The sequence below is a fragment of the Ceratotherium simum genome, chromosome X, assembly GCF_057802395.1.
Source record: "Ceratotherium simum simum isolate JZ-2026a chromosome X, ASM5780239v1, whole genome shotgun sequence".
NCBI lineage: Eukaryota > Metazoa > Chordata > Mammalia > Perissodactyla > Rhinocerotidae > Ceratotherium > Ceratotherium simum.
Window position 1 is genome coordinate 127979949 of NC_141940.1, and position 51742 is coordinate 128031690.

At 48.9% G+C, this 51742-nt stretch overlaps 1 long non-coding RNA gene and 1 pseudogene across 1 annotated transcript; one reads left to right on the top strand and one right to left on the bottom strand.

The window, feature by feature from the left end:
- Positions 1-576: 576 nt before the first annotated feature.
- On the bottom strand, positions 577-4061 carry LOC147912040 (uncharacterized). Its single transcript, XR_015550679.1, has 3 exons — positions 3606-4061; positions 917-1003; positions 577-795 (listed from the first exon to the last, which is right to left on the bottom strand). It is a non-coding gene; the product is annotated as an uncharacterized LOC147912040 (long non-coding RNA).
- Positions 4062-33590: 29529 nt separating this feature from the next.
- On the top strand, positions 33591-34222 carry LOC147912041 (uncharacterized; annotated as a pseudogene).
- Positions 34223-51742: the final 17520 nt, after the last annotated feature.

Genomic DNA, 51742 nt, shown 5'->3' on the forward strand with positions numbered 1-51742 from the left:
AAGACTCCACTCCCCCTGCACAGCTTTTTCCAAACCTCAAAACCTGCAGTACACCCAAGCCCTTCAAAAACGTTTGCCCATGTTCCTCCAAACAAATTTCAAAAGCGCCCCTCGTGCATTTTAAAACATCCATCTACATGTCTTAACCGTGAATTAAAATACATTTATTGTTAATATGAGCTAGAAAATCCTAAATATCTTATAACATGAAACAGGAATGTTGACTGTAATTTGAATACAAATGTCATCATATACTTTTATTAGGAGGATCTTAACTACCTAATTGAATAAAGAATGCTGAATCTGGAAAAAAAAAAAAACCTACAAGTTTTACCCATGGATTTCATCCAGTGAGTCTGGAAAAATCAGGTCATCTGGCCCAATATTGTAGCTCCCTTGAAAAGAGTCACTGTGTTAGCCTAGACTGTTTTGGTGGGTTTGGATACAGAACATCCCAATATAGTCAAAACACACCATTTCTCAAGCCCAGCTGCGTATCATCAGAAATACGGGTCAACCCTGATGGGCTGAGGGTACCTCGAGTGACCGCTCATGGAGACACCCCAAAACCAGTATTTCATTTTATTCTTTTATTTGGGGGGAGGGGCTCATGACAGTAGGGGAAGGAATGGGTGTCCAGGATGAGTCTCAGGGTGACCAAACTTTGATGGGTTCAAGAATCATTCGGCGTGCTGGCTCAAATGCAGACCCTGATTTATTACATCTACGGCTTGAGATTCAGCATCTCCAACGAGCACCCAGGGGATCCAGATGCTGCTGGTCCATGGACCACACCTTGGGGAGCAAGATTGAGAAGATGGAGCCCAGGAGCCCAGGTGATGGGGGTCTGAGCCTGGTTAAGAGCAGGGAGGTCCAGAGGATGAGTTAAAATGTTAATGATGGCGGAGTTACCCACCTGGAGCCGTAGACAATGGCTTCTGCTGTCCTCATCGTTCCTATTTTTGAGCGAACCACTCCCAATGATCTCCCTCCTGTGGGTTACCTGTGCGTGGCGTGTTCACGTCAAGGCAGAATTGCAAATGGAAAGAAAAAAGGTCATCACGTTTAGTTGTCTTTGTCATCGCGATAAATAACTTCTCCCACCTCCAGACTAGTAAGCCACCTCTGCAAGCCATGGAGCACAGATGGTCTCAGGTGCTGATAACCTGAAAGTTCACACTGGTGAGGTTGTCCGTGGGAGTGCCAGCCTGGAGCACCTCAGCAGACCTGTGTGCCAAGCCTGCTCCTGTGTGTAGACCCCGCCTGGGCAGACGTCCCATGCCATCCAGCTGCACCCGACTATTGACTTGTGGCCGGGCTGTGAGCTCCTTCAGGGCTAAGACTTGCCTGCCAGGTGCCCAGCCCAGGTGGGGTCTCCGTGCTCACCTCCAGGTGAAGCTATGAATGAGTTGATAACGGTGACCCTCGGTTATCTTTTACACTTTCCATTGGGTCTCATCAACTCTGTCACCATTGTGACCTTGTCACCTTCACACTCTTCCCCTCCCCCATCCTTCAGACCCCATGGCCTTCTGGACACACTGTTGCAACCCCAATGTGGCCCTCCTCAAACCCATCCTTTGTCCCCAAAGCAAACTTTCTGAAATGAAAATCCACCCCTTCCTCCCTGATCACATCCCTTGGGTGGCACCCACTGACATGACTCATGAGGATTTGTCTCCTCCTGTGGCCCCAGTCAGCCCCTTTTCTTCTGCCCCAGCAGCTCTGGGTCACTTCTCTGAAGAGAGATTTCTCAGTTGCTATTTGTTCAATGCGTCATTGTAAAACAGAGGAGGACAAAGAGGTTAAAAATCGTCCCAGGGCTAGAGGAAGACTACAAAAACTCTGAGATAAGCTTTGCTAACTGCAGCTGTGCATATTCAAGATAATCAGCTGTTGTTCAAAACTAACCGGGTCTCTCTGTCCCTCCTTAGTATACCGTTGCGCTGTCTTTCCCAGAAAGTCCAGGGGTGGACTTCAGGGTCAGACTCACAAGGTCAAATGCAGCGTGAAGATGAAAACTAACCAGCAAAGTCCAGACAGTCAGGGGAAAAGAAATTCAGTCTTCAAGGCCAAACACAGGCTGGTGGGAAGGTGCCAACCAGCAAGGTCACGTGATGCCCCTCCCAAGCCTAAAACCCCAGCACACTCTCCCCCTTCCCTCGCTAAAACCCTAGCAGACACTCCCCCTTCCCCACCTAAACCCCAGCACACGCTCCCATCCACCACCTAAAACCCCAGCACACCGTCCCCTCCGCAACCTAAAACCCCAGCACATGCTCTCCCTCCCCCACCTAAACCCCAGCACAGGCTCCCCAACCCCACCTAAAACCCCAGCACAGGCTCCCCAACCCCACCTAAAACCCCAGCACACCGTCCCCTCCGCCACATAAAACCCGAGCACATGCTCCCCGTCCCCACCTAAAACCCCATCACATGCTCTCCCTCCCCACCTAAAGCCCAGCACAGGCTCCCCTCCCCACGTAAAACCCCAGCACATGCTCCCCTCCCCACCTAAAACCCCAGCAGACGCTCCCTCCCCACCTAAAACCCAGCACACGCTCCCCTCCCTCCCTAAAACCTCAGCACAGGTTCCCCTCCCTCCCTAAAACACCAGCACATGCTCCCTCCGCCAGCTAAAACGCCAGCACACTCTTCCCTCCCCACCTAAAACCCCAGCACACGGTCCCTCCCCACCTAAAACACCAGCACACGGTCCCTCCCCACCTAAAACCCCAGCACACTCTCCCTCCCCACCTAAAACCCAAGCACACTCTCCCTCCCCACCTAAAACCTCAGCACAGCCTCCCCTCCCCACCTAAAAGCCAGCACAGGCTCCCCTCCCCACCTAAAAGCCAGCACATGCTCCCTCCCGTACCTAAAGCCCAGCACATGCTCCCTCCCTACCTAAAACCCCAGCACATGCTCCCCTCCCTACCTAAACCCCAGCACATGCTCCCTCCCCACCTAAACCCCAGCACATGCTCCCCTCCCCACCTAAACCCCAGCACATGCTCCCTCCTACCTAAAACACCAGCACATGCTCCCTCCCCACCTAAACACCAGCACATGCTCCCTCCCTACCTAAAACCCCAGCACATGCTCCCCTCCCTACCTAACACCCCAGCACATGCTCCCCTCCCCACCTAAACCCCAGCACATGCTCCCCTCCCTACCTAAAACCCCAGCACATGCTCCCCTCCCTACCTAAAACCCCAGCACACGCTCCCTCCCCCACCTAAACCCCAGCACATGCTCCCCTCTCCTACCTAAAACCCCAGCACATGCTCCCCTCCCTACCTAAAACCCCAGCACATGCTCCCCTCCCTACCTAAAACCCCAGCACACGCTCCCCTCCCCACCTAAACCCCAGCACATGCTCCCCTCCCCACCTAACACCCCAGCACATGCCCCCTGCCCCACCTAAAACCCCAGCACATGCTCCCCTTCCCCACCTAAAACCCCAGCACACGCTCCCCTCCCCCACCTAAACCCCAGCACATGCTCCCCTCCCCACCTAACCCCCAGCACATGCTCCCTCCCCTCCCTAATACCCCAACACATGCTCCCCTTCCCTACCCAAAACCCAGGATAAAAACCTCTACCTTTTTCCTTTCAGGAATGTGGATCTGAGTCCTAACTCCCATCTTCTCACACAGCTGCCTTTTCATAACAGTAAATCTCTTTCCTTGCCACAAGTCTGGTGTTTCAGTTTTTTTCTTTTTGGCCCTACTCTGCAGTGGGTAAAGGAACCTGTGTTTGGTTCAGTAACAATTGGATGAGTGAGGCCATCCCTCATAGCCAGCCCCTCAAAGAATTAGCAGAAACCAGCTGCCTGAGACGTTCTGCAGTCTTCCTCTGTGGGTGGGTCCAGGGCCTGACCTTCGCTCTCTCAGCAGAGCTTGCTTCCTCCAGGGTCTTCTTCCCTCTCCGGTTCTGCACCATGACCAAAGTAGATTGTTCTGCACCATGACCAAAGTAGATCGGCGTAGGATTTCAACGTAAACGTCTTTGGTAGATGCTCCTGGTTGCCTCCCCATCCCTCCACCCTCTGGTGACAAGACTCTGGTTTTGTGCAGGTGTCCGCGGCTCCACCTCCAACACAGGAAGTAAAACCCCTGCTTCTCACAAACGTTTCTCACCCCCAGGAAGTCAGCTAAAATGGTTCAAATGACAACAAAACTCTACACTCAGCAAAACTCTGTACTCTTGGGGAGACCGGAACTGTTAATGGTACCCTTGCAAAATGAGTGACCCGCAGGCTCCATCTGTGGGCAAAACTGAGTTTGACCATCCATCTCTGAAGTCCACAGTGACTGACAGAGTCAGTCTCTAGACAGTCTCTAGACAGTCTCTGGACAGAGGTCTAGAGAACAACAGATCATCCTCAGAATCTGGAAAATTCTCATTCTCACTGTGCATCACCACCAACCTAAAGATAAACCTTTGGGAGGATCAAAGACGCTCCAGAAAAGCGGAATGCCCACATTCAGGACATGGAAGCTTTCTGGTTAAACAGAGATGAGCTCAGTAATGGGCTCACATCTTCTTCCGGCTCTTTATCGTTAGGTTTGCACAGAAAGTGGAGACACAACTGTGAACAGAGAGAAAATGGAATGTGTTTGGAGTAGGGTTTATACAGTTCTTTTTCTGGCTAAGCCTGTATTTCTGAATCACAGGGAATTGACAGCATTTTTTCATAATTATGGGTATCCTATGTGAAGCAGAACTTCAGATACTTTGGTAGATGTCTAATTTCTGGAAAGTGGTCCATTTGAGAACACAGTTTCAAGAACATCATCCTCATGTTTATTCTGGGGTAAAGCAGCTCTTCAAAAAGCAATTCAGTTTTCAATACATTTTAATCCGCACTTAAATTCAGGCTGCACGTGCCCCATTGGGTCTAGCCAAGATGGTCCCAGGTCAGCTCGGACCTTGGATCTCTTAGAAACTGATGTCAGAATAAAGCAGAAATTGCAAAAGAAGCACACTCTATTTCCATATCCCTTCCTTTTTAGGTGAAGATAGAAAAGAATTGCAAATTTTCATACGCGCCCAAGCTAACTGACGCTAACTACTGAGAAGACCATACGGTTCTGTCCCAACCTAAGATCCATCTGCTGCCAGACACCTATTTGGTATTTTACAACCAATTCTACAGTCAAGAGTTCCCCATAAAATCAGACAGCAAATCCTACCAGATTAACTCCCACGTGTAAAATCCCAATATGTAGGGGATTTTTTGAGATCCTGAATGATCCCTGTTCAGAAGTGGTCCAATTCACCTGGGCAATTGCTAAATCATTGCTTCATTTGGTGCCATGGAAACACTGTTGTGGCCAGCCCTGGGGGTCTAGTGGTTAAGATTTGGTGTTCTCTCCATTGCCTAGGTTCGTTTCCTGGTCAGGGAACCACACCACCCATCTGTCATTGTCATACTGTGGTGGCTGCATGTTGCTGTGATGCTTAAAGCTGTGCCACCAGGATTTCAAATACCAGCAGGTCATCCACGGTGGACAGGTGTCAGCAGAGCTTCCAGGCTAAGGCAGACTAGGAAGAAAGACCTGGCCACCAACTTCCGAAAAAATTGGCCATGAAAACCCTGTGAATAGCAGCCGAGCATTGTCTGATAGAGCACAGGAAGGGCAGAGAGTGATGCAAAAAGACCGGGCGGGGTTCCGCTCTGTTGCCACCTGGGGCTCTAGGAGTCACAATCATTGACCATACTAACAACAACAACAACAAAACAGTTATGCATTTAGATAGTCATTAAATTAAAAGTTCCAGAGGCAGATCTAATGACCATGGTGACTTTAAAGTGATGACGGGCATAAAGGATCATTTAAAATATCGTCCCCTCCAGTAGGGTAATATGAAAATACAAAATATCTTGTGGTTATAATTGGTGACAAAACCACAGGAGATGCTGTTTCTGCTGTGGCTTGTTGCCTGCGTCCACAAGGTAATGCCAAATTTAGAAGTCAGTGAATGTGGAGATGTAGATATTCTCCCGTCCAATTTGCAGACTCCTTGGAGTCTCCATGCATAGCAGTGCAATGATCAAGACCTCAAATACAGCATGATGGAAGGGAAGTGCTGTTAATCCTTTTCTTCCTGAAACACCGTTTAAATCCCGCACTTACAACGGAGATGATTAACGTGAAACTGGTTGTTTGACTACGCTCTGATTCAGCCTAAAGTTTGTTTTTCCAGAATAGCCTGACGTATGGCCCGCCAAATATGCATTGTGCATCTCCTTCAAGCATTTTCCCAAAGCAAAGAATGCTCTCTATAAAGACAGGGATGAATATCTCCCTTTCTCTGACACTGATACCAGTGCTTCTTTGAAGATACCCTTTTCTTCCCAGAGAACCAAGGTCAAGTTGCCTGCTGTGTATGTGCTAAACTGTGGCAAAACATCTCCCGTGGCCTTGGAAAAGAAATGGTCTTCCCATCATGCTTGCTGTATGTTCTTTGTTCTGGAACAGTGCATAACCATATTGTCAGCCACACTTCCCCGAGTGCTTTCTTCCTTGCTGAAGAGAGTGCTTCTCGGCTAGTCCTCACCTTAGGCTCAATAAATATCACTCCATCTTTCTTATCTATAGATTGGTTATTGATGATTTGCATCGACACAACCTTGGATGAACATGGCTATCAGACAATGAGCAAATAGCTGTACCTTCCAGGTAAAAAAGACCATGATCTGTTCTGAGCTGAGGAACACCTCTGTCTATGCTGGACCCAGACCTAGACACCCATCCCTCTTATGGCTCATCTGGAACCCAGATTCTTTCAGAGTTCAGCATTGTCTTTCTGTAAGAAGCTCTTTGTCCGCATGGATGGTGGGATAATCTGCTCCATCTCGGCTCTGTCAGTCCAGCTGAACTTGGCTCAACTTCTTTCTTGTTAGAGCCCTGTTGCGTGTGCATCAAAGGGCAGATTTGAAATGAAATTGATTGCAGAGAGGGCACAGATGGGGGACTGTGTGGTGTCTCCCATTGCATTAGAACCACAAACACTTCCAGGGAAGGCACATGGAAGAAATATCTGCAGATTGTTCTACGCGGAATATGATTGTGAATGACGTTTGCAAATGTAGTCCGTGCATGTTCTTTAAGTTATCTGCATAACGACGTGTCATCAGTCAAAACAGTCAAAATCGTAGAGTTTGGGATGTGAAAAAGAGGAATACACAGCCCAGGGCCTTGGGGAAGCTCCCAGTTCCAATGTCAACTCTATGCTTTTCCCGCTCACTGCCGGCCCTCCGCCCTCTGACTTATCCACCCCAGTAGAGAGAGAGAGATACAATTAGGGAAGTCTTTAATGTTTGTTGAATGACTAAACAAACAAATGAATGAAAGAATGAATGGGTTCCTGTCTGTGGCCACATGGCTCTCTATCAAAATCCATTTCCTCCAACATAGCTTCTGTCCAGACATCTCTGTTCAGTCTCCATCACTAGGACACATCAGCAAAATTCTAACTCCTACAATAATCCATCATTTCACCAGTCATCCCAAATCCTCTCTTTTCCAGATTCACCCTCATCGCCCATGGGCGGCCCCCTGGAAACTCTCAGAAACTGCATTTCGATTGGGGAGACCCAGAGGAAGGGGTTGCTGAGAGCTGGACCTGAGCCACAGAAGTAACATCTCCTCCATTGCTCCCTTCTCCCTCGCTCATCATCCATGCTCACCTCTTCCTCCCCCCACACCCCTTCTCCACTTCTCAACCCCTCTTTCCCCCTGCGTTGAGTGTTTTCTGACATCTTCCCCCCAAAGCTGGGCTCGTATGAAGGGCAGTCTCTCTGCTCTACTAGGACTGATTTCGCCCCTTGTATCTGAGTCATCACCCAACCCTCAAGGCTTAAGAATTCCCATGAAAGTGTCGATTTTTCCAAAAATAAGCAAATCCTTGCATTTCACCCCATTTCCAGAAGTAGGAAGAGTGTGGGAGCTGGATTCAGCCGGACCTGCGCTCACCCCCCGTTCCCAGCAGTGTGAGCTGTGGGTGGCCCTGAAGGAAGGCAGATGCAGCCAGCCTCCCCATGCACAGATATTTCCAGAAACAGGGGGCCTTCCTTGGGCAAAGTGTCTCTGATGGCCATGGGGAAGCCCCAGGTGACAGGCTTAGAGTAAAGAAAACACCTTCAGAGGGAACTGGAAGGGAGGGTTATGACACAGAGAAGGGAGTGGAGAGTGGTAGTAGGGAGCCATGGTGCTACATTCAAGAGGAGGGTTAGAGACAGCATCTTCCAGAAGTTTCTAGAAGGTTCTGGAAGGTGATGTGCGAGAGATGTGGCTGGGGGCTTTTGGTACAGGATAATTTCCTGGAGATGCTTCTAGGAAAGACAGGGGCAGAAAGAACCCGTAGATGGCTCTGGGGCTCTGGGGACTGAGGCAGGATCTGGACAGGATGGAGGCAGTGGGGGCGACGGGGCCGGCAGCCACAGGACAGTCAGAGATCAATGTTCCATGAGCAAACAGTGGTCTACTAGGCCTGTGGCCAATGAAGAGGACAGCTCTGTGGGGCTAAGGAAGGGCTGGGTCCACCACGCACCCAACATGTAAGTGGAGATTTCCACACGTCAGAATTTTTTCTTTATTGGGGTAAAATTCACATAATATGAAATTCAACATTTTAAAGTGTGTAACTCAGAGGCACTGAGCACATTCACAGTGTTGTGCAACCACTACCTCTATGTAGTTCCAGAACATTCTCTTCACCCAAAAGGAGACCCTGTAGGCATCAGCAGTCACTCCCCATCCGCCTCTCCAGCCCCTGACAACCACTAATCCATCTTCTGTCTCTGTGGATTCATCTGTTCTGGACATTTTATATAAACGGAATCACACACGATGTAGCCTTTTGTGTCTGGCTTCTCTCACTGAGCATCAAGTTTGCAAGGTCCATCTACGTTGTAGCCTGTGTCAGTGCTTCACTCCTGTTCATGGCTAAGTAGTATTCCACTGTGCAGGTGGACCACCTTCTGTCTATCCATTCATCTGTCCACGGATTTGGGGGTTGTTTCCACCTTTCAGCTACTTTGGATAGTGTTTCTGTGAACCTTCATGTACAAGTTTTTGTTTGAACACCTGTTTTCCATTCCTTTGGGTCTATACACCTGTGAGTGGAATCACGGGATCATTGGGTAATTCTACGTTAAATTGTTTGAGGAACCACCAAACCCTTTTCCACAATGGGTGCACCATTTTACCTACCCTGCAGCCACGTGGGAGGGTTCTAACTTCTCCACACCCTCGTCAACAATTCTTACTTTCCAGCTTTTAAAAAAATTATAACCATCCTATTGATATGTTGGAGTCTTAAAAGTTGCTCAGAACTCTGGTCCTGAGCATCTGAAGGTGTAGAAGACAAAAGCTTAGTTTTTATTTCTATTTTTTGTTCTATGACCCGAACTCAAAACCTTGGACGGCAGATGGATAGAATTTATTTTTCTTGCTAATTTTACAGATCTTGCTCATCTGAAACCCAATCTACTTGAAGGGCACATGAAGACTCTAGTACCCTGAGTTGGCACAACTAGCCTGAAGAAAGGCTGTTTCATATATAACAAGAAAGAACCCATAGTTTGCAATTTATGTTTTATCACACTTTTGTAAGTCAGGTCACAGATGGTGCATCCTGAAATAACAAACCAGAAAAGTAGATGAATCCAGTAATGAGGACACGATTTCTGCAGCCACCTCTGCAGCGAAATCCTTATCGCCCGTTGATCCCATCGCTCTCATTAGGCTAGTTTCCATTGTAGGCACCGCCGGGGAAAAGAACACACACCTTCCCCAAGGAATCTGGGTCTCCTGGTCCGCGTACTGTCTTTCTTATTGAGTGATGGGTTGACATCTGGGGGGCCAGCCAGAAGCAAATACATCCATTGCCCATCAGGGATGAGAAAAGACCTGGAACCCTCCAGGAGAACCCGGACATGAAAAATGCAATCTAATGAGGCAGGAAAATGGCACCCTAGCCCGCCAACTCTCCCAGCACCTCATTTCATTGCTTGCCAGCTCAGTTTCCACACTGGTCACTCCAAAAATCAGCTGGCTGTGCCCCCGCGCGCCAAATGCCTGGCTTCTGGGAGACACCAAAGCCCCAACCCCTCCTTTGGAGGGTGGCATGTCTTCAACCACCGCGTAGGCAGCATAAACAGCCCCCCCCCAGTTTGGGAAAGGGCAAGAAGGCATGTGCCCAGTGGAGAGAAGAGAATGTGCAAATGTGTTTGCAGACAGGATGTAAAAGACCAAGAATTTGAATGACTTTTGAAACAATGTCCTACAGTCAGTTGTGCCTGTCTGGGTGCCCACTCAGGAGACAGCGCCTACTCAGCAAGCCCCAAACAATGGTCCCTGTGTCAGGAAGCTGCCAGCAGGGGCAGCTGGCTGGGCAGAAAGGAGAAGGTGAATGGGCAAGGGAAGGCATTTGTGGGTGGGGGCTCACAAAAATGGCCCCGACAGAGGAAACTGAGCCCATTCTGGGGTTTCAAGTGTGGCCCAATGGGGCAGGAGGGAGGAAGAAGGGAGCCCTGAGAGGCTGGGCCTGCCCTGCCAGATGCTGGAGAACCACACGTCACAGAGAAGGAGAAGCCCAGAAGCCACTGGTTGGCAAAGGAGGAGAAGGAGACCCAGGACATTTCAAGGATCTGGCGAAGGTCACCCTGCAGAGGAGGTGGCCGTGTCTCAATGCCTAGGGCTACTCTACGTCTGCATTGGGTTTTTCTCTGGACACCAGGAGACTGGGAGGAGAGCCCCACTATCACTCAAATCCGACTCAAATAACACAGGGCTGGGGTTTTAATTCTCCCTTTCTGACCCAAAGAGGGAAATCCTAGGTGTCATTTTCATAAACCTACCTTTCTCTCTCTGTCCGTTCATTCACCCATCCAGCCATCCAGCCATCCAGCCATCCACTGAAACACTCATCCATCCATCCACCCAGCCAGCCACCCTTCCACTCAAACATCCATCCATCCATTCACCCATCCATCCACCCGTCCATCCATCCATCCATCCAACCATCCATCCACTCAAACTCACCCATCCATCCATTCCTCCATCCCTCCCTCCCTCCTTCCCTTCTCCTAGCATCTCTGTGTGCGTTCTGTTCAACTTGCTGATGCTGAAACCATTTTCTTTCTAAGGAAAATCCTGGGTTACCTCTCATTGCAATCACGAGACCCCATCTGGTCACACATCCTTCACCTGGCACCTGTCACACCCACTCTGCCCCCAGCCTTTGGGGCCCCTAATTCCGGAGACCTTGGACACTGATACAGGGAGTATCTCATTAAGTGGGGGGCAGGAAGGGTTTGCAAGATTAAATGGTCAGAGTTCCATGACAGCTGTGGTAGGCAGACTAATGGAAGTCATAATAGTGATGGAAGTCGCCATGTAGAAATAAACAGTGCTTGCTAAACCTAATTAAGGGAGTGGAAGACAGCATAACCCCACATAGGGTGTGGCAGGCTGAATAATGTCACCCCCAAGAGTCCACATCCTAATCTCCAGAACCTCTGGATATGTTACATGATGTGGCAAATGGGAAATATCATGGCAGAAGGAATTGCAGCTGCTGATCAGCTGGCCCTGAGATGGGAAGATGATCCTGGACGATCCAGGTTGACCCAGTGGAATCACAGGGGTCCTTAGAAGCAAAAGTGGGAAGCAGGTGCATCAGAGTCAGAGTGAGAATTCAAGATGCTTCCTTGCTGGCTTTGAAGACAGAAGAAGCAGCCACCACAAGCCAAGGAATACAGGAACGTCTGGACACGAGAAAAAGGAAGAAAAGGAATTCTCTCCTGGAGCCTCCAGAAGGAACCAACCCAGCTGACACCTGGGCTTTAGCCCAGGGAGACCCAATTTGGACGTCCGACCGCCAGAACCATCAGAGAATAAATCTGCGTAGTTTTAAGTCCCTATAGATAGCGGCAGCTGCAGGCAACGTGCATTTACAAGAGGGAGAGGGCACGGCCGTGAACGCCTGCGGTCCAGCACGGCTTCCAGGAAGCCTGGGGGCTGCATGAGGTGATGAAGGGATGGAAGGGGTTGTAGAAATGTCAGGGGAGGCATTCCAGGTGAGAGGAGAGAAGAGAGGAAAACATTGTGGCCAGAAGAACAGGCCCCCACCCGGGGCACAGGTGTACCCAGGGGTGTCGGTCCAGCTGAGGACACCACCGAACGCCCAGGGGCCGCACGGGTCAGCAAAACTCAGCCAGACACCCAGCCTCATGCTGATTCAATGTCTACAGGAGAGACTGCTGTGAACCAAACCTCCAACAGAGTATATATGTGCCTCTGTCTGACCAGCACCAATGGGCAGCTGGGGCTCTAGGTGCTTCCAAAGTGGACACCTGGGGGCCTGATCAGGGCCCAGGTGGGAATCAGAGGGGTTCCTCAGGAGGAGAAGTGACAGGTGAGCTGACAGCTGAAGAATGAGGTGTCACTAAATGCTCAAAGAGGGGACAGAAGGGAGTTTGGGGAGGTGCGAGTTGCATGTGCAAAGGTCCTGTGTAGATGGGACTGAGGATACCTGTGGGGCTAAGTGGAGAGAAGAAGAGGCAGTATATGGTGAAGTTGAGCCGACTGAGGCCATCCTTGCTTTCCATTCTATCGTCTTTCTCTCTGCCTGCTCCCAAGAGTCCCCTCCTGCCACCCAGATGCCCAGCCACACAGCTCTCTGCTCTTGGCTTGAGCTGTCACACTTCTGTTCCTGCCCCCATTGCTAACGTCCTTCCCCTGAGCATTTCAGTGCACAGTTCATTTTCCCATCAGAAAAGCGGACGCTCCTGACAGACAACCAGGAAAACCAGAAGAATACAAGAAAAGGAGAACAATCACTCAAATTTGCCCTTGGAAGGAAACCACGAATCTTCTGGCAACCGTCTCCTTGACGGTCAACTTCTCCACTCGTGTGTAAGTTGCTTAGACCGGATCCCATTGTAGCTTTCCCTTTGTATGGAGATGGCGCCCTCTCTCGGTTGGAGGCTCCCAGAGCCTGTCCACAAATCTCTCCACTGTGCCCCCACTGCAAGGGCACCTCACTTCTGAGAACATCGTGCCCTTGGGAGTAACCACCTTCCTGGACCACCTCTTCCAGCAACGTCTTTCTTGTGGACCCAGCCCCACAGGGGAGTCCCTCCTCTCCAGGATCTGGATCCCATCAATGATCCAGATCTCATGTGGTGGGCTGAAGACTGGCCCCCAAAGATGCCCACTTCCTTATCCCTGGAGCCTGTGAAGGGGTTACCTTCCATGACAAAGGGGGACTTTGCAGACGGGATTAAGTTAAGGATCTTGAGATGGGGAGATGATCCTAGATTTTCTTCTGTGGAATCACAAGATTCCTTATAAGAGGGAGATTCGACCACAGGAAAAGGGGGCTGTGCTGATGGAAGCAGAGGTCAGCCTGATGCCTTTTGAAGATGGAGGAAGGGGCCGTGAGCCAAGGAATGCAGGTGGCTTCCGGAAGCTGGAAAAGGCAAAGGATGCATCCTTCTCTAGCAATTCTGGAGAGAACATGGCCCTGCCAACATCTTGATTGTAATCTGTGAAACCCATTTCAGACTTCTGAAATGCAGACATGTAAGACGGTCCATTTGTCTTATTTAAACTATGGGTGATGGTTACAGCAGCAACAGGAATCAGATACTCACTTCCTCCCTCATCCTTCTTCCTCTGCCTGCTCTATCCTGAGGCTCCCTCCACTTTCAAAGGGGTCTCCGGTCCATGAGCAGTACGGACACAGCCACCTTGAGGTGTGGGCTTAGGAATGAAAGATTTGTTTGAACCTGTTGTTAACCAATATTTAGTCGTTACGTACTACATGACAATTCAGCCCGAATGCCAGTCTGCTCAGGACACTGATCATCGTCGGAGTTTCATGCACACCTGGGGATTTGATGACAAGGCTAAACCAAATACATCAGAATCTCAGGGCAGGGGGACAGCCCAGCGTTGTTTTTTTTTTTTTTTTAATTTCGAAAATGAATTTATCTTTTTTTAAATTTTATTGAGGTCATGATAGTTTATAACATTGTGAAATTTCAGTTGTACATTATTATTTGTCCCTCACCATACACATGTGCCCCTTTACCCCTTATGCCCACCCCCCAATGCCCTTTCCCTCTGGTAACCACTAATCTGTTCTCTTTGTCTGTGTGTTTGTTTATCTTCCACATATGAGTGAAATCATGCGGTGTTTGTCTTTCTCTGTCTGGCTTATTTCACTTAACATAATACCCTCCAGGTCCATCCATGTTGTTGCAAATGGGACGATTTTGTCTTTTTTTTATGGCTGAGTAGTATTCCATTGTGTGTATATACCACATCTTCTTTATCCAATCATCACTTGATGGACACTTGGGTTGTTTCCATGTCTCGGCTATTGTGAATAATGCTGCAATGAACATAGGGGTGCATAAGCCTCTCTGAATTGTCGATTTCAAGTTCTTTGGATAAATACCCAATAGTGGGATAGCTGGGTCGTATGGTATTTCTATTTTTAATTTTTTGAGAAATCCCCATACTGTTTCCATAGTGGCTGCACTTTGCTAGCTTTTAAGCTCCCCATTGAGCAAGCAGGGCTGGGAGTGACCATGGACAAGTTGATGTGTGTCTGAAGAATCACCCTCAGGTTTGAAAGAATAATAGGAACAGCAGAGCCCAGCCCTGACCTGGGAGCCAGAAATAAGTCCTGCGTGCAATCATCTTTGCTGCTTTCCAGGTGGACGCATCACTTGTCGTTATGCGAGGGCGGGTGCCTGGGGCGGGGCTGCCCAGGGCGTTCCGGTTTCACTAGGAATCAGCTGTCACTTCTGATGAGCCTCCCTCTGACCTCAGGAGACTCAGAGCATCTGCAGAAGCAGAGGAGAAAGAACATGGTTCCTTCACCTTCGGGATTCCAGCACGGATGGGATACATATCCGAATTCTCATAGCTTTCCTTATTCCAAAAGGGAGTGTGGGTTCTTTAAAAAGTGCAAAAAAAAAAAAAAAGAATTGCTTAAATAGATGAAAAAAGAAAGGTGAAGGGATATGATATAGAAAATAAAGGTGGAGTGAGGATGAGGTTAGCATCTTCATGAATGCCGTAGGATGCTGCACGTTGTTGTCCAGAAACAGGTGATGTACACAAATGTATGGTTTCTAGCAGCCAAAGCAGAGAGGGAGTGTTTTCCATAATTCACTGTGACTCTGGGGCACACAAGCCGATGGCTTGGGAAATGCATATTGATCCATGGTCCTGGGAGAAGACATTTCTTCTAAGGGCCGTCACTGGGCAGGGACATAAACACCATCTCCCCACCCACCTCCTCCAGTGCAATTTTTAAATATTGTTCCCATTTCTCATCTCTCCAGAAATCGAGATGTTTGACCCACCCCCCACAATGTGATTATTCATTTTAAGTGTTCATAAATGAATAAAATTGGAGGGGTCTCATTTGAGCTGCAGGACAGTGACAAAAGATTTCTTCTCGAGCTGATAAAAAAAAATGCGTTACAATAAGAGGATTGTGTCGTCAACTAAATTAGATGCTCCCCAAGAGAGTGACTTATTAATCCCCCCCATGCTGGACCCAGGCGGTAAAAAGCCACAGATGTGGCCCATTGCTGAGTCACAAGGAGCGGCCCCGGGCTGTGATGATATTCAAGGCATCCTCCAACCTCACAAGGACTCGGCAGGTAGAACTTCCTTGGCAAGGGACTCACACGAAACCTGAGACTCCAGCTCAAAGAAACCGTCCCAATTACAGTGGCATGCCAGCCTCTCCTGGGAGCATCTCAGAGTGTCCACAGATGAACGGTGAGAGTTGGGACCTCCTAAATGAACAGCTGCACTGTTATTTCCTTCAGTGAATCGACTAATCGGATGTCTTCGGGTGAGAAAGTTTGCCAATCCCTGCTAACACACAACACACACCAGAGCACAGAACAAATGATTCCGTGTGCATCTGATACAAAGGGCTTTTTCTTTTTCCTTTTGAAATGGACCTCAAAGTACAAGCAGATGCATATCATTAAGGGGACTGGGATGGAGAATTGTGAGGAAAATAAAACAAAAAATGAATATCCAAGGGCACATATTTCCCCATTCATCCCTGCTCTCCAGAGCCAGCTGATAGCCCAACGCAGCAAACCCAACTCAACTATGCGGAGATGAAGGAAAACACATGAGCCACACACATTAGGGCTCCAGGAAATCTTATTCTATATCTGTCTGAATTCCAGAACAATGCTCACAGCACACCAATCCCTTACACTTAATGGGCGGCAGCTTTACCTCTGATTCTTTGTTTCTACGTATTTCTATGACGTTTATGTTATGTTTGATTTTGGACCTTCATGGCTGAGAGTAGATGCCTCATGGTCTATAGTCGAATCCAAAGCAAAATTATCAAATTTCCATTACTCTCAAGTTGTGCGTTTGTGTGTGTGTGTGTGTATTAAACCCTATGGCAAGAATTTAAAACACCTTGCAATAGAACTTTGCAAATAACCATGGGTTAACATACTTGCACTTTCTACTGGCAATGGATGGGGGAAGGGAAGAGTATTTTAGGAAAGGCTATTTTGTTTGTTTGTTTGTTTTAATGCTACAATGATGGGAAGGAATACGGCTTGAAGGATAAACAATTTTATATGTGTTCCACAAAGTTTTATCCACCCAGAAAAAAAACAATAACAACTAGGCAGGCATTTAATGCTCAATTCACCCGAGAATCAGGCATTGGCCAAAGAAGGATAAGCTTAATAATTTTATAAGGTAGTCTGTGCATTTCTAGTATATATTAAAGCTTTTAATGTGTTTTGGGTCAATTTTCCTGCTACCAAAACTGCCATAGATATAATTTTATGGATACCACTTTTAGTAACCAATCATGTCTTTTGCAAACAATCTGATGAACATCTTGTACAATAAGGATTTTATAAGGAAAATAGAGATATCGATAGATGAAGAAACACACAGAGGCCGGAATCCTAGTTTGACCAAAACTAGGTAGACACCTCTTCTCCCCTCCCCAGTCTCTCTCTGCAGTCAGATTCGTCTGCCCGGAATCTCAAGGAACCTGGATGACTCTGCCAGCTAATAGCCCCTCCCAGTGGGCCATGTCTTCTAACTCAATGAGTCTGAAGAGCTCTGCTTAACTTCCCCAACCTTTGACGCTTCTGACAAGGGATGTGGTTGTGGCCATCTCATTGGGTTTGGGGAAGATTCAAAGAAATCTATGCAAACAGCCCAGTGCTCAGAGGGTTCTGTATGAATGTTAAGTATGCTTCTTCTCTGAGTGCCATGTATGAGCCCAGTTAGTTCCGGAGGACGCCAGGAGCCTTCGCCACCTGAGGAGCTGGCCTGGCTCTTGGCTCCCAGGCAGCCGGCCTTTGGGTTGGGATTCTTTGTTGGTGAATACCACTTCAGCCTTCCCAGTGTGGTCCTCTTTCCCTCCATCTATCTGTCTATCTATCAGTCTATCTATCCATCCCATCTGTGTATCATCTGTTTATTCATCCAACCATGCATCCATCCATCCATCCATCCATCCATCCATCCATCCATCCATCTACCCATTCATGCATCTATCTCTTTCTATCTATTTATTTATCACCTATCCATCTATCACCTATCTCTGCATACCACCCTCCCTCCATTCATCTATCCATCTATCCATCCATCCATGCATCTATACCTATCTATCTATCTATCCATCCATCCCATTATCTATCATCTATTTATCCATCCATCCATCCATCCATCCATCCACCCATTCATGCATCTATCTCTCCATACCTCCCACTCTCTAATCCTCCATCCATCCATCCACCTTTCCATCCCTCTCTCTCTGTCTATCTATCTATCTATCTATCTATCTATCTATCTATCTATCTATCTAACCATCCATCCATCCATCCATCTATGCATCCCACGTATCTATCATCTATTTATCCATCCATCCATCTACCCATCCACCCATCCATGTATCTATCTATCATCTGTCTCTCCATATCTCCCTCCCTCCATTCACCCATCCATCCACCCCTCCATGCATATCTATCTATCTATCTAAACATCTATCTATATTTATTACTTTATTGACCACAAATAACACAGATGAGATTAATTCTCAAATTTTCTGGCAGCAGACCTCAAGTTGTTCCCAGGAGATGGCAACCAGAAAGAGAAAGAGGGTCTTAAACCCACATGAGGAGGAACTTGTCTCCTTTGATGAAAGACCACAGGGTGTGCCTTGCAAGTCAAATTGTCTTGCAGGATAAGGACCAGAGGGAAGAAAAAAGTTCCCTTGCCTGAGATGGGAGGCAGCAAGAGCACTTGCTTACAAGGAGATTTTTAAATCCTTTAAATGAGTGTGTGGTCTTTTCTGCCCAATGTTCTCCCTACCTCTTAATTTAAATTGACTTCTAGACTAATGGAACAAGGAAGCTCTGTGAAGCTCCTTTCACTTGCGAGCCATCCTGGGAGAGGTGTCCTGTTTAACCGCATTCTTCACTGGAAGAGAAGACAGAGCCAGCCCCAAAGTCAACGCTCAATGTGAGTCATACCATTTAGTTAATATATGATTTGAATAATTAAAAAATAAAATTTAACCAATAGCCAGCCATCCTGGCCAGAGGCAAGCTAAGCCACTGCCCCCTCTCTGCTCCTCAGTTGGTGTCTCTTGAAAGTTCCCATTTTTAATACAATGGAAATCACCACAATGTTTTTAGGGGCTAATGAGAAGTCAAGAGTTTCTTTATATTTTTAATATAAAAGAGAACATCTTCTGCCCCTGGGAAAATATTTATGAGAAACATAACTGAACGAAGAACCAGGTTTCCTTTTCATGTGCCTTCTGAGTAGCAGATTTTCCCATTAGTCCCCAGCGCCGACTCATTAAATATTTAAAGCCGTCGTCCTGTAGAGATTTACCTGCCTGAAATGTTTCAAGAAGCTGGAAAAAGGGGAGGGTAGGTTGCTCCCTCCCACACAGCCGTGGAATTAGGAATTCTGCCTGAATTAGAGGCTTGTGGGACTTGGCTGATTCCACACGGACTGGTAACGTCGCTGAGAACATTTCCAACTCTGAAGGTTTATTTTCCAACTCCACCTTTCCACAGGCTTCCGGGGTGTCCTGGTCCCTTAGGGAGCTGGCCTTAGCAGGTCCTGTTGATTGTAGATGACCAAGTTGGCCATCTACTGTGCACGGAGGAAAGGACTGGCTCCTTGGGGTGTTTTAAAAGGGAGGCAGTCGTAAATACGAACTCCAACAAGCCAGCCAAAGAAACCACCATGAAACTGTGCAGTTTTCCTAGTTTTTGACCACAGGTTTGTGCCTCAGAGAGCAACAGACAGATGACAGGGAAATCCTAAGTCTTCTTCCCAGGAACACAGACGGTAAAATTCCATAGATGCTGACTCAGAGTCAGGTGGAGTCCAGCCTCTCTGCAGAGCTTCCCTGTAAAGAGACAATGAGGAATTTCTTATTGGAACGGACCAGGTAAAATGAAACTTGAGTTTTTTGAGCTCACTTAAAACCCCTATTGTAAGAAACGCTCGGTGTTTCTCGCTGTTGGTGGCCAAACCTTGTAACCGTCAATCTGTCCAAACCCGTTGATGTCACGTAGCCACAGTAGACCTTGAAGACGGGCTCGGCTGTTGAGCGTCTTCCCTTTTCTCCATCCCTTTCATCCTCTCAGCAGAGCCAAGAGTTGAGGCAAAGTCCGGATGGGAGGAGAAAAGCAGAGACCAAGAGGCTAGTGTGTGTCAGACAGGCAGGCGTTGACATCTTCCCCTAACACATGTGACGGAGTTGAACTTTTAGACCTGCTGTGCCCACCTGAAGACCAAGAACTCAGAATAAATTAGTAGCCCGGATAAATGCTACCTGTATGCCTTGTCCTGATGACAGCCAGGGGAAGCAGAAGAGGGAAGAAAGGATTTGGGAGAGGGGAGGTGGGGATATAACCAATGGGGAGATTGTGTGGTCAACTGCATCCCTGTAGGTGCTTTCCACAAAAGAATAGTCTAGAATTTCTCACACTAAACAACCTCATTGACTCTCTAAAAGAAATCCAGTTCATTCCTTCATTTATCGTTTCTCTCACATTCTCCTCCCTCTGACCATGGCCGCATTGAACAAAGAGGAGACCCCTCCCTCCCCCACCCTGCAGCACGAGGGGAGAGGACGTTGTCAACACTGGGAACAGAGAGGATGGCTGAGGGGGCATACTTTGCTCCTGGAAGGATGCAGCCAGCACAGGGCAAGACTGGAGACATTCCAGAACCTTCCACAGAGGGAATGCCTTTGGGAGCAGGGCTCAGAGGGGCTTATTCTATTGGATCTAAACCCAGCTGCCCTTGGAGCACATGACCTGGAATGTCTGAGACAGTCTCCACTTCAGGGACTTGTTAAATCATGTGTGCACCGATCAGGTAATTTTATAAGTCATTTTCTTGTAGACCAAAGTCGGAAGGGAAGAGGAAGGTGTAAGGGTATCCTGGGGCTGTAAGGACACTGTCATTGGATTTAGGGCCACCCCCATCCAGGATGACCTCCTCTCCATCCTTCACTTAATCACATCTGCAAAGACCCTGTTTCCAAATGAGGGCTCATTCCCAATCACTCCCCACATAAACTCCTTGGCACTTGAATCCTGGTCTCAGAGTCTGCTTCCGGCCGAAGCCAAACTATGACACACGTCTTCTGGAAAGGTCTGCCGGGTAGTCACCATGAAGAGGCATGGAGTGACTAAAAACGTGTCTTGGCAACATCTCCTCTTTCCCAGCTGTGGTCTTTGCTGTCGGGCACCATGGAGGCGTGACTAAGAAGGAAGTTCGCGAAGACAGTGTGTTTCTTCTTCCCTGCCATCCTCCCGCCTCCCCAGCTGTGCAGCACACAGGAGAGTCACCCACAGCCCTTGATCTCACGCTGCAGGCGACTCCCAGCAGAGTCCAGCCAAGGGCATCCCCGCCGGACACATCACTCTGCCCTCAAACCCCAGAAAGGAATCAGCTCCTTGTAATTGCAGAAAAAAAAATCTGAAAGGTTACTTGTAAACGAAGTTCTGGGAAGCCCTGCCCATCACATTTTGAATCTCACGGCAAAGTGCACAGAGATGGCGAACTTCGTTCACACTTTACAGTCCCTCTCGTTCCTAAATCCAACCCCTACATTCTCATGAGTTAGTTTCCATTCCCTAAGGTACAGTCACGGAAAAATAAAAGAGAGGGAGATGAGGAACGCACACACAGCTTTGCATTTCTATTTCAGAGGTTCTGAATGGGGGCCCAGATAACGCGCTTAGCATCCATGAATTATGAAAGAGGGTATTTCCCATCTTCTTAACACATTCCACACTACCAAGGGGCTTCTAGGAACCTGAGCAGCATTTGAACAATCCCACAGCTTAGCACACATAAATATTTACATCTCCCTCAACAGGGAATAATATGTATGTGTGCCCTTTTGAAAATGGAGTTAATTCACTTCTTTCTGTTAGATGTTCAGAATGATTTGTTAAACAGAGAGGGACTGTTAATCCTTTTTTTTTTTTTTTTTTTGGTGAGGAAGATTGGCCCTGTGCTAACATCTGTGCCCATCTTCCTCTATTTTATATGTGGGATGCCACCACAGCATGGCTTGATGAATGGCGTGTAGGTCTGCACCCAGGATCGGAAACTGCAGACCTCAGGCAGCCAAAGCCAAGTGCGTGAACTCAACCACTATGCCACCGGGCTGGCCCCTACTGTTACTCCTTTTAATTCCTTTTGGGAAGAGGGAAGTAAGGGTGGTGACAAATAGTCACCATAAAATCAGAACATCTCAGGACGATGGGGATTATTCGGCACGCGTGGGCCAATAATCCCCAACGTCGCCTCATGAAGTTTCCTCACGCCTGGAAGGAACAGAACACCTGCCTCGCGTCCTTGCTTCCTGATGGAACCCGCAGGAATTTCCCACCTCAGGAAGATGGGCATATCTGAAGGAATGAGCAGATGAAGACTCTGAAGCTTCCTTGCTTGGAGACATGGAAGTAAGGACCAGATTTCAGACAGCGTGGGGCAGAACGCCAAAGAGGATGTGGAGATGGAAGATGGCGCCAGAAACCATCCCAGGTGGCGGCACCTGCTGGTGGAGGAGGGAGCCTGGAGGCAGAAGGTGCTCCAGGAACTCAGCCCCAGAAGCAGAAGAAGAGCAAGCACAGGGGACCAAAGATGTGTGGTCCCACAGCTGCCAGAAGCACAGAGTCAGGGAACAAGCAGTGTGGCCGAGACTGGTGGGCGACAGACACAGCAGGACCACGTGGGAACCCCACATCGGGAAATCCTGATCCCTTTGGGAATGTGCCAATGGACTCCCGAATTCCAGCTGATTGTCAGGGAGCCTGAGGGGCAGAGCCACCGAGCAGAGATTCTAAATTCGGGATTGGCAGGAGACAGAGAGTGGTGGATGGAAGTGCCAGATGGAAAACGGACATGGGCGCACCAACACAGAGAGCCGAACATCTGTGGTGCCCCAGGAAGGCAGCATCGTTTATTTTCTGCAGTCCTGTGCTGTGTCCGTGGGCATTTGGCCAATGATGTCAGCAGTGTGGAAATAAATTAGATTAGGACCCTTTCTGTGCTTGGAGACGTCCTGCAGGGGGACTACAGTTTCTTTAAAGCCACCAAGAAAAGACTTCTCTTGTTCCAGGGTATGGATACTCTAATGGAGGGCAGAGAAGGAGCCCTCTCACTTTTCATGTTGGCTAGAAGATAGGTCAAGATAGGGTCAAATAAGGAAGCAGTCAACCAAACAAATGGGGTGTGCTGGGGGCACTGTCTTTAGGGGCAAGTGGAAATGCTGCAGAAGATGGTCCAGAAATTTCCAAGAGCATATGAGCAACCTGAAGTGGACATAACAAAATACCAAAACTTAGTGGCTTAAAACCACGATTTGATCCTCCCCCAGTCCTGGAGACCAGACGTCTGAGATGAAGGGGTCGCAGGGCCACGCTCCCTCTGGAGGCTCCAGGGGAGGGTCCTTCCTGCCTCCTCCAGCTTCTGGGAATCCAGGCGTCCCTGGGCTGGTGGCCGCCTCCCTCCCATCTCTGCCTCCGTCTTCAAATGGCTTCTCCTCCGCGTCTCCCTCAAAATTCCCTCTGCTCCTCTTTTATAAGGATACATATGAGGGCATTGAGGGTCCATGAAGAAAATTCAAGATACAGTCATCCTTTCAAGATCCTTAACTGAAGGGCATCTTTTGCCACATAAGGTAATAGTCACTTTCTCCTCATGTAAGATCATATTCACAGGTTCCAGGGATGAAGATGGGGACACATCTTTGAGGGAGCCACTGTCCAGCCTACTACAATTGCTTTTGACCTGTAGGAGGAATCAAACCTATTATCACATCATTTTATTATTTCCTATGGGAACAGTCAATTATTAACACTAATGATGGTTAACATTTACGGCATTGTTATAAGCACCGGGTACTAAGCCTTGTACATGATCTTATTTCATTTCTACTACAACCCTATGAAGTTCATCCCTTATCTCCATGATATAGACTGTTTTTCCCTACAAATTCATATGTTGAAATCCTAACCTGCAGTGAGATGGTATAAGAAGGTGGGGTCTTTGGGAGGTGATTGGGTCATGAGGGTGGAGCCCCCATGGATGGAATCAGTACCCTGATAAAGAGACCCCAGAGAGCCCCCTCGTCCCTTCCACCATGTGAGGACACAGCGAGAAGATGGCATCTATGAACCAGGAAGAGTGTCCTCACCAGTCACCAAATCTGCAAACCCATTGATCTTGGGACTTCCAGCCTCCAGAACTGGGAGTAATAAATGTCTACTGTTTAAGTGCCCCAGTCTGTGGCATTTTTGTTATAGTAGCCCGAAAGTACTAAGACACTGCATTTTATAGGTAGGGATATGAGGCTGGGAACTCCCTAGGTCATCCAGCCTGGAGATGGAAGTTGGGTCATCTCCCAAGCACACAAACTTAACCTTCCTGGGATTGTTCTGCCCTCCTCCCAAGATGCAGATATGCATTTACGGGGCTCATGGCACACCCACCTCTTGGAGTTATCTCAAGGACCACGAAGACACTGACTCTACGGTCATCACATTCCTTATTAATTAACTTGAGCTGTCCCCATTCTAAACGCCACTTTACTATCATAATTGTCAGTCTCACCCAATTTAAAATCATTTGAACATCACCAATTAGTTTATTTTTCCCCCATGAAAACTCTTCTTGAAAAATAAATGAGCAGTTCCGGAAAACCCATCAGAGAGCAGCAAGCCTCCAAAAACATACGTTTTCCCCCCAGGCTAGACCCAGTTTGGAGATGTTAACGTCGTTAATGATTTTTACTATTTTGCTGTGAGTAACGAGCCTTGTTTTCCCTGCTGGGCTCATGCGCAAAGTGAATGATGCTGGGGTGGGGGGGTGCAAGGTTATTCTGGGGGACAAACCGTCAAACCTCAACAATCTCGGAGGAACCACCGGAAGCCAAGCAGAAGCCAGGTTGGGAACGCATTCATCATTTTGATGGGGGCACCATTGCACTCACTGTAGCACAAATAATAGACATGAGACTCCTCACGCTGCTGTTGGAAGTTGCAAAGAGCAAGCTGTGGGAATATTCTGGTCCTCTGCCCAACGCTAGAACGAGCAGTTGAAAAACCCAGATGCTACGCCATCTCCCAGTGGTGGAGACCCTGCACAAGCCACTTAGTTTTCCTGGTCCTCAAGTTTCTCATGTGCACAGTAAAGACAGACTCAAACGTCTCTAAGGTCCTTTTCCAACAGACCAGATGGACACAGGGTCTGCATCTCACCTGCATGGCCAAGGAGACTTGGGCAGCCACGGATGCCGCCAGAAGTGAAGTCCTTCATCCACCACTGGAACCTGGTTTTCATTCACAATGTGAAATGTGGGCTGGTTCATGACCATCCTCAAAGTAAGACACACCAACCTGGACACACAGCTTTGCTTCAAGTATCATCACGACGAATAAAAACCAAGATTGATCATAGAATCTTAGAAAAGATCCTTAACGCCCAAGACTATATAGATATCACCTAATGTCCATCAGTGGAGGAATGGGTAAAGAAAGGGTGGTCTATACCTACGATGGAATATTCTTCAGCCGTAAAACAGAAGGAAATCCTGCTGTTTACAACAAGGTGGAGGAACCTGGAGGACATTATGCTCAGTGAAATAAGCCAGACACGGAAAGACAGATTCTGCCTGATCTCACTTATATGTGAAATCAAAAATAGTCAAACTCATAGAAGCAGAGAGTAGAATGGTGGTGGCCAGGGGTCGGGGGAGGGAGAAATGGGGAGCTGATGGTGAAAGGGTACAAAGTTCCAGTTATAAGATGAATAACTTTTGGAGATCCACTATTCAACACAGTCACCACAGCCAACAATACTGTATGGCATGCTTGTAATCTGCTAAGAGCGTAGATCTTAAGTGTTGTCACAAAAAAAAGAAAGAAATTGCTAACTGTGTGATGAGATGGATATGTTAATTAGCTCGTGATCATTTAACATTGTGTATCAAAACATCACATTGCATACCTTAAATATTTACAAGTTCTATTTGTCAATTATCCCTCAATAAAGCTGAAAAAAGGGCAAAGAAAACAGCTTCCTTCACTCTGATGCACTAGGAACCGAGCCTTTTTATCGATGGAATGCCATCTGGACTCCACACACTGTGACTGGCCATTTTAAGTGTGCCATTCAAGAGTCTGTAGTATATTTGCAGAGCTGTGCCACCATCATCACAATTTAAAAAGAAACCCCATTCTCATTAAGCCACCCCTCCCAGCCCGTGGCAACCACTAACCTGCTTTCTGTCTATGGATCTGCCTGTGCTAGACATTTCATATAAACGGAATCACACACTAGGTGTCCTTTTCTGTCTGTCTTCTCTCACCAAGCATCATGTTTTCAAGGTTCATCCACATTGTAGCCTGTGTCAATGCTTCACTCCTTTTCATGGCTGAGTAATATTCCACTATGTGGATGCACCACATTGCATTTATCCATTCATCCATCAGTGGACACTTGGCTTGCTTCCACTTTTTGGCTGTTGTGAATAATGCTGCTCTGAACATTAAGTACACAAGTGCACACGTTTTTGGGCGGACATGTTTTCATTTCACTTGGGTCTATACCGAGGGCCCGAATTGCTGGGTCATGTGGTAAGTCTACGATTAACCTTTTGAGGAACCATCAGATTGTTACATACCTGTATCATTTTAATTTCGATTTAAATGGGCTTAAATCTGACTCCCACACTCCACCCCACTGGGAAATGTAATCCTGGCTATCATCATGCTTCTCTTTCCTCCCTAGAGTCTCAAGAATTTGGGTCATGCTCCATTTTTAGGCGACTTGGAAACAGGTCCATCAGAGTCCACACCGAGGGCTTCACTCTCCCCTCACCCCCTCCACCTGCAACCAGCATCCCTGATACCCTGGGGATGCCGTAATCTATACCCACACTGGGAACCCGGACGCCAGCCTCCCTGGGCATGCACGGCAGAGCCAGCTGTCTGTGCACAAAATCCCTGCAGGATTTCATGCTGCTGAGCCGTCGGCACTGGGAGATGGCCAGCTTGTCAGGGTCCTCAGTCACTGTGGTGTCCCTGTCATCCATGAGCCCCTGCATTGGACCATTAGAGGAGTGAGAAATAAACATTCAACACGCTAAGCCACTGAAGCTTATATGTTACAAGTGGTCATTTCACAGTAACGAATACGGTAGACAGCTTGGAGCAAATGGGGCTGCTGCTCTTTTCCTTTTGGGGGAAAAGAATCTCCATTGGTTTCTCTCTCCCTCCCCCTTTCCTCGAGCCCTCCATCTCCTTTCTACCTCTCTAAGCTACCCAGCACATCATTAAAAAGTTTACATTATTATAGAAGCTTAAATGTAACACTTTCCCACAGGGAGCAACCTCTAAAATCCTAAACCCCACCGGAACACAGAGGGCACGTCCTCCTTTGCACTCTCCCAGCCCCGAAGGAGGAGCCAGGTGGCCACAGCGCACAGCCCCCCAGGTGCAGGTACACAGGTGTGCACACTCTGCTTCTCCCCGGATGCACACCTCCGGGACAGGCAGCACGTGCCCTCGAGGACCAGCAGGTGGCGCGAGCAGACAGGCGTTAATTTGGCTCCAGGCTCGGCGCCGCCTGCTGCAAACACGACCCTCCCCATCACGGCTCTCCATCATCCAGAGCAGAACCTCCACCTGGGAGCTTGGTCAGCTCCAAACGCACCTGTGATGATTCCGCGGCAGCATCTTCCCAGGATCTTCCCCCTCCCCGAAGGAAACCAAGCTGTGGCGTTACAAACCAGCCGGAGGAAAACTCGGTGAGGTAGGCATCCTAAAAACATCAGAGGACCATCAAAGAATTAAGATTCGAGGACGCACATCATGGAGAACGTGAAACACTTTGCATTTCATCATTGAGGAGTTCAAGGACACCCCACATGAGCCCCCAAATCTGCCTTGCTACTCGCAAATTTAGGATTTGTGTTGAAGATGGGGGAGATCTCAAAAGTCACACTTCTGTTTGACCCATATCTTGCACCTTTTTAGAAACAGAACATATTTCTCTACTAATATTGAATTATTTCTACAATTCTCCCCCGAGTAATGGCTGGGTTCAAACGCCACAGGTGACTTTGGCTCACTGCCCCCAGCTGTCTCATTTGAAAAGGGGGCATAATAATTCCTACCTCAAAGGGATCAGATTTATGTAAAATATTTTAACACACAGGAAACACCATCCAGGGGAGTTGGTTAATCCACGTTGTCTGTCTGAACCCCCCAAATCCTGCAATCCCACATTGTTCATAGTGGGACCCTCTCACCTCACCTTACATTCACTGTGACAGTCAAGGATGTTGGCCACTTGGGGATTCCTACATCAAAGGATATGATTTTTACAAGGAATACAAAATTGCTTGTCAAATACCCAATTGACAAAACCACGAGACTCTCTTTGCCCACCTCGGTTTTCCCCAAATCTTTGGAAGAATGGGGGGTGGTGAGATTGTCACAAAAGTGGGCACCTTTTACTTTGATTTTCCAACTCACCATTTTCATACAAACTGACCCAGGACAAGGATGTCACCCTATTTTTGCAGGATTTCTCCTGATTTTCAGCATGTCGGAGACCCATCCCATATAATCATTGTAGAAAGTCACGTGATTCTTCCTAGACATAGAGACCTCCTCTCCTTCCTCCCACGACTCAGAAACGGGTCGTAAATTTTTATCAAGCACCCACTCACTGGGAGGCGAGGACCCCCGTCTACATAAAGGACAACGCTGTAAAATATGAAGTCGGTTTTTGACATCTTGTATTGAAGAGTGTTTCAGATGTGAATGGAGAAACTACAGAGCTGCATGCAAATTGCAGGAGATTCCACGTTCTGTAAACAGTGTCCTGATGAATGAAACATGATCGATTATTACATAGATCTTATAGCAGTTTTTAAGGCAGAGAATATAAATTTAACCAGCAGGACAGCCAGATCAGAAAACACGAATCCTAAACAGCACGTGGATGCTCATGAGCCCAATGACAAGAGGGTGTTTTGCACGGCTTCAGTCAAATCCCTCAACATGTTTTCTAGATTCTCAATGTAGCATAAAGAAATTGCTGATAATAATTCATCCTCCCCAAAGCGGAGGGCTTTCCATGTCCAACACATGGAGGCAGGGAGAAACTAACTTATTTGAGGTGAACATTTAAATAACATGCCACTTGCAAAACGCACCCCACAGCCACCCTTAACAAAATGTCAAAAAAGAGACACCGATGTAGTTTCAAAACTTTAACATCTCAATTAGAATGCACGGTCAACTTTGTTCCTTTTCCCCAGCTGTCTGGACTTCCAGATTTTTTTCCCATGAACCAAATGAAAACGAAAACAAAGTTTAAAATAGAGACAGACCAGCGTCGACCGTCTAGAGTACATAAGAGCTGTCCTACGACCACCCTCATGGGAATAATGCCGAGAGAGTTTGCCCGCGTGTTTGGGTATTTTCATGATCCTGATGCCATGGTGGACTGGCCACTGTCATCTTAAAAAGTCGTATGCTCCTTTCTCTATAGTTCCTATAGTTGTGTCACCAACCCACAGTTGCTGAAATAAAATTTTAATAGAAATATGCGCTCAAGTCTGAACTTGCCATGCGCTCTGCTAATTTATTACCACTTTTCCAAGGCAACAGAATTTAATGAACCTGTTTTTTGGAGCAAAGCAATTCCTCCCAGAATTTGAGGAAGTCTTCCTTTTAAAACCACCCCATTCTAAAAAGCAGATGGGGTCTCTCTGCTTCCTTTAAACAGAAGTCTTTCTCTTGTAAATGCTTCTGTTCACAGACAAAAGTGTGATAAATCTAAAGTATTACTTTAAATTTATTAAGGGCATCTCCATACAACCTCAGCGATTTTCCACTGGGCTGCCCCATATCAATTTCGAAATGACATGAACGAATAACAAAAAGGCGTATCCTAAAGCTGTCAAAGCCAAGAAACTCAAGAAAAGCGGGAACCATCAATGGAGAAGGTGAGATGGTATCCAAGCCTGATGGTGTCATCCTACTGCTATGGGAACATCCAAGTTTTAGTTCATTGACTTTTGCTGGTTTTTATCATTTGCTTTATTTTTTGCCAAAATGAGCAAGTCTGTTTTTGCCTAAGTCAACACGTAGACTTAACCAACCCAACCATCATCATCATCACAAAAAACCATCAAGAAGGAAAATAACCAACCTCTCAATACTCCCACCTCCACCCCAACACACAAACACGCTTCAAGACACACGGACCGGCCACAGATTCAGACGGCAGACTGATGGTTTGCAAATCGAGTTTTATGAAAATGAATCGTGGAACCTAGAAACCGGAACGCCTGACCACGCTTCAAGGGTGCTGGATGCTGGGTGGAGATTCAGGAGATGAGGCCCCAAGATCCACAGTCCTCCAAAGGAGATCAACCTCGTGGAGAGTTTGGGCAAGCTTCCTATGATAAAAATATATGTTTTAGCGTTCAAAGCAAAGCAGAGGGACAAGCAATTATTATTGGATTACTTTAGGCAATTGAGTCAAGCCAGAGAAAGACGCCGTCCAAAAACTCGCAGGAAGGATGTGCAATCTTCTATATAAAACGCTGGATCCATCCCAACTTCCTCTAGGATTACCCTGAAGTCTTACAATCCATTCAGGAAAATACATTTCTTCCACAAACTGACCTAGACATAGCTGTTTGCCTGGGGTCCACACCAGACTCTGGTTGGTCCACAGCCAACTCTTGGTCAGCCAGACATTGAGCCAGACGATCAGAAATTTAAGGAAATCCTATTCCCGTTTCTCACAGTTATGCAGAAGAATCTGGTCATGGGGGGCCCTTCCCTGCTCTCACCTGCCTGCCCCAAAGCCCCTGGGTCTCCTTGCACATGAGTTTCTAAACGCTACCCCGAGCTCAAACGAAAACCAACGCACTGGGCTCACCTGGTTTCTTGTCTCGCTTAAAGACATTCTGGGACCACTTTGCTTGACCAAGAACATTTGTTCATTCCCTTCTATCTAGACTATAGTAAGTGGACCAGCTCTCCCCAGCTCTTAACTTCTGCACCTTTCAGTGCCTCAGCTGCACAGAGCGGTCTCCTTCCAACCCTTTTGACATACTGTTTACACTGGCAGGGAGCACATGTGTGTGCAGGCATGCACACACGTGCAGATGAAATGAAAACTTCCTCATGCAATACTGAGGCGCGTTGCACACAGCGCTCCCTGGTATTTTAAAATCCACTGGATTTTTTAAAATGCTCATTGCATCCACTCAATCGACTTTATGATCCTTAATTGATCGTGACACCACCAAAGCAGGGATGGCGGTGCATCAATTTATCGACACCGGCTTTCCAAAGTTCAAATTCCCCGGCAGGGTCCGACCTGGAGTTTCAGGTTGCTTTACATCCTTAGGAGGAATAAAAGGCTCTGGCCAAGAGTTCACAGGTTACAAAGGGGAACCCCTAATCGCTCAGAGCGGATCCACAGATTCCCATCCCTGTCCAGAGCCCTGCCGTTCGGGGCCAACAACGTCGAGCCACACATAGAAAGAGGTTTTAGTAGCTCCTGAGTTTTGACTAGGAACCAACCATTTGTCTGGTTCCAAAATAACTCACTCCAGGGAGAGCAGATTCATTGGTGTGTTGCCAGCCTGGAGGACTCAGTTCAAGAAGTAACCAATGATGGAGGAGGAAAAGGAAGAGTGGGTACCCCAATGCAGGATTAAACAGCAATGACAACATTCCATGAGAAGTGATGGATGAGCGGGGGCCTCCATGGGAACGAGGATTTCAGATGAAGCCAGGGGGTGTGCAGAACAAGGGCTGAGTGCCCAGGAGGCCTGGGTGCAGTTAGGTGACCCAGAAGAGGGGTCAGACAGCCGGCTGGATCTGAGGGGTCAGAGCCAGGGCCACATTGTGAATTTTACTTTAGGACAGCAGCCAATAACAACTGGTCTTCTTTACATTGCATCCTCTTCCTCACTAAGGCGACTACGGGAATTCGATTAAATTAAACCTGTGCACAACACGTCAGCACACGGTAACCAACCTGAGTGCACAAAAGCTGACAACGATGGGGATCTGGAAACCGCCCCGTGGACTGAGTTCACCTAACATTAAACATTAAATTCCACTTGGTGAGCAAAGAATCATGACGCCTCTCTTCTGACGCCTGTCTATACCTTCACACCTGGATGCTCTTTCCTGCTCTGGGCTCCGTGGTGGGCGTCCGACAGATTTGGCAGACAAAATGAGGTTTTAATGAACTATGTCAGAAACTGGCTCTCCTCTCTAGCGTACTCCTGAGGAACAGAAACTCTTTATATGCATGTGATGGGGGAAGCGGGTGTATAAATTCGGTTATCCTTCGTGTTTCAGCCAATGAACAGCTAGAGGCTGGTCATGCAGACGCATTTCAGAATCGGAAGCTGCAGCCGTGGAAAAATGCACAGCATTGCTGCCAATCAGATACTTCAGGAGTGAGACCCACAGTTCACTGTGCATGTGTGTGTGTGTGTGTGTGTGTGTGTGTACACTTAGCATCCTTCCCCAAGTAGCATTGAGAAGCCCCCTGTCTGCAAGTCCTGCTGAGCTGGGTTGTCTCACCTGCAAGGACCCCGCTTCAGCCCCCTGGCCTGATGGCCGCCCCTTTCGCAGACTGCAGACTCACAGGAAAACCACTGCAGCCTCCTCCTGGCGGCTGGGAGCCCCTGATGTGGGGCTCCCTCTCTGCCCCCAGCAGGAAGGGGTCCCATCCCTCCCGCCTGTGCCATCCTCGGGGGAAGCCGACTCTGGGGTGAAAGCATTGGGCAGCAGGATGAGGACCCGTGACTCCAGCACAACTCTGCTGCCTGGTTCCTTCCTCCAGGCCTGCAGCGCATTCCCCTAACGGCATGGCACACCCTCTCCCTGCGTCCTCACTCAGCTGCGGCCTGACGGGATGCTGTTTCCACCTGGGTCTTGATTGCGCCAAGCTCCAGAAGTCAGGGATGCCCGTACCTGTGGGGAGCCAGGACAAAGACTCTCCAATCTCCCCTGCTTCTCCTGCCCTCCAAGGCACCAGAGAATCAGAGACGGGGCCGCTGTGTGCTGCGTGCATTTACACAGTCTCCCTCCCGCAGCTCCTCACCCTGCACACGTGAGGGCTTATGTCAGGCATGGTGGGCCACCCCCCCGTTACTGGTGTCAGGGGCCACAGTGGTGGACGCAGGAATCAGAGCATGCTGGGCCTGAACTCTGTGTCCTCTGGGAGTGGGGTTGTTCTGGTTCCTGGGTGGCACGGATTCCTAGTCTAGGCCCCAGTACCCCTGTCCTGCACCCCCAACTCACTCCATCCCAGACTCGTTCCATCTGCAGGGTACTCAGCTGGGTGGAGACCACCTCCTTGCCCACCAGGCATCAGCCTTAAACACAGCCCAGCCGGCAGGAAAGGTATGTGTGTGTGAGGGTGGGAGTAAGATCTCTCCCCTCATCCACATGGCCCAGCCAGCCAGGGAGGGTGAGAGACACGTGCATATGGGGGGCTTCCTGTCATGCAGGGCAGAGCCTGGGCCTCTGTTCCAGGAGGTCCACTGCCGCCTGGCTCTTCATCTATTTACCCCATAACTGTGAGCCCCCCCTCCGCCTTATGTAAGGCCTGACTCTGCCACTCCAGGTCTGAACCTTCCCTCTGCCTCGCCCCCCCCCCCCCCCCCCCGCCGGAGATCAGCAGCGAGTTGGATGCAACCTGCAGCCCCTTCCCTCGGAAAGAGCAGGAACGGGCTGCCCCTCTCTCGATGGGCATGCCCCCTCCTCCATTTCCCTGTAATTACAGCGCAGCAGCGCACCAGCAGCGGGGTGAGGGCTGGGGGCTCCGGAAAGAGGACAGCAAGGGGACCCCTAAGAGGGGCCGGCATGGGGGAGAGGGACGAGCCAAGGCTGAGATGGAGCGAGGGGACCCGGAGGAGCGCAGAGGCGGGAGGGGTCGCGCGCAGGGGTGCGAATGGGGACGCCGCTCCCCCTCCTCCCCCCGGGTCTGCGGCGGGAGCCCCCCCAACCCCACGCCGCAGCCCCTCCCGCGCTCGCCGCCGCGCCTCCCTCCGCGCCCCCCGCCGCCCGCGGACGGCTGCGCGCTGCGCCCCGCGGGGCCGGGCTTCCACCTGTCACCGCGCGCCCGCCGCCAGCCCGCCGCCGCCGCCCAAGTTTGCGGGGACTTGCCGGGCGCGCCGCCTCCTCGCGCTCCGTCCGCGTCCGCGTCCTCGCCCATGGCCGCCGCCCCCGCCCGCCCGCCGCCCGCGCCCCCGCGCCGCCCGCCCAGCCCCGCGGCCGCCGGGCCCGGTGAGCGCCAGGAGCGGGCGCAGTCCCCGGCACGGAGCACTGCGGATGCGGCGCGGGGCCGGCGCGGGGCTCCGGGCGCGCTCGGGGGTCGTGAGCGCCGCGCCCCGCGCCCCCGCGCGCCCCCCGCCCGCCCGCGCGCCCCGCCGGGGCCATGCAGTCGCTCATCTCGCCGGTGACCAAGGCGATCCTGGTGGCCCTCTTCATCTTCGCCATCCTCCTCATCTTGTACGTGATTCTCTGGTACATCTGCCGCGATGTGGACTGCGACCACGGCATCTGAGCACCGCGGGCCCCGGGGACCGCCGCGCTGAGGGCGCCCCCGCGCCGGGCATGGGGGCTGGGCGGCCCGGCGGCGCCCCCCGCCCCGGGCCCCGCCGCGCGCCCGCCGCCCCCTCGCCTTGACCTTCAGGGACGCACCGGGGAGAGCCGGTGAGTGCACTCTGGCGGCCGCCCTGCGGGGCGAGGGGGGGGCAGCCACAACTTCGCGGAGGGCGCGGGATCCGGGCACGGGACCGTCCCTGGGGTCGGCGCTGCGCCCTGGACTCCCCGCGCGGGCGCACGCGGCGGCGGGCTGCGGCAGGTGGGCGTGCAGGGGGCCGGCCCGCTGGGCCCCTCCGGGCCAGTCCCGCCGGGCGCCTTGGGTCGGAGGACGCCAGGCGCTCCCGCCTTCGGTCGCCACCTGCGCAGTGGCCCGGGGCCGAGTGGGACCGAGTGGGACCCCAGTACCCGCTGCGTGCCGCTCGCAGCGGGTCCCCAGCCCTTTGCCCGAGGGCTGAGGTCCCTCGGCAGCCCCGCCTGTCTGTACAAGGTGAGCGCGGCGCGGGGGGCCGAGCGCATCCGCCGCAAAGGGACACCTCCAGCGAGCAGTTGAAAACAGGTCGGGAGGCTGGTGCGCCCTCCTCGTACTCCCAGGCGCCCCCCGCCCCCCAGTGGCGCAAAAGCTCGGGCAGGGGGCTTCCTTCCAAGCCCCCTGACCCCTGCCCCAGAAGACAGAGGGAAAGATGGAACCAGAATGAAGCTTCGCCGCCCTCCACCGAGTGTGCCGAGCAAGTTTGTGACTTAAATAAATATCTTGTTAGCAAGAAAAATGCCTCCCTCTGAACATTCCTCTGCGAAAAGAACCTGTGAAGAAAAACACCGAGTTTAAATAGGCTGCCAATTTATGCATCTGCAGATCGCTGGGTTGTCTTCCTGCCGTAATGAGGGCAGACAGGGGATGTTCGGTCCCGGCTGGCTCGCCTCTGGTCTGGCTGAGCCCTGCTTTCTGCAATTCATGTTCATTTATTCCCCTCCCATCCACCGTTACCAGCCGCTTGAGGGTTAAGGAGGCAGGAAACGCAGGGACTCCTCATCCCCAGGAATCTTCGGAAACCCAAGGGGACCGAGGCTGTCTGATGTGGGGTGATTAGGGTTTGCATGTGTGTGGTTTTCCTTCTGTAGTTAAAATTCGGGTTGACACAGTGAGTGATTCCTGCAGCATGAAATGCACGTCCCCAGGATCTGTGAGTGACCAGGAGGGCAAAGAGGAGGGGACCCGTTTTGATGATGATCAACATGATCTGAGAGAATAAAGAAAATTTGGAGGAGCCCCCCATATTCTCAGTGGAAATGCATTTTAGGGCATTCTGTGGTGCCCGGGCCATAGATGCTCTCCCCAGATGTAATGTGCATCTTCAGAAGGCCCTGCCCACCCCAACCTTCCCCCCAAACTCAAGTCCCAAAAGCCTAAGATTTGCCCTAAAAAAAACCCTCTGACAACAGAAAGGACAAATATTCCTGATGAATTTCTGAAGCCCTGAGCGCCAGGTCTTAGCAGGTGAATTAGCTGAGCAGAAACAGGATGAGAGCTCCATGGTCACATGCAGAAATGTGATGCCTTGAAAACTAGTCCCACAGAGGAGAAAAGGCCACCCGAGCCTCCCACATCAGTACCCCACGCACAGCACGTGAATTAGCATCCAAAATTATACCAAACACATACCCTGCCGGCTGGGCCATCAGGAACTGGGAGATGCCTGGTTCTTGGGTGAGCATTTGGGAAGACATTGGTCACTAGTGGGACACGTCTGAGAGGGAGAGGAAAATACGGTTACAATGAAAATAGTCAAAAATTACATAACTGACACCATCCAGGATACTTGCATACGGCCGGATGGTCGGGCCACACAAAGAATGATGCTAACCATACACACAGTAGCTGAGGCCTCATTCAAATCTGGTGATTTCCTCAATGTGTGCATTCTTGGTCTCCCTCTGATTATTTTTCTCACACGTGATTTCAATCCCAATAGAGCAATGTTTATTGAATTTCCCAGAGAATGTCTTCCTGTCATTTAGCAGCTAGCCCTATGCATGTGGGTTCTATGAATGATTAAATTTCATCCCTGTTTAATAGTCATCACCACATCGGCTGAAATGTTGGTGACAAAATCAGAACAAAACGTGGGGTCCAGAATTCAGATTTTGCAAGGCACACATGAAGTGGACAGCTCATTAACGCTCATGCTGAGAAACAGTAACCTCCGGAAATAGATAGACCCCCAAATAGGACCAGCACCCTTTAGACAAAATGAATCACAAGCACTCACGTTCACGCTGCTCTCTGTGATCTACAAAAGACCTCCCCAAATCTAGATTCTCCTAGATCTATGCCACCATCCTGGGGAGAGGCCAGGTCATCGCTCACATCCTCAATTCAGGTACAGAAACCAAGGCAGGGAGAGGCGGTTTCTGGCCCAAGGTCACACAGCTGGTCAGAGCAGAGTCGTCCCTGGAAATGACAGACTCACACCTGGAGTTTCGGGCTGGAGAGGGGGCATGTTTCTCTCCCACGGGAGACCTCTCTCTGCTTCCGTGAAAGGAACGCCCGGTTCCCCTTTCTGCCCATCCTTGCATGTCTTGGTCCATCAGCTCCCCAAATGGGCCACAAGAGCGTGGTGACCATTTGGGTATTTCCTACCTAAAGACAAAGTTCTTCTATGTCAGGACAGTGCTGTCCACTTAGAATCATGCTCTGGGGTCCAGTAAGATGAACCCGGAATCAAAGGAGAAGGAAGTCTCAAAAATCTTGAAAGGTGTGACGAGACAGAAATATCTGTCTTATCACCTTCGTCATTCTCCACGGGCAGCAAGAAGTACAGAGTGGGGTGGACAGCTGCCAGAGGAACCGTGGTTTCTTATAAACAACAATTACATCTGAGATTTGCAGAGCGTGCTACTAAGTATCAGACACGAAGATAAAATGATATTATTTACATTGCATTGTATCCTCCAAACAGGAACATGGATATAATTATTATCCCAATCTTATACAGAACAGAAAAATGAGGCTGAGAGAGAAAGGTTATGTAACTTTACCAAGATCACAAGGAAAGAAACTCCATCAGCAACCGTCTCTGAGCTCAGACCCACAGACCTGCGTGCATGCATGCGTGTGTTTATGTTGTGTGTGTGTGTGTGTGTGTGTGTAAGTAAAAACTCACATCCATTGCATTTCCATTCAAAAAAGTTTAAAGTTGCATTTCTAGCTTCAGCTCTCTCTTAGAGTTTAGGAATAATATTTTTCTTTTAAGTTTTTTTTAAAATATATAACAGCTTAATATATATTTCTAAGCACTGCCCACACAGGTCTCAATTGAAAAAGAATTTGGACCTATTTCATTCAGTTTGATAATGAATATTGACATTAGTTTATTTGTATTCAGAATCAGCCATACAAATTGAAAAAGAGTGAATTCAAGAATGTGTCTATATTTTGGAAGTTATCAGTTATGTTCCTAGTGTAAGGAAAACACATGACCGTGTCGTAATAGACTTTCTGTCTTTGAATCTGAGAATATTTTTATAAGTCCTGAATGGATGGTGGTTTGGATCCCATGTCGTGTAAAGACCCTCCCAGAAGCTCCCTCATGTGGCCCCCGCATCCTTCCCAGACTGGAGGGTCTCCAAAGCGGCAAAGAGGCTGGGAACTTCAGCTTCTTTTGAAGAATAGTTGAGAGAATTGAGTAAATTCGACCTGCACAGAAGCCTCAGACGTAGGGAAACAGAACAGCCAGAGCCCAGAAGGAGAGGAAGTAGACGACGCTTACAAGGAGGCCGGTCGTCAATCAGATAAGAGAGAACTTCCTAAAACTTACAATTCAGCAGCAAAGGAGCAGGCGGCAGCCGAAGTGGCCAGAGGTGTTTGCTTGGTTGGCAGTTTGTTTTTGCTCAAGAGGGATGTGTAAGCCGGGGGACGAGGGGACGAAGAAGAAAGTGTGGATCACAGGGCTTAACTACTACTCGATGATGCACCAGCCTCCGTATCCCCCTCAATCCACATCCCTGAAGAACAAGATCCTGGGACAGAAGTGCACATTTTAAAATTCAAGATCCGTGATGCTGGGAAAAAGAATAGGCTGGGGCGTCTTATTCTTGTTTCCAAAGCTATTTGCAGTTAAAAAAAAAAAAAAAACAGAACAAAACAGAGACAGAGGATGCTTGTCAGATGAGCATGATGCCTCTTACAATGGCAACAGCCTTTTGTTTCTAAGTTTTTTAAGGCCCACTCCACAGATGTTCGTATTTAAACGTGTCTGCACCGCAGGGGCCTCCGAAAACACGTGGGCACGAAGAAAGAGGGGAGAAAGCTCGGAGATGGTGGCAGATGGAGAAAAGCCAGTCCCACTCTGACCGGCTGGTTGCAGGATGTCCCAGGCGGAGGCCCGGTCGAGCTCCGTCACGTTGACAGAATGAGATGGGAAATAGATGTGAATTTAACCTGGAAGGGGCGGTGGTGACACAGATGAGATGGAGGGCACTCCAGGGGAAGGGGAGGCTGTGCTCTATCCCCGTGCTCCGTGCCTCCAAAGCTGGTCCCCAGGCTGGGATGCTAACAAAACGGCGCATACACAGAGGAAAACAATCCCGTGGAAGCAGCCAAACACCTTCTGTGCCTTCTGAGTCATTCCATTTCTGAAAAGATCGTGTTTCTATAAGTTATTCTCTCCACCCCCCCCCCAACAGATTTGGTCCAGCAACCTGCAACGCGTAAATATAAAGGAAGCATGAATGGATATGGGGCGTGACCTTATGGTCAGGCGCAGACTACGTGTGCTCTGAGTGTCTTCCAGAGGGGCCTTCCAGAGAGGGGCGTTGTCCCCTGACGGCTGGCGTGCGTGTTCCCTGTGGTCTGTGCACCTGCCTGTCTGACCCGGCCCCGGCGCCTGGGAAAGAGCGGCCTGTCTTTCAAGTAATGCCAGCCCCGCTGGTGAGCCTGGTGCCTTCCAGGCGGAGCCCGGGACTTTTGAAAACACCGAAACCTCCTTTGGAGCCAAGTCGGGGGAATGACTTTAGGAGCCAATTTAATAAATGCGGCTTTCAGCTCGATATAGTGTGAGCGTAAGGTGAGGGCCAGACGGGCACTTGGAGACAATTCCAGAAGAGTTCCGAAAAGAGTTTAAAGCCGACAGAATGCTCCGAATTGGTGGGTGGCCTTCCGAAGCGCGAGGTCCGGCACACTTGTGTGCATAAGGCCCGCGCCATTTCTTTTGGGAACTCATCCTCACCTACCTCCCAAATAGCATCTTTAGAGCCTGGGAGCAAGCACCATGCATTTATTAAGCACCTCCTGTGGGGTTAAGATGGTTTCACGTGATTTTTACAAAACCCTGGAGGGTGCTGCTGTTTTCCTCTGCACCAGTGAACACCGGGTCCAATCGCGTGGCTAAGAAACCGTGCACTTGGGATCTGAAGGCCAGGCTACCAGGGGGTCAACAGTGGCTGTTTGCAGGTCATTTTTCTCTCTCTCACCATCTGACCAGACCAAACCTTCCATTCCATCTGCCTTCACCTCCTGTAATTCATTAGATGTCTAAGGACTTGCATGCAATGGTGGTGTTTGCATGGATACGGTGATGGGAGCCACAGGTGGACCAGTCATCCAAGATGATCACAGGACAGTCACCGGGGGAAATTGGCTGATGCAATTAGAAAAACAGAGTCCTTGAAGTCTACCAATCCTCGAGGGTCCGAACAGAAGGTCTTGGTGCTTCACTCTTCATTGCTGCGTTATTACCACCTTTGTGATGCGTGAATACCATTACGTTGAAAACAAAATAATCCTTTTCCCAATATCTCATCTTTTAATGTTTGGATACCAATGGGGCCAGTCTCATGGGGATGAAGACAACGTGGACCTTGGACGTTATCAACTGTTAGCAAAAAGTTCCAAGACAAAAAATGAGTGTCCAACTGAATAAAATGGTAGAGGCGGATATAAAGAGACATGAGAATGAATGTTGCCCCAAATGGACGCCTAAAACAGGGTGTATTGCATAAACTTTTCTTCTAGGGAAAAAAATTATATAACAAATAAACAGGAGTTTGCATTTAACAATCATGAGTCGATGAGTTGAACTGGAGGCTCCCGGAAAGTCAGTTCTGCTAGAACGCTTGTGTTGAAAATGTCAGCTTGTTCCAACGCGATTGATGGAGGGAATAATCTGATCATAGTGCGGGGTTGTGTTTTCTTGTGTGTGGTTTCATCTGCAAGAAATTCTACGTGAACCCAGAAAACGACACCCAGCAGGACTGAGCCCTGCACCAAACACGCGCTAGCACCCCCTCCAAAATCTGCCAGCCCCTCAATTCACACGTGGGGTGCATGAGTAATACTCACCCACATCTGTTATTACAACTTCCCCTTAGATTCTCAGTTTACCATCACCCACAAGCTGAAACACTTCCGACGTCCAATTCCACAAGTAAACTTCTCCAGGTCGATGGCCATATTCATTTCAGAACTTGTGTATACCTTAGCCATTAACACTTGTCACTCTTTGCTACCACTTGACTATAACCATATCTCTTCTTTACTATAAGTAAGTTCTCCAGTGACATGACCTTAATCCTGGTTTTCCCCTAGACTCTGATTTTTGTTCTTGATTTGCACAGCTCCGTGATTTCCAGCAACAGGCATGTCACCTTGTCGAAGAGCTGACTGTAATTAAACCCCTTCCCCGTTTTCATTTATTTTTTAATGGTCTGTGTTTCCTTCAGGCAGGTTTCGAGGGCTTGGCATCTTGATGCTGCAGAGAACCTAAAATCGTATTGTGAAGAAAAGAAATTAGGAGTTTGAGGTTTTACTCTGTGTTTTTTCTTCTTCTTCTTTGCCATCTTTTTTTCTTTCTCTCTCCAAGTGTTTCTAGGGTGCAGAGCCATGAGGAGGGACCATCTTTTACCAAAGGAATTATATTTAGGAAATAATTATCCTTCGCCTGGAAGAAAAAAAGTCCCCCAGGCCTATTCTAGGTGCTCAGGGTTTTATTTAGTGCCGTGTGCTATAAAGAGAGTCTGCTTTCTGTCCGAGCCGGGTGACCTGTTTCGGGGCCTATATTTCCCCGTCCTCGGTGGCATCCCCAGCACCGGAAACTTCACTCAGCTGTTTTCCAGCCAACCACGTCTCTGTTTGGGAATAAAGCAAAAACAAGGAAGGCCCAGATATCAACCTTGAAATCCTCCCAGATGTCACCTTTAGCCCTTAGTTAGATTCCAGAACGATGATTTCTTTTTATCCCAGGGAACATGTCCAGGGTTATATTTTTTGACTAGTGGTTTCGTGGGCTCAGGGAGTAAGACACAGGATGCCAGGCTTCCACAAAAGCTTCAGGAACTGGATGCATCCGGATCATTTCCACACAGTGGAATTTTTTGTGGCTCCCTGTGCTTGCAAATTTGGAGATGTGTTCATTAAACCCGGAAAACGAAACAAAATGAAAATCTCGTGTTGGTCAGAAGTATGGGTATAATTTTCAACTTTCTCACCTGGTTTCGTTGGATAGTTATCGAAGAAAGAACCGTATGCAAAAACGCATGGGATCTTTTCTCAAAAAAGAAAATCCATTTAGAGAAAAAAGGGCAGGGCTGGAAATTAGGCAGGAAGGTTGCCTGCTCCCATGTTTTGGGGCAGTGAGAAATCATGTCATCTCACCCCTGTGGTCTGGAGGGTTCGAGACTGGCACAGCACGGCCACAGGGGGAGCCCCCTGCCCACACACATCACACGTCTCCTCAGTAGGACGAATTTGCCCCAATTTGAAAGGCTGCTCCAATTCTGAGATGGTGCGGTGGTGACAAAGAGCTCGGAGGGATAGTTCTATTACAGAACACCCAACTGAATTATAAAAGAGAGGCATGGACCAAAATTTGATCCTTCCCATCACATCATTCCGATGTTCCAGAGGGTACCGGCAGTGCCAGGCCAGGGTCTGAAATTATATCATCTGCATTCATTTCCCGTGGCTGCCGTGACATATTGCCACAGTGGAAGTTCTAGGAGAGCATCCTTTCAGGCTTCTTCCAGCTTCTAGAGGCGGCCACACCCCTTGGCTGGTGGCCACACGTCACTCTGAGCTCCGCTTCCATGAGCACATCATCTGCTCTTCGTCCTGCCTCCATCTTATAAGGACCTGTGTGAAGTCATTGGGTCCACCCAACGATCCAGGATCATCTCCTGTGATGCTGCATTTTGAGGAGTTCTATCAAGTTAATCCTGTAACGATGTCTATCAAGGGACATCATTTCAAGCTGGCGACACCCGCCAAGGGCCTCCATCTGGGGACAGCTGGGAGGGGAACACGCCTTCTGAAGTGCAGACCAGACCAGCAGTGCTTCCTTCAGGGTCAGAGGAGAGGAATCCCACCAAGAACAGGATGGGCAAGCATTGAGAAGACTCTGGACCTGCTCTGTCCAGGACAGGAGCCACCAGCCACACATGGCTTCTGATTATTTGCATGTGGCTAGATTCAGTGAGGGCCTGGACTTTTCGTTGTTTTGAGTTTTAATTATTTAAACTTAAGTAGCCACATGGCTAGTGGCTACCATATTGGACAGTGCAGCTAGAATTTTAATTCGCGTACTATTTGATTCATTCATTGTGTTAAGTTGCTAGAGGTGCTGTGACAAATTACCCCAGTCTGGGTGACTTAAACGTTTATTTATTGTCTCACAATTCTGGAAACCAGAAGTCCGAGATCCGGGTGTGGGCAGAGCTGGTTTCTCCTGAGGCCTCTCTCCTCGTCGTGTAGACGCCGTCTTCTCCCCGTGTCCTCACATGGTCGTCCCTCTGTGTGTGTCTGTGTCCTCATCTCCTCTTCTCATAAGGACACCAGTCCTGTTGGATCAGGACCCACCCTCACGACCTCATGTTACCTTCATCACCTCTTTAAAGACCCATCTCCACATACAGCCCCATTCTGAGGTCCTGGGGATCAGGACTCCAACATACGAATTTTGGGGAGGACACAGCTCAGCCCAGAACACTCAATTACCAAATCTCTCCTGAGCGTCCTCCATGCTCCAGGAGCTGCAGTATTTACCAGATGTGCGTCGTCTTCTCTGAGAGTGTAAATTCCCGGCCGGGGAGACGGCAAGGTTATTTGATAATCGTGGTACATTTCGATCCGGGCTGGAACAGAAGTCTGGGCAGGATGCCACGGCACACCTGGTGTACAGACCGCTCCGTCTCCGTGCTGCAGAAACACGGAGGAGGAACCCAGGCCCCACTGGGGTGGGAGGCAGGAGGAGGTTTCTCAGGGGCCATACCCTTGACTGAGCTCCGAAGGGCAAAGAGGAGTTCTCCAGGGGAAGTTGGGGAGAAAGTGTGTTCCAGGCAGAGACAGAGCCCACGTGCTTGCACACAGGCCCACACACATTTCCATACCCCAGGACAGGAAACTCTGCAATAGAGGTTGTATTCCAGAGCCCCCCACGGATGGGGTCCACATGTGACTTGAGACTTCATTATCACTCAGCAACTGCACCTTCCTGATGGGTCCTCCCTCCCTCCCTCTGTCAATGCTACGCCCCTGAGTCCCACCTGTGGGGTCTGCTTCTCGGGACCCCACCCTCAGGTGGCACCTGCTCCGCACCAGGTGGGTACCATTACCGTCGCTATCTTAGAGATGCCAAAGTCTCCAGACTGAGATCCACAGCTGCCGTACGTGCGTCATGATTCTCCCCCCTCGGGCTTCCGCCTCGGGGATTCAAGAAGGGAGAAGGAGAGTAAGGAACCGATGAAGGTCGTGGTTCATAAGTCTCGCAGATCTGGAAACAGCCTAAAAACCACGCCTGGCACATGATCAGTCAAGGTTGAGAGCCAACCCACGGTCCTGGCTCCTGTTCCCTGGGGCTCGTCTTCCTGCTCCTGCAGGGAGCTGTGCTGGGGGCAGACGAGACCGTGTGGATGGGTGTATTTACCCCTCCTTTGCCTATTTTCCTAGAATCTTCCAGAATTGCTGCGTCTGAAAGCCGGGATGACTTTGCAGTGGTGGAAAGCCAGGCTCCAAAGCCAATCAGAAAGGACACCCTTTGTGCCCCTCACATTCCCCCAGCAAATTACCCACCTGACTCAGCCCTGTTGGGAATGTCAGCCTCCTAGGGAGACACAGTAATGGGCAGCAGATATCCACCCGTTCTTCAGGGTAAGACTTAGGAATTCCGGGCTGGAAAGAACAGATATAAACCTGGAGCATGTGTTTTGGACCAACACGGATCAGATTCCCTGCAAAAGTGAGATTCAGCAGTGCCCGGTACAGGGGCTGGGGAGCGTGACCATCCTTGTACGGTGTGGGGATGGTGCCTAGGATGGTCACCCATCAAATGCAGTAACTGAGAAGGTGCTCCATGGAGTTTCCAGCTGGAAACTGGAGTAACTCAAGAGGGGGAAAGCCCTTTTCAGTAGATATTCATTGACAAAGGATGAGGGACACCCCCACACACCCCAAGCTCCATCCCTCAGCTCAGAATGACCGGCCACCCACTTCCAAGTGGCCCCACCTAGAGCAAGGTGGGACCCCCAGGCACTGGGTCTGCTTTGGTCCCAGAGAATCCCCACTGGAAAAGACTTGGTGCCACTTTCTGCCAAAGGTGGAGGGGCTGGTGGTCATCGGGGATGGGAGTGGGCAGCCACCTACCTGGCCGGGTGTCCTGGGAGAGCACAGGCCATGTGGATACAGCCCTACCTAGCACTCCGCTGAGGTGCTGGGGACCCCAATTCTGCATTTTCCCTGGAAACCCCATTTTTCCAGCGTCTAGAACAACTGCCGTCCAACAGAGATACAGCACGAGCTGTATACCTAATTTAAAATTTCCTGGGAGCCACATGACAAAGTGAAATGAAAGAGGTGACATCAACTTTAATAATACATTTTATTTAATCACTATATCAAAATGGTATCATTTCAACAGGTGTATGTATGTGTGTGTGTGTGTGTATACATGCATATATAAATTTATATATTAATAGAAATGTGTACTTTATGTTTTTAAATTTATAAAATTTGTACAATTTTTATAAAAACTTGTATTTATACGTGTAAATATAGTTACAAAGTTTATAAATGTGTATGTCAATTTTATAGGTATATAAATAAATGTATGCATATATAATTTGTTAAAATTATATATTAAAATTATATACATATATACATGCATTTGGAATTGTCTATATATTCATATGGCACATGGTGGACATGCTGTTTTTCAGACTAGGTCTTCGGATCTGGCGTGGATTGTATGCTTACAGTGTATCTGAATGCAGACAAGCCATATTCAAGTGCTCTGAAGCCTCTTGTGGCTGGCGGCCCCCGTGTTGGGCTGCACAGGTGCCCAACTGCCTCTCTGCTCACCTGTCCTGTTCTTGGCAGGATTCCTCTCCCTGGAAGGAAGCATCCGCTCTCCCATCGGCACTCTCAACCATTCCTTGTTTTCTAAACGTAGGATTATTCAGCCAGAACTATCCCTGGTTGGGGGAACATGCCCACACAACCCGGGCAGGTTTACGTAAGACCAAGAGTCTGCTTCTTTGATAGATGTTGCCTTTTGGGGTGGCTTGAGAGTGGCAGGGACCCGGAACTCCCCCCGATGCAATGCCGAGCATCTCCTCGGGCTTCAGGCACCCCAGATGCCTGGGTCTTGCCTTGTTCCACTCGGTTCAGCCATACGCAGAATAGAAATAATCCATGAATGGAAATTTTTATTCATGCAGGCACATTCGTGAAGACCCTCCTGCTCTTTTTTTTTTTTTAAAGTTAAACTCTAAACTTTATTTTTATTTCAGTAGTTCTTCTCTAATGACCTTTTTCTGTCCCAGGACCCCATCTAAGACCCCACATTACTTCGTCATCACATCTTGGAGTCCTCTGGACTGTGACAGTGTCTCAGACTTCCCTTGTTTTGGATGACCTTGAGAACTTTGAGGAGGACTGGTCAGGCATTTTGTAGGATGCCGCTCTGTTGGGATTTCCCTGATGTTTTTCTCATGCTTAGTCTGGGATGGTTGGTTTTTGAATGGAAGACCATGCAGATGAAATGCCCTTCTCATCATGATTTATCAAAGGTGTATCCTTAGGCACATTTTATCACAGGGACACATACTATCAACATGACTTACCATTATGGGCATTGACCTTGGTCACCTGGCTGAGGTGGCATTGGTCAGATTCCTCCACTGTCAAGTTACTTTTCCCTCTTTCCATACTCGATGGAAGGAAGTCACTGTGCACAGCTCACACTTAAGGAGTGGGGACTTAACTTCCACCTCCTTGAGTGTCTACACAGATCATTTGGAATTCTTATGCTTGGGTGATTAATTTCTCTTACTTCATTTAATTATCCAATCATGAATTTCTGTCAATGTGGACTCATGGATATTTATTTTATATTTGGGGTTCCAATCCACCACTATTTTATTTCCTTGCTCAAATCGTTTGGCCATTGAGATCTCTTCCAGTTTGCCTTCTTCATCCCTCTGACATGCCCCAATCATTTTGTATTTTGAACATTCCCCACTTTCTGGAACTACAAGATGCTCCAGGAACATCCTGTGTCTTCCAAGCCCTGGTCCTAGAATCAGCCATTTCTCTAGGAAGCCCTGGCTCCTTCTGCTTAAGTGTGTTAATAGGGTCCAAGATCTGGGTTCTGGGTGAAGTGGCTTCTCAGTGGTATTGAAGAGTATTAGCTTTCTTCAGGTCACCATTGATTTTTCTTCTCCTTATGCTCCTTTTTTCTTTCCTTCTCTTTACATCTATGTAGGGTTCCCCAAGGGTCAGAGAACTCCGGCAGCTGTGGACCCCTCCATTCACCTCTTCTCCAGGTACAAGCCGAGATGTTGTGAGACCATCCCCCTCGTGGGCCACCGGCGGGCCAGGACTCCAATGTGGAGGGTCGGATCCCTGGAGGTCACTGCTCAGCCCTTCTCTGGAGACTGCTGACCAGCATGCCATCCCAGCCGCACTGTGGGGGTGAAGGGTGGGGTGACCACCCATGAGGATTAAGGCCATTCCCCATCACCCATCTTGCCAAGCCATCACAAGGCAGTCAGGACCCATGGGCAGTGTCACCTCCGGGGCCATGCTGGCATCTGTAACCTCCATCCACCCTCGTGGTCCCATCCAGCCATCCCTGCCCACCCGCCTGGCCCACTCTCGTTGTGAAGTTCCCATCAGCCTTTTCCTTGTGTGTAGTCGTAACCCACAGAGGTTCAAACGCCCATGGGGCAGCCCAGCGGAAGTGTTTACTCTTATTCCCGGCTAGAGAAGTCCAGAGGACAATCAGCTTCAGAGTATACCATTGTTAAGGTAGGTGCAGATGGGACCTGACCCATTTAATCTCAGATGCAGTCCATGCCGTAAAACTCACACAAACCACGCCCAGTGCTTTATGGCTTCCTCCCGTGTGCTGAGCAGATGCACTCAGGAAGAGACACAGGGGACTCCCCATCATTCTTGTCGCCAAATTACCCCCAATGTTTTTATCCGTCTGTTGCCAGGAGAAGGCACCGTGCTCTGGAAGAAAGAAATAACTCTATCCAATACAGACTAGAGACTTTGCACATGGAATAAGAGAGTTCTGGAAAATTCTAGACACAGATCTAGCGTGAGCGACATTGGAACTCTAAACAAAGCATCGGGCACTTTCTAAATTGCATCACGTGTGAGAGTCGCACTGCCGGGTCCGGCAGCCACCGAAGACTTTGCGCTGTTTTTCCTCTGTTTAACAATCGAGGGGGCCAGGGTGAGAATTCCGGGGGGCCCTGTGGTGTGGGGCGTGTACGTCTCGGTGAATGTACTAGGCAGTGTGCAACCCGGCCACACCCACCCCCGTCCTGTCAGTTTGCACCCTGGTGAGCCTTTTATACACTGTCCTAAATGCTACTGTCATTCTGTTTCGCGGGTGTGATGTATGGCGCCTCGGTCTTGTCTCGTCACGGCTTCTGCCTCCCCACGTGGAGACAGGCAATCAAGACAAAGCTGAGACATTATGGCTATCCCAGAAAATAAAATATTTTTGAAACTGCATGACATGGGTACAGCTCTTTGTCTCATGGCAGGAACAGAACACCGGCAAATACGTAGCTGGCATAGTAGCACTTCAGGACACAGAGAATTCACCGACGCTGAGGATGTGGAGGGCGGGAATGCGTTTATCACATGAGGTTGGCATAGTGTGGTCTCTGTGTGTCCTGTAGAATGAGACTCGCAAAAGCTTTCGATGTGTATTAATGGGTGTTGTTTCTATGAAAACAACGACAACAACCAAGCAATGGTAAAACTTGATTATGATTTAACACCTGAGTGATTTTGAGGTCATTTCCCTGTATCTCAGAAGGATTCAGGAAGGTCCCCACCCCTGCCCTGGAGAATGGTCTTCTCCAGGCCCACTGATCTCAGTTTTCGTGGGGCACATGCCTAATTTGGGGGCTGCCCCACTAGGCAGGTAAGCCTACCATAAGATGCAGGGTAGTCACTGAACCCAGCCCAGAACAGTGTGGAAGGAGTAAGGAACAGAGTGGGAAAAGGCATATTTAATAAGTACAATTTCAATGGGATAAAAGAAAAAAATTCTTGTGCTTATAATGCACTTACTTTAATATTAACCCAAAGAAGGAAAATATGGGAAAATCTGGGCTAATAGATAGTTTTGGTATCTACACTCATTCCCAACAAAAGGATTCAGTGTGTGAAGGGGCTGGGCGGGGGGTGGCATGTCCCCTGGGGAAAAGGCTTCAGAATCTTGGGGTGGGGGATGGCTGGTCCAAGAAAGCAGAGGGAGATGGTTGAGAAGCAGCTGCCTTGGTGGTGATGTAGGGGATTTGTTAGGGACCCAGAGCCCAAACATTGGCAGGGGAGGACCTGTGAGGCGGCCAGCCCCTTCCCCATGTTATAGGAGTACATTATACTGAGACACCAGGGAGGGAAGCCTGAACACAGAGTCCTGGGTGTGTCTCCTTCATATCACTACCATGATGCAGACCAGATCCCTCTACTTTCCATGAGTATGGGAGAAGATAAGAATCCCCCTCAGTGGACAGGCTTAGGTCATCTCAGCATAGATTCCTGGCTAAGATTATGGTTTCGACTCAGGATGCCTTGGCTTGAACCCCGGTTTGGCCATCTCATCAGTGAGACATCCTATGGTGCCCAATTTGAAAAATGAAGCCAATAATAATGCAATGCCTCTTGTACGAGGCCATTGTGATGACTATGTTAGTAGATGTAGATTGTATTTAACAATTAGGGCATAATATAAAAGTCCTTGACACATGCCAGTTACCAAGATGCTGAATATTTTCAGTTCCCCAAGGAACAAACTTAGAAAAAATTGGACATGCATGATATTAAGCGAGAAACTTGTTGCATTAAGAGGGCAGGATTGACTAATTAAGTCATAGGCTATAAATTTATCCTGGAATGCCAGCTGACAAGATAAGAATTGACACTCTTCTTTTAAACCTTATGTTAAAAAAAAGAAAAGATCGTGGACCTTGTCTGAGACTCTGAATGGCAAAGGCATGTTTCTCTTTTTAAGTGGAAAAGGCTCGGTTAGAGGTTGGAGCTGTGTCTGCTGTGGCAGCTGTGATAAAATGGGAAGACAGTTATCTTTGAGATTCACGTGAAAACTCTGCACAGGGATGAAAAATGCACACACTCACACCAACACCAAATCCTTCACGGGTTATCAGATCAGTGGATTCTCAGAAACTCTACCTTCATCCACACGCAACCCCTCTGTTTTGGGGACCCCCACATCCACTTGGCTACAGCATACTCCACATTCTTGCTAAAATTTCAGAAACGACCAAAGGAAAAAACTTGTTAAGGGGTTGCTGTTAAGTGTTCGGTAGCTTGGAGAAAAATGTTACATGTCAAGAGTATTAGTACATTTGGAAAACGCTCAGTGTTATGGGAAAACATGCCAACACACTCCTCGCTTACTTTAGAAATGAAGGAATAGAGGAATCCACCTTCTGGAATCGATTCTAGGAGAGTCAAGCAAGGCATCAATCTGGCATAAACATTTCCGCTTAGCACAGGCTCTGTTGTAAGGCAAAGCCAAATAAAGATATATCATCAACACAGCGGAATAGTCAGCACTGCCAGGCTGGACATCACCTTATTCAATCCTTCTCGCCCCCGCGAATGAGGGAGGAAGGTTGTTGATCTTTCACAGATCGAGCAGCTGATGAATGTACGGCATTTGGCCCAGGTTAGCACAAGCAAGGGGCAGGCGTGAGCCAAACTCTTGGGAATCTAAATGCAGGTCCCATGTGCTAACCCCTACGACATTCTCACTTGCTTTTCCCTTTGTTCTGTTCATCAGTCTGAGCGGGGATAGCTCATTGTTCTTCTCATGTTTTGTGCAGGGTTCTCCATCGTCCCCTTGTTGATTGACATGCCCGCATTTCTGTGACACGTCTTATCGTTCCAGATCACCGTGGGCTCCAGTTTTTCTTCCTGGAAGAGCTGCAAACTTAACGCTGAGGTCATCTAGTTTAAAACTATAACCCATCTTACCGAGTTTTCAGTTGGAAAATGACTGTTTTTGAGCTACTCAGGAGTAATGGCCTCAAGTACGTTTGGGAGGACACATGTAATGATCACTCTCTCACTTGTCGTATCATGTATGGAACTCCCACTATGCCATCTGGACCTGGATTTTCTCACAAAATCCTCATGATGACCCTGTGAGGTAGACACTGTGGATATCTCTGCTTTAAAGACATGACAGTGCAAGAGCAGAGGTTGAGTTGCATGCCAAAGATAACACTGCTAGTGCCTGGGGCTGCTGACAAGAGCATACCCCCTCATACCTCTGCATGGGACCACTCACTCTGCCCTCTCGGACCAGGAAACAGCCTGACGGATGGAAAGGGGTTGGCAGTAAGCCAGGAATTTGAGACTCTTCCGTATATCCATCCATTTGTCTATCTACCCAACTATCTATCCATTCACTCATCCATCCATTCATTTATCCATCCACCCATTCATCATCCATGCATCCATCCATCCATCCATCTGCCTGTCCATCCTTCCATCCATCCATCTATCTTCCCAACTATCTAACCATTCACTTATCTGTCTAACCATCCATCCATCCATCCATCCATCCGTCCATCCATCCATCCATCCATCCTTCCATCTATCCACCCATCTACCCAACTGTTCATCCATCCATCCAACGTCCATCCATTCATCTATCCATCCATCTATCTATTCATCCATCTATCCATCCAATCACCTATCCACTCATCCATCCATCTATTTATCCATCCACCATCCACCCATCTATTACTTTCTGAGATCAGTTGTTTACACTCACATATACACAGGCCTCCTTCAACACTTGGCATAGTCTAGGCAATCAGTATTCATTAAATGAATGAATGCACCCAAGAATGAATGAATTGGCTTAGTCTAGATAATTCTGCAGACTCTTTACAGGGCTATTCTTAGTTTTACCAAGGAGTAAATCCAGAGGATGAGAACAAGTTGAGTGGAAG